At 38.5% G+C, this 72,089-nt stretch overlaps 1 protein-coding gene across 1 annotated transcript; it reads left to right on the top strand.

Moving 5' to 3' along the window:
* Nucleotides 1-59,881: 59,881 nt before the first annotated feature.
* Nucleotides 59,882-62,093, top strand: LOC149235055 (polygalacturonase QRT3-like). Its single transcript, XM_089461282.1, has 3 exons — nt 59,882-60,296; nt 60,390-60,626; nt 60,713-62,093. The coding sequence occupies exons 1-3, from the start codon at nt 60,033-60,035 to the stop codon at nt 61,787-61,789; spliced, it is 1,578 nt and encodes a 525-aa protein (XP_089317408.1). The 5' UTR covers nt 59,882-60,032; the 3' UTR covers nt 61,790-62,093.
* The last annotated feature ends 9,996 nt before the right edge of the window (nt 62,094-72,089 follow it).

Below are 72,089 nucleotides of genomic sequence, written 5' to 3'. Positions count from 1 at the left end.
GACATTGCATTGTTAGGTGATTTGCTTGTTCATGAGGTGCAGAGGGCTTCTACAACTGGGAGGATGATGCTAGATCAAATAGCTGGGTTGTAATCCTCTCTTACATTACTATTAATAAGGTTCTTTGGGTTTTCCTCCATATAATCTTGTATTTGTGAATCTTATTGTTTATGAATGCAATTGTATGGTCCATGTGTTTTTGAGTCCATATTGTTTATGATGTTTTACATAGAGATGCTTTGATAGTTTGTTGTTACTTTGACTCTACAGGTACTTTTTGAAGCGGGTCAAGTAGTAGAGGAGTGGCAAATCCTATCAAGCAAAGGAGAAATCAAGCTAGGATCAAAACGCAAGATCCAGGTTGATCCTCTTTTCTTATCTTCCATCTATCACACTTCAAGGAACTCTTAAAAAGCTTTCATTGTTTGTTTCTAAGATAGCTACCCGTCTTAGTGGGACTAGCAGTTCAAATCGACACTAGTTTTCCCTATAACAAAATGGCGACTCCGCTCGGGAACGAATAGTTTTTTTTGTTTTTTTATTTTTTGCTTTATAAACCACAGAGAGAGCCTGAAGTTAGCCAGCTAGCCTTCGAAACACCTTTGCTATCAATTGCAAAGTAGATAAACGCTGCTTTAGTGAATCTCTGGGTTGGTTTATGAATTAAAGATCTGACTTAAAAAGAATCCTAAGTCCCCTTGTGGTAGCTCATAACCTCATCAGATCTTACCCTTATGCTTTGTGTTTACTGTCCATCATTACTCAGTATAAATCACTGAACTTAGCTGCAAGTTTTGAGCAAAAACCAAGCTCAATTTCGCTCCCTGGCCCATCGCACTGTCTGTAACTGTGCAACCTGGATGCATCGCACCTCCCGTGTGTTGCAGGTGAGATGCATTTCTGTTTCCCTATGTTGCAGGTGCGATGATTGAGTGAAATGTTTTTCTTCTCTGAAATTTAGTTTTTCCTCCTTGTTTTCAGCTTTATTCAGTAGTTTTGTTGTTAATGATCAATAACTTCTTGCTAAAACCATCTTCCTTTACACTATTTTAGCCTCCATCAATTAGGAATTGTAAATGTTATTTGTCAATCATTTATAGTCTTCCTTTGTCGAAAGTAGCCTAATTGAACTGTCATCTTTGATGCAAGTGTCGTAATTGTCATTCTGAATCAAAAGAAGAGTGTCGTAAAGTCTTCCTCTTCTAGATAGTTGATTGTACTTTTGTCATTTGTACTTGATTTTGAAATTATTAGTATTTCAAGTGTCGAAAACAGTTTTAGATTCGAAATCGAAAAGTGTCGTCTTAGTCTTCCTTTCATTTTTGAAAAGGAAAATTGTTAGTACTGTCGCTTTGAAAGAAAATAGTTTAGATTTGTACTTAGCTTTCTTTTTGTCATTCACACATTAAGAAAGTGGAAAACAAATACATGCATGTGCATCTGCATTTTGATTGCTTGCAAAATTTGGTTTAGGAAAGTGCATTTAGTGTGTGCTCTATGCTCTCTGCTGAAAGAAAATCGTTATCTTCTTTCCTTTGTAGCTAGGGTTTTCATTGCTAAAAGAACATAAACGAATATTTATCATTTTAGATTGCATATTTAGGAATTTCACATCTACATCACGCGGTGAACCTTGAAAGACAAAATTATAAGCAAGATCAACCATAAAATAAACCTCAATGAACATAAAAACGCTTTGGAACCTAACGCAACACATCTATAAGTCTAGGCTAGAGACGTGTTCTGGCGTCGTAAAACCTGGTAACTATCATTTTCATCATAGGTTGGGTGATTCCTCCTCTTTGATACGACAAGTGCCAGTACGGACTTGTGCTCCCCGTACCGTCGAGTATATATTGGGAGACCACAACACGCTGATATCCTTTATCCTTAGAAAGCCATGTCTGTCACCCTATCGATCGTAATGCGCTGAACACAACATTAAGGAAGATTTACTGCCATACATAAGTCCTTGGTAATTTCTCTATCATTTATCACCAAGGTGTATTTTGCAGTTTTACGATCGGTTTGGTAAACCCTCTATCTAGACTTCCAGAGCAGTCACTTTCATTCCTTTTCGACTCCTTAAAAGAAAAGGTCCATTTGAGCACTTGTCACTTCAGGATCATTAAAAATCGAAGGTGACTAGGGTCACCTTTAGCTTTTTATCGACTCTTAAAAATTGAAAAATCAAGTTGCGTCAAAATGTCTTAAAATTCATTCAAATCAGAATAGCATTTTTCCCTTTTAAGTTTTGAGTATATCAAGTAATCCGTAATCATGGAAGAAATTCAATTAAAACCCCATCGTTCGCGGAGACTAGCGAGTCAACCATCTTTGACCCCGGAAACAAAACCATCCCGGGCAAAGCGTTCTCATTTAACTGAGTCGAATTCACCTGATTTATTTGAAACTTGTGTTTCAACATCGTCAGAGACTACAGTTACTCCAATTATCTCTGGTACATGTGCCTTTATAGAAGAAGTCCCGCGGTTACAAGAGGACATTAGAACTGATCCTAGTGTAATGGTAGACACCTTTATTCCTGAAGCGGCTCTAACTAGGACTCATCAAGAAACTGAAGTTCACTTACCTAAACATCTGGAAGTTGAGTTCCAGAATTCAGAAGGTGTCACCCCTCTAGTATCTGTTACTACAGAAGCTACACTTTCTTCAGCTCCAGAAATATTTTATGGACCTGACGGTCTTCCTCTTCCACTAAGATTGATTGTTATTGAAGAGATATTAGAGGATCTTCCACCCAGTACTCCAGTGCATTTTGGAACAGGGATCCACCTACATCCTTCTATTACAAAAGTTAGTCCTTTCTCATCCCAAGTTCCCGTCGAATCTCTTGGAAATATTTTGGATAGATTAAACATGTCTGAACAACGATCAACATCTAGGACTGTGTCAACTCACACAACTACGGCAAAGCTTCCTGCTGCCATTCCTACAATGATTGTTGGTATACCATCTATCCCGGTTAGTTATCAACAACAAACTGGAGTTCGATCAGGGACTGTTTCGACGACATGGTATGTTCCTATTTCTTCATCCGGAATCTCATCTGGCATTTCCTATGTTGAAACTCAACAAGTTGATCCAATGTGTCTTCAAAGGCCAATCTACCCTTTAAGTACTAGATTGCCACCATATGGGGGGAAATATGCCTTTTCATTGTTCCCTCCTGGAGAACAACCATATGAGAGTTTACAACAAAATTTAGGTAAGGTTGGAATTACATCCTACGGTTGGGTACCAATACTGCCTCAACAACCAAGGGTTGTATATTCAATGCAACCAGTCCATCCTGTTTCAAATATTCCCACTACACCTGCTATTGTGACTGTATCGCAACTACAAGCGCTACCTGTTGTATGTCAACCTCAAGTTTCTCAGGTTGCAATACAACAACCTCTCATCTTAGCAATTCAATCGCAACCACAGGAGAGTGCCTCCTTATCTAGAGCGACTCAGGCTAAAATAGGTAATATGACTCTACATCTTGGTCAATCATCCAATATTGGACAATAGCAAATGGTCCAACAACCATGGCTGGTTCAATATCAACAACCGCAATTCCAGAAATCATACTAAGGACTTGAACAACAAGTCTTTGTAAGTAATGGGCAACCGCATTTCCAAAGTGGTTATCAACAACCATACTATAATGGTTATGCCCATCAACCTTATCAAAGTTACCAGCATCAAATACATTATGCTGGTATGCAAAGACCTACTACTCAGGCGATTCCATCTTATCTTGGGTATGCTTCGCCTAACCTGAATGAACAGTTTCCCTTTGTAGCAACTCTAGAATTACTAGTTCTAAACCGGTTGACGAATGATCCAATTGCTTACGCCCCTTGGTGGCCTGCTATTCCTCATAAACTTCCCTCTGATATTCCTAAGTTCAATGGAAATTCAGGTGAAGATTCGTCGAATCATGTGATGACATTCCATTTGTGGTGTTCATCTAACACCCTGAATGATGATTCGATTAGACTTTGCCTTTTTCAGCGAACATTAACAGGTCCGGTAGCTAAATGGTATATAGAATTTCCTAGAGCTTCATTTGATAACTTCAACACCCTTGCCACTACCTTTTTAACCCATTTTCAGCTACCCATAAGTTACAAAACAGGGACAGAACTCCTTACCAACTTTAAACAAACGACAGCCACTCACATATCTGATCATATTCATGAATGGCGGCATCGTCGAACAATGGTAAAGACGTATGTTCCTGATCAGCTTTTAGCTGAATGGTTTATAAAGGCATTGTTACCCTCTATTAGAGAGGATGTGGCTAAGGGATGAGTTGTCACCGAAGAGCAAGTCATTGCTCATGCACAATATTTAGACTTGATCTATACTCAGTCTGGCACACTCTACGACAAAATTCCTGACGCTCCTAGACCAAAATTTTTCATTCCTCCCCATCCTAAATCAAACAAAGACTCTCATGCCGACGATGGCATGATAGGTACGACAAGCACAAAAATCGCAAAGGCTACAACTAAGAAAGCTCGTACGGTTTCTAGTCAAAAATCAGATGAAGAACCTCTCGCCTCGGAGGTCAATTCCATGTCAACCGACAAAGGCAAAAATGCTAAGCAACCAGGGGCAAGAAGAAAGGGACAAACAAAAAGAAGAAGGAGGATTTGACTCCTGAAAAACCTTCTAGAAACCCTACTGGAAACAAGAAACCTAATCAACCATGTTTTATATGCGATGAGGACCATTACACAAAAGATTGTCCACATCAAGATCAAGTCAAGAAGTTTTTCAAAAAGACTTCAAATACCTCATCAGCATTGACTGGGCCATTTCTAAATCCAGAAACTAACATGGTTGATAGTTATTGTACTTCCCCATCCCAAGTGCTTATGTTATCCATCTCAAAACATCAAAATTACGCTTTGATATCTACAAGGAATAAAGATTATGGAAATCCACAATCGTTGAACGACAAGGCTACAGATCAACCCAGTAGTTCGACAACAACTTCATCAGAAGTTGTTCCACCAATCATTCTTGAATTAACAATAAAACCGCCTAAGGGAGTAGTACATAAATCGACATTTAATCCTCGTGCTCGAGCAGCACAAAATTATAATATAGTGGAGGATCTGGCCCAATCGCCATCCGCCATGTCGACACTTGAAGTACTACAGAATTTCCCATCCCAAAAACAGGCTTTGTTATCAGCGATAGGTGGGATTGATCCAGTGGATTCCAATCTAGTGGCCTTTAATCATAAAGGATACGAACCTTAGTTACCAGCACAGCTCGCTTTCCTCATATAGGTAAAAGCCCTCAACAAAATACTAATTGATGAGGGAGCATCTACCTGTCTTATGTCAATTAGTTGCTGGAAAACTTTAGGCTCTCCACCCTTGTCACGATCATCAACGACATTGAAAGAATTCGATGGAAGAACATACACACCATATGGGATATTAAGTAACATGCAAATAGAACTCGGGGTCAAGACAATAGAAATTGAAGTCGAGGTCATTGATGGAAACCTTTACTATAACATCCCACTGAGCAGGCCCTGGATTTATGCTATGGTTGTTGTTGTGTCAACATATTTTAGAAAGATTGCATTCCCCTTTCAAGGTGGAATCACAATCATTGACCAACTAACCTTCCTTCCCAACAGTTCCCAAGTTACCGGAAGCATTCCTTTGATCCATGGAAGCTCTCAGTCACTTCAAAATATCAGGGTAGGTCTCCTAAAAGACCCTTCCTTAATAGGTACTTTTTCCCTTCCGCCTCCTAGTAATCTGGCAGAAGTGGCCACAGTGGAAACCTATCACATGATATCTTATACATCGTCAAAGATTAAGAAGAATTCCAAACATTTTGTTAGCATGGATCATCGCCAGGTATTGCCTCGAAGCCCTATAGAATTGTTGTAGCAATCAATATTCTGGGCATGGGCGGCAAACCCAAATCAACGCTCGGCAAGCGTTTGGATAGATAGGTCTCTAGAGTATGGTACCTCTTCTGATCCTTGGTTGCATGTACATTCTACAGACGAAGGAATCATTCAGTCAATGATGATAGGAGAAACACCATGGGAAGATCACCACCATCATTCCCGGCCTCAAGATAAAAATGAGGATTAATCTAACGACCTTAATCATCCTTCAATTTTTTTATTTTCTATTGAATACTGTAAATACGGTGGATTCAGAGTGAAATCTTTCCAATATTGAAGAAACTATTTCCATTAATATCTCAACCAAACCAGATGTTGTAGAGAATATACATGTTGGCAAATCTTGTTCTGCTTCAGAACTGGAAATATACTGCGCTCTCTTCCATGAATTCAGAGATGCCTTTGCTTGGTAATAAGAAGAAATGCCAGGCATTGACTCGAGCAACGTTGAGCATGAAATCAAGATGTATCCTGATGTCAAACCAGTACAACAACGGCTTCGACCGGTTCACTCGAAGAAAGTCGCTGCCATTAAGGCAGAAGTTGAAAAACTTTTACATGCTGGTTTCATTTACCCCGTTCCTCTCACTGATTGGGTATCGAATGTTGTTCCTGTAATGAAAAAGAAAGGAACGATTAGAGTGTGTGTCGATTACAGGGCTATAAATTAAGCTTTTTCAAAGGACAACTACCCTACACCCTTCATCGACCAGATAATTGATGAATGTGCCAGATGCGAAGTCTTTTCATTTATGGATGGATTTTCCGGATATAATCAAATCAATATCTGCCCACAGGACCAGTCGAAGACTGCATTTATATGTCCATGGGGCACATTCGCGTACAATAAAATACCTTTCGTTTTGAAGAACGCAGGGGCAACATTTCAAAGGGCAATGAACTATGCCTTCCATGACATCAAACACATCGTTCAACTTTATCTCGACGATTTACCGGCTCATTCGCGAAAGCAGACTAATCATTCGTAGCATCTCAGAGCTATATTTCTACGTTGCCGACACTACAAGATTTAACTCAATCCACACAAATGTGTGTTTTGTGTTGGTTCTGGTCAGTTACTTGGTTTCGTAGTGTCTAAATATAGAATTTGACTCTACCCTTGTAAGGTTCAGGCAATCATCGACATGCCTCCACCTTCAAGTTTGCTTCAGATTCAGAAACTCCAAGGGAAAGCGAACTTTCTAAGGAGGTTCATTCCAAATTACACCGAACTTGCTAAAGGTTATACACATCTTTTGAAAGAAGAAGTACCCTTCAACTAGGATCAGGTTGCGCAAGCTTCCTTTGATGCTTTCAAAAGTTCCTTGGTAAAAACATCATTAATGTATGCTCCTAATTATAAAAAAGACTTTAACCTGTATCTCGCTGCCACAGATACAACCATCACAATGGTTTTAGTACAAGAAGACAATGGAATAGAACATACTGTGTATTATTTAAGCCACAACTTAAATGATATGGAAAGTAGGTACTCCTATGTTGAAAAGCTGGCTTTGGCAGCTGTTCAAGCAGTATAGAGATTTCGACACTATATACTCTTTCACAAAACTACCATATTGTCAAATTGCAACCCTATGACCTACATCCTATCACGTCAATTGCTAGGGGCCAAGTATTCAAAATGGATAGCCATTTTGCAAGAGTTTGATATGGAATTCACCAAATCCAAATCAAAGAAATCTCTCATCTTCGCGGAGTTACTTTGCGACCTCCCATCATTGTCCAACGATTTAACATCTAAAGCATTGATCATGGATGAAACATTGTTTCTGATATCATCAAGCAACCCGTGGTACGGAGATATACTAATCCATCTCCAAACCCAAACCTTTAGGCCTAACACCTCTCGCTCAAAACAGTGACGTACACGATACTAAGCAAAAAACTACATGATGGTCGGTGATACACTTTATCGTCGTGATGTCGATACAGTTCTGCGAAGGTGCCTCACGCATGAGGAGGCCGAAAAATTCCTGAATGACTGTCATTCAGGCACATGTGGGGGGCATTTGTCTGGTTACGCTACTGCATAGAAAATCTTGCAAGCTGGCTACTTCTAGCTTACTATCTTCAAAGATTGCATAATAGCAATAAGAAGTTTCCATGCTTGTCAAATTTTTGACCGCAAAACTAGATTACCACCTACACCACTACATCCAGTAGTTGCTGTTGGGCCATTCACCAAATGGGGCATAGATTTCATAACATGTAACACCACCTTGGCCGAGGGGCATGGGTATATTATAGTCGTTGTTGACTATTTTACAAAATAGGCTGAGGCGATGCCTACAATAAACAATAGCGGCGAAACGGGTGCTCTTTTCTTTTTCAATAATGTAGTCTCTAGGTTTAGTGTTCCATACGCTATAGTCACAGATCATGGATTGCATTTTCGCAATCACATGATGATTGAATTGACTGCCAAATTAGGACTGTCCAATGATAGTTCTACTCCATATTATCCACAGGCTAACGGACAAGTTGAAGCGATCAACAAAGTCCTCAAGCGCATGCTGCAGAGAATGATTAGATCCCACAAATAGGATTGGCATTTAATCCTGTACTCGGCTTTATGGGCATATAGAACCTCGGTAAGAAATGTGACTGGATTTACGCCTTTTCAATTGGTGTACAGCTTGGAATATGTCTTACCGATTCAGTGTGAGATTTCATCTCTGAAGCTCGCAATTGATCCACTCCCCGAAACTTCAGAGGAAGAGGCTCGTTTCTTGGAACTAATCTGCTTGGATGAAACTCGTCGTGATGCCGCGCTGGCTAACGAAATGCATAAGAAATGTGTCAAAGCACAATTCGACAAAAATTTCAAGCGTCGTGTCTTCTCAGAAGGTGACCTGGTCTTACTCTACGATAAGGACTCTGATAAACTGGGAGAAGGAAAGTTCCAATCATTATGGATGGGTCCCTACATTGTTAAACGAGTATTAGCAAAGGGAGCCTACGAGATGGTATATTACGATGGAATTCCACTATCACAACCCAGAGTGGGTTGTATCTTAAGCGATACTATGCTTGATCAAGTGTAGTAATCTCTTTATATGCTTTTGTTTCATTTTTGTTTTCGTCAAGAGTTGTCATTTTGGTTAAGTAATCCACTTTGCATTTATTGCAGATGTCGGACTTTTTGGAAACATTCGTTGGGTACGCCGATGGAGCTAGTCGTAGAACGCGGAACCTATCTTCTGTAGCCTGGGCCATCTTTGATCCAAGCAGCGAGTTAGTGAGTTTCAGGGGGATATGTATTGGTCAATCAACGAACAACATCGCTGAGTATAGTGCATTGATAGAACTTCTCTCTGATGCCATTTCGCATGGCATACACCAACTTATTGTCAGGCTAGATTCGCAACTCGTCATTCTACAGCTTACTGGCATCTACGCAGTTCAGAACCCAGCAATCTATTGTATGTTCCTAAGGGTCAAGATTTTGGAAAGGCAGTTTCATTCCATTCGATATCAACACATTTCTAGAAACTTAAACACTTTAACTGATTCATTAGCGAATTATGTGTTAGATAGACATTTACAACATTTGTAGAGAAAATCATTTACATCAACATTTGCATCTGGATCACATAACTTAACCGAAATAAACTTCGAATATCAAAAATATACAACTGTTTGTAGTTTCACATAATTTTTTGTGTACAAGACAAAATTGGTCACGCTACCAAGAAACTCAAAAGTAAATGCAAGAAAGCATCCTATGCTAGTGATGTTGGTGATAACATGTCACCACCTGTGTGATCATATGCAGGAGACTAGTCCATCGACTCAGAACGTAGGTAGTATGGCGTTGTAGCCTCAGAGGTAACTCATCGGTCCTCAAATCTTGAATACCAAGGGTAAGACCCTTGATCTGATCCTGTAATACTGCCAGGGTCTCTGCTATGTCCAAATCATGAAGGACAGCCCTCCCTATAGCGTCACCTGCTGGAACGCCAACTGCCGCCCTTGGGCATGCCGCTGGTCGCACTGGCCCAACATCTGCACAAGTACATGAGTTCATTTGGTCTTGATAAATCACAAAAATATTATAAAACTGATAAACAAAGATATGGTCAAAATCTTTACCTATCACACCCCACTGCTCGCCAGCTGGCAACGCCAAATCCAGGTCACCTCATAAATCCATCAAAACATATGGATACTCTAAGAATACCATCTCCTGATGATCAAACCACTAAAATAAGGCATCAGAGAAAGTAATCTGTGGCTGACCAGCATTTCTAGCCATGAGATCAACCCATCTCTGCATTCCGGGTTCCCTCGGTGCTGCCAATCCTAGTGAAATGTGATGTGGCTGCATCAGTGGGATCCTCTCTAAGGCAAAATCAGTCAAAATGGAACCGTACCCGAAGTTCTTGGATCTTCCATTCTTTAACTTAGAGATCTATTCTTTTATTACCAGAAGTACTGCCTCACACCAGTTGAATACCTTTGGTTCCAGGCATTCTAAAGCATACTGCACATAAGATCTGTTCGCCAAATGAAGAGTTGCACTACCAGCCAATCTAGCAAAGGTGAATAAAATGGTCCTCAGAGGCCAATCAGTGACATCTCGGATATTGATCTTGCCATCTCTACTAGGCTGAGATCCATCTCTACAAAGCTGACAGATATAATCTCTCACCGATTCGCCCCCACGGGTGGATCCCGACAGTGAAAGAGGGGCACCATGCCTCGATAACCCCGTCAAAAAGTAGATGTCCTCAACTATTAGTGGGATGTATTTACCTCTAATCTAGAACATCTGGTTGATCGGATCCCATGCATCGAGGAAATACTGCAACAAGCTGATTTGTTGCCTCATGCTAGATATACGGAAGAATTTGAGCAAACCACAGTTTCACAATGCAGTAACAGTACCTTGATCATGCAAGGAAATCATGTCTTCTTCTTCATGCTTGTGTTCAAGCCACGTAACAACCATCTTGATCCAACAAATATCTGAGTCACGGACAAAAGATGAATTAGGATCCAAATTTGAGCAAAAACAGGCAAAAATTTCATGAGAAATTGTTGTGCAAAGTTTCCCTCCTACGCCCATTGCACCCTACCTTTGTACTAGGTGAGATGCATACTGACTGGCCAATGAACAATGCAATATGCATCGCACCTTTCGATATAGGGAAGTTGCGATGATGGGAGAATTATTTCTTCAAACCCTAGGGTCTCATAAAAAGGAGAAAACTTGCCCAAAATCAGGAAAAGATGGAATGAAAATGAAGAGCTTAGGGTTAGCTCCTACCTGATCCTGACGGCACGGAGAATATTCCACCAGATCTCCCAAAATCAGCTCATGAAGTTCGAGGCATAAAACCACTCTAGAGCTCCAAATCCCAAATTTGAAATGAAATGGTAAAAATGAGAGGTAAAACTACTTTTATGTTAATATTCACGTAGTTCAGGTAAATGTTAGTTTTTAATTCATTTTTCAAGCATATATATGTGTATTTCTAATCAATTTGATGGAGCAATTGAGCAGGTTGAACGACCAAAGAAAGAATCTAAAGTGTTAAATGGTAAACTAAACATCATTGACCAATATCAAGAGCAATGTTCCTGTAAGGTTCAAGCTCGTTAAAAAATCAACCTACACTGAGCACATGTTGGCACAAGGTTCAAGCTCATTAAAAAATAAACCTGCCTTTGGTAAATAACCTTTGTGATCGCTTTGCTATCTTCCCTTTTGAACTTTGGTTGTGTTCCTTCCGTCACCTCCATTTCATTTGGCCGACCATACGCTTCCACTTGATTGTTTACCCTTTTGAGGAACATCTAAGACAAGTGATTCTGATTGCCACCCTCTTCACACTACCATGTTTTGAGAAGTTTCAAACTTACCTAGAACCAGCTGCTACCTAGAAATACCACTCGTTCCTCAAAAAAACGAGCCTCTTTTAAACTCTTTTTAGACTCATTAAATATAAAAACATTGTCAAGCTATTGGCCTTCCCAGCTCGTGCAAGTAAGGGGAACGTCATCCCTCTAATAGATTTTAATCTTTTTGGACTTGAGGGATTATTAATCAAAAAGATCGAGTGCTTGTCTTTGTGAGCTCGTTAAAACTATCGAAAAGCCATCCCTTTCGTATTATTTTACACTTTTTCGACTTAAGGGATTATGCCACGAAAAAGGACTGTTGGAGTTTCCTTTTCATCCATCTTCAAACTCTCTAAACATGAAAAGGACTGAGTTATCATTGTTGTTAAACTCGTTAAAACAATAGTGACAAACTTGTCCACCTAGACAAGAACGAGTCTCACTAATGCTACGCTCGCTAAACATAAAGTGAGAGGTTTGTCCAAAGGGAAAATTATAGACCAAGCATATGTTATCCTCCTCAAGCTTGTCAAAAATAAAGAGGTATTGGTCAGCAATAACTGGGGAAAAATAGGAAGAAAACTTGAAGAACTCTATTGGTAGCAAGTTGCTCTTGAACATGACACTTTCACTCCATCACCGTGATTGAGCTGGGTTGGGTTTTTCTGTTGACCGTCACCATTGGTCTATCGTGCCATCCATGGGGTTAACCCTACTAGTCCATATCAATGTCATCAATATGTTCAAGAGAAGTCATTCAGAGAATTCACCATCCAGAAAACGCCTCATCCACTGCATTACATCCACAATTCATTTTTCATTACCGCCATTCCTGAACCTCATATCATCAAATCGTTTTCACCTCCAAAAAATCATTTGCTCCGTTTCGTGTCGTAGATGTGGGATACATCAAGGCCCTCCTATGATAGGTCACTTCTTATAGACATCAGCTCATTATCCGAGAAGTTGACTTAGAAACAACCCTTTCAGTACTTTGAAGCTTGCATGCCTCAATGGCAAGTTTCTCACTTCCGACGATAGGTTTACATCAATGACCTTCGACCGAAACACTTTGTGTGGTGTTCGACATCGGCTCATATATTCACACCACGTGAATCGTACTGTAGTACCTTAAGGGTCATCATCATTATCGGTGACTCCTCTCGCATCCGTTAACAGCTTACATCATTGGCTGGTAATCAGGTGATGTCTTTCCATGTTCAATTTCAGAACATCTTTTCACATGGATCGACATGTTTGGGCGAATATTGGACGAGTTTTGAAGACCCGGATCTAGTTTCATCCATCTGGGCTACAATATATTTATGAAAATAAAGACATCAATTATACACAGATAGTCATCTAAGCTAGGGAAGATGACTCTTCATGCGAAGAATCACCAGTCTGCAACAACAGACGATTGTCTGTACTATGTACATGAAAATTAATTTATAAAGCTGAGCATGGGAATGCCTACCTCAGCTAGATCATGAAAATTATATGATGATGATGTATTTTATTGTATCTTATACAGGTCACCTTCCAGTTCGAATACCTCGGATCCTCATGAATAAAGCATTTCACCCAACATCAGAAGATTTACGACCTCATGCTTTAGGGGGCAGCTATTATAGACATATTTGGGCACTGCAACCCCAAACTCATATGTCCATAAACTAAGGGCTCCTTAAGTCCCTAAAAGTGTTGTTTCACACCATAAAAGGATCATGGTCAAATGATTACATCATTTCCCAAAAGTCCCACCTGAAAAACTACACAGAACTGGCCAAAACTGGACCATACAGACTGCTCCATCGGCAAGGTGTGATGCATACTGACTGCCTAACTGGCCAGGTGCGATGCATACTCAAATGGCCTTCTATGGGGTGTGATGAGCGAGAATAGACAAATGGTAGAGACAATTTGCAAGATGGATGATCATGGAATCTTCCAGAAACTTCTCCTGTGACACTTGCCTCTCTAAATTCGCCCAGAGATGAGTAAGAGATCATGAAATATCCAAGTGGAAACAAGAACTATCAGTGAAATGACACTAATCAAAAACAGAGAGCTGACTCACACCCTTGCAAGACATCTATAAATGGATCCCTCATCTGAGAGATCTAGAAGCTGGAATTTTGTATTTTGTAAGGAAGTGTTGTTGGTTTGGTGAGAAGAGACATTGCATTGTCGGGTGATTTGCTTGTTCATGAGGTGAAGAGGGATTCTACAACTGGGAGGATGATGTTGGATCAGAAATTTGGGTTGTAATCATCTCTTACATTACTATTAATAAAGTTCTTTGAGTTTTCCTCCATATAATCTTGTATTTGTGAATCTTATTGTTTATGAATGCAATTGTATGGTCAATGTGTTTCTGATTCCACATTGTTTATGATATTTTAGATAGAGATGCTTTGATAGTTTGTTGTTACTTTGACTCTACGGGTACCCTTTGAAGCGGGACAAGTAGTAGAGGAGTGGAAAATCCTATCAAGCAAAGGAGAAATCAAGCTAGGATCAAAGCACAAGATCCAGGTTGGTCCTCTTTTCTTCTCTTCCATCTATCACACTTAAAGGAACTCTTAAAAAGCTTTCATTGTTTGTTTCTAAGATAGCTACCCGTCTTAGTGGGACTAGCAGTTCGAATCGACACTAGTTTTCCCTGTAACAATAGGTAAAAACCATCAACAAAACTATTCATCGAACAATAATTAATGAGGGAGCATCTACCTGTATTATGTCAATGATTTGTTGGAAAACTTTAGGCTCTCCACCCTTGTCATAATCATCAACGACATTGAAATCGTTCGATGGAAGCACATACACGCCATATGGGATATTAAGTAACTTGCAAATCGAGCTGGGGGGAAAGACAGTAGAAATTGAAGTCAAGGTCATTGATGGAAACCTTGACTACAACATCCTACTGGGCAGGCCCTGGATTTATGCTATGGCTGTTGTTGTGTCAACATATTTTAGAAAGATTGCATTCCCCTTTCAAGGCAGAATCACAATCATTGACCAACTAACCTTCCTCCCCAACAGTTCTCAAGTTACCGGAAGCATTCCATTGATCCATGGAAGCTCTCAGTCACTTCAAAATATCGGAGTAGGTCTCCTAAAAGACCCTTCCTTAATGGGTACTTTTTCCCTTCCGCCTCCGAGTAATCTGGCAGAAGTGGCCACGGTGGAAACCTATCACATGATATCTTCTACATCGCCAAAGGTTAATAAGAATTCTAAACATTTTGTTAGCATGGATCATCGCCATGTGTTACCCCCAAGCCCCATAGAATTTTTGTATCAATCAATATTCTAGGCATGGGCGGAAAACCCGAATCAACGCTCGGCAAGTGTTTGGATAGACAGGTCTCTAGAGCATGGTACCTCTTCTGATCCTTGGTTGCATGTACATTCTACAGACGAAGAAATCATTCAGTCAATGATGATAGGAGAAACACCATGGGAAGATCACCACCATCGTTCCCGACCTCAAGATAACAATGAGGATTACTCTAACGACCTTAATCATCCTTCAGTTTTTTATTTTCTATCGAATACTGTAAATACGGTGGATTTAGAGTGAAATCTGTATAATATTGAAGAAACTATTAACATGAATATATCAACCAAACCAGATGTTGTAGAGAATATACATGTTGGCAAATCTTGTTCTCCTTCAGAACTGGAAATATACTACACTCTCTTTCGTGAATTCAAAGATGTCTTTGCTTGGTCATACGAAGAAATGCCAGGCATTGACTCGAGCATCATTGAACATGAAATCAAGATGTATCATGATTTCAAACCAGTACGACAATGACTTCGACCAGTTCACCCGAAGAAAGTCACTGCCATTACGGCAGAAGTTGAAAAACTTTTACATGTTGGTTTCATTTACCCCGTTCCTCTCACTGATTGGGTATCGAATATTGTTCCTGTCATGAAAAAGCAAGGAATGATTAGAGTGTGCATCAATTACAGGGATGTAAATCAAGCTTGTCCAAAGGACAACTACCCTACACCCTTCATCGACCAGATAATTGATGAATGTGCCGAATGCGAAGTCTTTTCATTTATGGATGGATTTTCCGGATACAATAAAATCAATATCCACCAACAGGACCAGTCGAAGACTGCATTTATATGTCCATGGGGCACATTCGCGTACCGCAAACTACCTTTCACTTTGAAGAACGTAGGGGAAACATTTCAAAGGGCAATGAACTACGCCTTCCATGACATCAAACACATCATTCAACCATATCTCGATGATTTACTGGCTCATTCGCAAAAGCGGACTGATCATCCGCAACATCAAAGAGCTATATTTCTACGTTGTTGACACTACAAGATTCCACTCAATCCACACAAGTGTGTATTTTGTGTTGGTTCTGATCGGTTACTTGGTTTCGTAGTTTCTAAGGATGGAATTCGACTCGACCCTTGTAAGGTTCAGGAAATCATCGACATGCCTCCACCTTCAAATTCGATTCAGATTCATAAACTCCAAGGGAAAGCAAACTTTCTAAGGAGGTTCATTCCAAATTACGCCAAACCTGCTAAAGGTTATACACGTCTTTTGAAAAAATAACTACCCTTCAACTGGGATCAGGTTGCGCAATCTTCCTTTGACGCTTTGAAAAGTTCCTTAGTAAAAGCATCATTAATGTATGCTCCTGATTATCAAAAAGACTTTAACTTGTATCTTGCTGCCACAGATACAACCATCGCAATGGTTTTAGTACATGAAGACAATGGAATAGAACATCCTATGTATTATTTAAGCCGTAACTTAAATGATACGGAATGCAGGTAATCCTATGTTGAAAAGTTGGCTTTGGAAGCTATTCAAGAAATACAGAGATTTCGACACTATATACTCTTTCGCAAAACTACCATCTTGTCAAATTGCAACCCTATGACCTAAATCCTGCTGCGTCAATTGCTAGGGGGCAAGTATTCGAAATGGATAGCCATTTTTCAAGAGTTTGATCTGGAATTCACCAAATCCAAATCAAAGAAATCTCTAGTCTTCACGGAGTTACTTTGCGACCTCCCATCGTTGTCCAACGATTTAACATCTAAAGCATCGATCGTGGATGAAACATTGTTTCTGATATCATCAAGCGACCCATGGTATGGAGATATACTAATCTATCTCCAAACCCAAACTTTTAGGCCTAACACCTCTCGCTCAGAACAACGACATAATCGATACCAAGAAAAATACTACATGATCGTTGGTGATACACTTTACCATCGTGGTATCGATATAGTTCTGCGAAGGTGCCTCACACATGAGGAGGCCGAAAAAGTCCTGAATGACTCTCATTCAGGAACATGTGGGGGGTATCTATCTGGTTACGCTATTGCACAGAAAATCTTGCGAGCTGGCTACTTCTAGCCTACTATCTTCAAATATTGCATAATAGCAGTAAGAAGTTGCCATGCTTGTCAAATTTTTTTATCACAAAACGAGATTACCTCCCGCACCACTGAATCCAGTAGTTTCTATTGGGCCATTCGCCAAATGGGGCATAGATTTCATGACATGTAACCCCACTCAGCTGCGGGGCATGGGTATATCATAGTCGCTATCGACTATTTTAAAAAATGGGTCGAGGCGATGCCTACATTAAACAACAGTGGTGAAACGACTGCTCTTTTCTTTTTCAATAATGTATTCTATAGGTTCGGTGTTCCCAGGCCATAGTCACAGATCATGGATCTTATTTTTGCAATCACATGATGATTGAATTGACTGCCAAATTAGGACTGTCCCACGATAGTTCTACTCCATATTATCTGCAGGCTAACAGACAAGTTGAAGCAATCAACAAAGTCCTCAAGCGCATGTTGCAGAGAATGATTGGAGACCACAAACGGGATCAGCATTTAATCCTCTACTCAGCTCTATGGGCATATAAAACCTTGGTGAGAAATGCGACCGGATTTACGCATTTTCAGTTGGCATACGGCCCGGACGCTGTCTTACCGATTCAATGTGAGATTTCATCTCTAAAGCTCGCAATCAATCTACTCCCCGAAAATTTAGAGGAAGAGGCTCGTTTCTTGGAACTAATTTGCTTGGATGAAACCCGTCGTGACGCCACACTGGCTAACGAAATGCATAAGAAAAGTGTCAAAGCGCAATTTGACAAAAATGTCAAGCCTCGTGTCTTTTGAGAAGGTGACCTAGTCTTACTCTACGATCAGGACTCTGATAAATTGGGAGCAGGAAAGTTCCAATCATTATGGATGGGCCCCTTCATTTTTAAGTGGGTATTAGCAAAGGGAGCCTACGAGCTGGTAGATTACGATGGAATTACAATATCACAACCACAGAACAAGTTGTATCTTAAGCGATACTATGCTTGATCAAGTGTAATAATCTCTTTATATGCTTTTGTTTCATTTTTGTTTTCATTAAGAGTTGTCATTTTGGTTAAGTAATCCACTTTGCATTTATTGCAGATGTCAGACATTTTGGAAACATTCGTTGGGTACGACGATGGAGCTAGTCGTAGAATGCAGAACCTATCTTCTGCAGACTGGGCCATCTTTGATTCAAGCAACGAGTTAGTGAGCTTCAGGGGGATATGTATTGGTCAATCAATGAAAAACATCTTTGAGTACAACGCGTTGATAGAGCTTCTCTCCAATGCCATTTCGCATGGCATACGCCAACTTGTTGTCAGGCTAGATTCGCAACTCGTCATTCTACAGCTTGCTGGCGTCTATGCAGTTCAGAACCTAGCTATCTATCGTATGTTCCTAAGGGTCAAGATTTTCGAAAGGTAGTTTCATTCCATTCGATATCAACACATTTCCAGAAACTTAAACACTTTAACTGATTCATTAGCAAATTATGTGTTAGACAGGCATTTGCAACATTTGTAAAGAAAAGCATTTACATCAACATTTGCATCTGGATTGCATAACTTAACCAAAATAAACTCCGAAAATCAAAAATATATAACTGTTTATAGTTTCACATAATGTTTTGTGTACAAGACAAAATCGGTCACACGACCAAGAAACTCAAAAGTAAATGTAGGAAAGCATCCTATGCTAGTGATGCTGGTGATAACATGTCACCGCCTGTGCGATCATACGCAGGAGCCTAGTCCATCGACTCGGAATGCCAGTAGTATGGCACTATAGCCTTAGAGGTAACTTGTTGGTCCTCACATCCTGAATACCAAGGGTAAGACCCTCGATCTGATCATGCAATACTGCCAGGGTCTCTGCTATGTCCAGATCACGAAGTACAACCCTCCCTACAACATCTCCTACTGAAACACCAACTGCCGCCCTTAGGCGTGCCACTGGTCATACTAGCCCAACATCTGCACAATTCCATGAGTTCAATTATTCTTGATAAATCAAAAAAATATTATAAAACTGATAAACAAAGATATGGTCAAAATCTTTACCTATCACACCCCATTGCTCGCCAGCCAGCAACACCAAATCTAGGTCACCTCGGAAGTCCATCCCAACATATGGATACTCTGAGAAGACCATCTCCTGACGGTCGAACCACTCAAAGAAGGCATCAGAGAAAGTAATTTGTCACTGACCAACATGTTTGGCCATGAGATCAACCCATCTCTGCATCTTGGGTTCCCCAGGTGCCAGAAATCCTAGTGAAATATGTTGTGGCTGCATGAGTGGGATCCTCTCTAAGGTGAAAGTAGTCAAAATGGAACCATACCCAAAGTTCTTGGATCTTCCATTCTTTACCTTAGAGAGCTATTCTTTTATTACCGGAAGTACTGCCTCACACCAGTTGAATACCTTTGGTTCCATGCATTCTAAAGCATACTGCACATAAGATCTGTTTGCCAAATGAAGAGTTACGCTACCAGCCAATCTAGCAAAGGTGAATAAAATGGTCCTCAGAGGCAGATCAGTGACGTCTCGGATATTGATCTTGCCATCTCTACTAGGCTGAGATCCATCTCTACAAAGCTGGCGGATATAATCTCTCACCGATTTGCCCCCACAGGCGGATCCTAACAGTGAAAGAGGGGCACCACGCCTCGATAACCCCGTCAAAAAGTAGATGTCCTCGACTGTCAATGGGATGGATTTACCTCTAATCTGGAACACCTGGTTGATCGGATCCCATGCATCGAGGAAATACTGCAACAAACTGATTTGTTGCCTCATGCTAGATATACGGAAGAATTTGAGCAAACCACAGTTTCGCAATGCAGTAATAGTACCCTGATCATGCAAGGCAATCATGTCTTCTTCTTCATGCTCACATTCATGCCACATGATGACCATCTTGATCCAACAAATATCTGAGTCACGGACAAAAGATGAGTTAGGATCCAAATTTGAGCAAAAAAAAGCAAAAATTTCATGAGAAATTGTTGTGCAAAGTTTCCCTCCTTTTCCCATCACACCCTAACTTTGTACTAGGTGAGATGCACACTGATTGGCCAATGAAGAACTCAGTATGCATCGCACCTTTCGATATAGGGAAGGTGTGATGATGGGAGAACGTTTTCTTCAAACCCTAGGGGCACAGAAGGAAGGGAAAACTTGCTCAAAATCAGAAAAAGATGGAATGAAAATGAAGAGCTCAGGGTTAGTTCCTACTTGGTCTTGACGGAGTGGAGAATAGTCCACTGGATCTCCCAAAATCAGCTGATGAAGTTCGAGGCAGAAAACCGCTCCAGAGCTCCAAATCCCAAATTTGAAATGAAATGGTAAACATGAGAGGTAAAACTACTTTTTATGTTACTATTCACGTACTTCAAGTAAAATGTTAGTTTTTAATTCATTTTTCAAGCATATATATATATATATGTGTGTGTGTGTGTGTGTGTGTGTGTGTGTGTATTTCTAATCAATTTGATGGAGCAATTGAGCAGGTTGAACGACCGAGAATAGAATCTAACATGTTAAATGGTAAAATAGATATCATTGACCAATATTGAAGAGAAATGTTCCCGTAAGGTTCAAGTTCGTTAAAAAATCAACCCACACTAAGCACATGTTGGCACAAGATTCAAGCTCATTAAAAGATAAACCCGCCTTTGGTAAATAACCTTTGTGATCGCTTTGCTATCTACCTTTTTTGAACTTTGGTTGTGTTCCTTCCATCACCTCCATTTCATTTGGCCGACCATACGCTTCCACATGATTGTTTACCCTTTTGAGGAACATTTGCGATGAGTGATTCCGATTGCCAGCGTCTTCGCACTGCCATGTTTTGAGAAGTTCCAAACTTACTTGGAACCAGCTGCTACCCAGAAATACCACTCGTTCCTAAAAAATGAGCCTCTTTTAAACACTTTTTAAACTCGTTAAATATAAAAGGATTTTCGAGCTATTGCCCTTCCCAGCTTATTAAAGTAAGGGGAACGCCATCCCTCTAATATATTTAATCTTTTTCAACTTGAGGGATTATTAATCAAAAAGATCGAGCACTTGTCTTTATTGGCTCATTAAAACTATTTAAAAGCCATCCCTTTCATATTATTTTACACTTTTTCAGACTTAAGGGATTATGCCACGAAAAAGAACTGTTGGAGTTTCCTTTTCGTCCATTTTCAAACTCTCTAAACATGAAAAGGACCGAGTTATCTTTGTCATTAAACTCGTTAAAAAAATAATGACAAACTTGTCCACCTAGACAAGAATGAGTCTCACTGATGTTAGGCTTGCTAAACACAAAGCTACAGGTTTTCTCGAAGGGAAAATTATAGACCAAGCATATGTTATCCTCCTCAAGCTTGTCAAAAATAAAGTACTGGTCAGCAATGACTAGGGAAAGATAGGAAGGAAACTTGAAGAAATCTATTGGTAGCAAGTCACTCTTGAACATGACACTTTCACTCCATCATCGTGATTGAGTTGGGTTGGGTTTTTCATTCACCATCACCATTGGTCCGTTGTGCCATCCATGGGGTTAACGCTACCAGTCCATATCAGTGTCACCAATATGTTCAAGAGAAGTCATTCAGAGAATTCACCATCCAGCAAACACCTCATCCACTGCATTACATCCATGCTTCATTTTTCATGACCGCCATTCCTGAACCTCATATCATCAGATCATTTTCACCTCCACAAAAATCATTTGCTCCGTTTCACGTCGTAGATGTGGGATACATCAAGGCCCTCCTATGACAGGTCACTTCTTGTCGACATCAGCTCATTATCCAAGAAGTTGACTTAGAAACAACCCTTTCAGTACTTTGAAGCTTGCATGCCTCAATGGCAAGTTTCTCACTTCCGATGACAGGTTTACATCAATGACCTTCGACCGAAAGACTTTACATGGTGTTCAACATCGGCTCATATATTCACACCACGTGAATTGTACTATATTACCTTGAGGTCCATCATCATTATTAGTGACTCCTCTCGCATCTTTTAATGGCTTACATCATTGGTTGGTAATCAGGAAATGTCTTTCCATGTTCGACTTCAGAACATCTTTTCACATGGATCGACTTGTACATCGGGTGAATATTGGACGAGTTTTGAAGACCCCGGATCTAGTTTCATCCATCCGGGCTGCGATATAGTCAGGAAAATAAAGACATCATTTGTACACAGAAACTGCACAGATAATCATCTAAGCCAAGGAAGATGACTCTTCACGCGAAGAATCACCAGTCTGCAACAACAGATGATTGTTTGTCCTATGTACATGAAAATGAATTTATAAAGCTAAACATGGGAATGCCCGCCTCAGCTAGATCATGAAAATAATATGATGATGATGTATTGTATTGTATCTTATACAAGTCACCTTCCAGTTCGAATACCTCGGATCCTCATGGATAAATCATTTCACCCGACATCAGAAGATTTACGACCTCATGCTTTAGGGGGCAGCTATTATAGACATAGTTGGGCATTGCAACCCAAAACTCATATGTCCATAAACTAAGGGCTCCTTAAGTCCCTAAAACTGTTGTTTCACACCCTAAAGGATCATGGTCAACTGATTACATCATTTCCCAGAATTTCCACCTGAAAAGCTACTCAGAATTGGCCAAAACTGGACCATACAAACTGCTCCATAGGCAAGGTGCGATGCATACTCCAATGGCCTTCTGTGGGGTGCGATGATCGAGAATAGACAAATGGCAGAGATAGTTTGCAAGGTGGATGATCATGGAATCTTCTATAAACTTCTCATGTGACACTTGCCTCTCTAAATTCGCCCAGGGATGAGTAAGAGATCATGAATTCTCCAAGTGGGACCAAGAACTATCAGTGAAATGACACTAATCAAAAACCCAGAGCTGACTCACACCTTTGCAAGACATCTATAAATGGATCCCTCATATGAGAGATCTAGAGGCCATAATTTTGTATTTTGTAAGGAAGTGCTGTTGGTTTGGTGAGAAGAGACTTCTGTTTTGCGGTATGCATTTCTCTTTCCACCATTGATTTCATCCATCAGATCAACAGTTGTCGCAATATCACGGATCACACCAACATGTGACTCTTCATCGCATTCCTAAGACTCCTCCTCTCGCATGCGATATACGATAACCACAACCGGACTCCAAATAAAATAAAACCGCATCCATAACCTTCTCGGGTCCGCTCAGGCCCAAGCCATACCAAAAATGACACAGGAGGCCAATTGAAAAACAATTGAACAACAATTGAACCACAATTGAATATAAATTGAACAAAAATTGAACAGCAATTGAACAACATTGATCTAACGGTCAATAGCGATATCGCATGAGAAACTTGTGCGACACTTAACCACCCTTAAGGAGCTAATAAGGATTATAAATCCTTAATCTATAAAATTTTGGGTATACCTTTGAAGTTAAATTTCAATCTCTTTATGACCCGATATCCATTGGATATACGAGGTCATCAAATCTACGGCCTACGGGTCTTCAACTAGCACACGGATTATCAAACAACTTAACCCCACAGTTGACTATAACATAAGCGTTGATTATGGGATCAACAGCTAGGATTTAATGCAGGATTTCAGCCACGATCAAGGAAATTTGTTCTCTCTCTCCTTCGTGCAGTTGTTGACCACCGTCGATCTACCAGATCTGTCGATCTGACGATCAAGATCGATTCCCATGATTCACCTTCCACAAGTACTTGGATTTAATCTCCGCCATTCATTTTTTTTTACTTACGTTGCACGATTTAATCTTGGTCACCCATCGTCGTCAGCCTCGTTCATAGATCTTTAGATCCAATGACTCCTGTGCATCATCACCTCATTTATTTATCCTTCTCTTTACTTCATTCTTATGCCTTTTCTTCAATGTTCTTCTGTGGTTTCAATTTTCTTTAGGGTTCTGGTCCTTCGTTGTTCTGCCATACAACTCTCTCCTAAGCTTAACTCTGCGTACTCTTTATTCACTGTCACTTTCGTACTTTACTTTTATCCTTCAATCAAATCCAACGATCCGACACGATCCTTCATCCTCACTTCTTTATGTGTTCTACCCAACTCCACCTACATACATATACTATGCAAAACCTCTGATTCACAGATAATTTATCATTCAATACTCAAACCACACATTTACACAATTTTGGAATTGAATCTCTGTATATATATAGATATAAACAAATGAATAAATAATGAGACTCTCTGTCTCTCTGGCTTGATTTTCTAATCAGTGGCCTCTGTTTTCCTACCTGCCATAGGCTTACAATCAAATCTATCTAACTCTCGACTTGACTGACTAACTAGCTAACCCCTGACTATGCCTTTTAGGCTTACATTTATACAAAAGGATTCTACAACCAATTCCTGGTTTAGATCCATAACCTTCTCAACAAAATCCTAAAGTCTCTTCCTTATCTCTAAGGATCCTCTCTAATCCACAAAATCATGAACTAACTCCTAATCTAAGTTTTACAATTAATTCTCAAATCTCTCAACTATCCTGATTCTCTCATGTTCTCCTACATTCGAGAATATTTACTAATATGCCTCACTATACTTAATTAAATCCCTATTCTAGATTCTCTCATTAAAATCACACAAAATCTTAATAATTAATTCAAAACATAGGAAACCAACTTCCTTGAAAACACAAGACCCCCTATGTCTACTAAAATACAATGATATTGTTAAGATGAATGCTCCTGCATCAGTTTCTTCCTTTGTTATTAATGAGGGATGGCATCCAATATCTTTGACATGTATTGTAGATCAATAGTCTCCTCTTCAGAGTATAGGGATTTAAAATGAGTATGAGCCTTCACTTTGATTAGCTCAAGCAAATTCACTTGATGACCATTTGATGTGGAAATACTTCTAACATAGTTTACATTTCTCAGGGCATTTTCTTTCTTGTGAAAAAAATATATAATTCTCGTCTCCTACTTGTAACCATAAACTACAATATTTTAGTCTTCATTCTTTTTCCCCTTTCTTAAATGTTGCTTGAAGTGTGATGTTTTTTTAATGCTCTAATTGAATTTTTTATTTATCCACTTCTTCATTTTATATTATTGATTGAATTTCTTATGAAATTTTTTTCTCTCTTGGTTTGGAGGAGTGAAATGATGTTTTACCTATATTTTTTAATTTTTATTAGCTTGCTAAAGCTTGGATTCCTAAACAAAATTTAGGAAATCATTTACTAATATAGGCTAGGATCTTCTTATCATGTTGATTACTTCTTCATGATTAAGCCAAATTGGGTTAAATAGTAGAAGGATTGCACCAAAAGTTATTTTTTCTTAAAAAATAAGAGATATGAGCTTATGATCTAAAGTGGCTATCGAGAGGATGTAGGAATTTGTGATTTTATATTGAAGAAGAAGATATGGTTGAACTAGAAACATATTAAGTCTGGATATAGCGTGTCCTATTCTTAATCTTTTGTTGCTTCATATGAACTTGCCTTTGGTAGGTTTGATATCATTTAAATCTTAGATAGAAATTAATTCCTCCATTCTTTCTCTTAGTGGATCTCAAATGATTGACCCCCTACTCTTTTCTTAGTTGTACAAGATTGTGTTAAAATCCCTAGCTACATTATAATCAGTAATGTTAATATAATAATTGTTGTATTAAAGGGAACTAAAAAAGTTTAATTTTTCTAATGATGTACTAGAGAGTATACGTTAAATATGGGAAAAAATAACTAACTAGAAATAAGAACTAGAGAAAGAGGTTAAAACCCAATTTCTAGAAAAAATTGAGTTATTATGGTCCATCAATATGGGTCCCATAATGTTAATATGCCTCCTGATGCACCATTGGAAATCATTGTTTTTCTAACACCTACCTTTCAAACCTTATTTACAATATACATGGCTTTGGATTCATACAATTGTGTTTCTTGAATTAATAAAACTATTGGTTTCTTAGATATTAGTATACATCACAAGGCATCTTCTTCAATATTTCCTCCTATACCTTTGTAATTCTAAGAAATTATTTTCATGATAATGGAAGTTTGGAGGAAGAACTTGTTCCCTTCTCCATTTTTTATTCTTCTTTTATCTATGAAGCTTGATATGCCTAATCATCAAGAGAAGTTCGAGTTCCAAGAGAATTTTACTTCTTTGTTGTTTCAATTCTATGGTCTCCATTTTCCTTCCTTCCTTTCTTCATTATTTTGCATTCACGAACTTCACCCTCTTCTTATGTTGGATGCCATTTTCTACGAGTCTTGTTAGGTCCCTATAATACTAATGTAACCCCTTATTATTATTAGTGCAACCGCCTTATTGTATTATTGTGACCATATCGTCCCCATGTTGTTATTATTATGCCCCATAGAAGCCCACTATTGTTATTGTTGTGCCCTTAAAATATTATTGTTATGTAGGCTCTGATTGTGTTAGGACCCCTTAGACTCCTATAGATAGAAAGGAGGTTTTGTCATTTGTATCATCCAAGAATTGTTCATTTGTGTAATGTAAAGGAGGTTGTCCCTCAAAGAGGCTTATTTTTAAGTCATTGATCTGTCTTTTCCATCTTTTTGTGAGCTGGTTTCATAACATTTGGTATCAGAGGCTTTGGATTCTAGGGTTTCTCTACTCCAAATAGGTCATCGTGGAATTTTAGATATAACTTTTTCTTTGCGAAGTCTTAGAAGATAAACAAAAAACCCATTTGAGTTGAAATAATTCCAAACCATGAGTCTGAATTTCATATCTTGTCTTGGTATATGTTTGGAGTTATGATCTGCAGAAGTTAGGGTGTTTGCAAGCTCCAGAATTCCATCGCAAATAGGTCATCGTGGAATGCTCGCTATACTTTATTTTCTACGAAGGTTCAAACTCTAAAATTAAAACCCATTTGAGCCAAAATCATGATGAAGCTCGGGCCCCAATTTCAGATCTTGTTTTTCTTTTTTTTCGGAGATATGGTCCAATACATTTAGGGTTTTTGTAGGCTCCCGAATTACATCCCAAATAGGTGACTTAGGGAAAATCGTCAAAACTTTCTCTCTGAGCATCAAATTGAAATTTAGTAAACAACTAAAGAAAGAGGATGGCATGTAGTGTTCTGTGTATTGGTTTCAGGTCTTAAGGTCGAAACAGTGACACGTGGTACTTCGTACAAGTTCGTTCTACTTAACCAATCTATAATCAAGCCATCGTGGAAGATTTAGCATAACTCTTCCTTGGAGAATCCAATATTGATCATAAATGTGGGGTTGGAAAGCGACCTTAGATGGTTATTGTGTGACGCAATTTCATACCTTGAAGATCTCAAACTACAAAGATACAACAGATTCAATATTGAGCTCGTAGAAAGTGAAAAAAAGATGTGTATATTTTTTAAATTTTTTCATAAGTTTGGTTGAAAAATTAGTTTGAAGGAATTCAAAGGGCGTGGAAGCTAAGATGGATGGTATAGAAGAAATACTTAAAGGCAACATGGAAGATTTGAAGATAGATTTGACAAAGTTTCTACAAGAAATGCTTACTAATGGCGAAAGGGTAGTAAAGGAAACTCATGATGAGAACAAAAGAAATGTTTTGAGTTAGTTATCGAAGAACCCACAATAATAACCATATTCTATAAACGTTTCAAATTTATTTCTGAATGTTGATAGTAGAAGAGCTATTTAATCATGATTTCATAGACTCTAACATTGGATTGAAGACCCACCATGTTCCACATATTGATATGAGGAAGTTTGATGGCAAGGATCCCGTAACATGGATACTATAAATGGAGAAATATTTCAATCTCCATAATGTGAAAAACACATAAAAGGTACGCATTGCAACTGTATATTTGGAACCAAATCAGTTTTTATGGTATCAATGGCTTTGATCTCATAAATAATTTGTCACTTGGGCAATTTTTACGGTAGAAATGATAGCAAATTGTGAGGATACAAGAAGCAACACCTTTTTTAGCCAATTGATAAATCTCAAACAAAAGGGTTCAATGATGGAGCACATTGAGGACTTCCAAAAATTGAATATAACGGTAAAAGATATTCCATAGGAGCATAGGATTGATGTGTTCATAGGGAATTTAAAGGATAACTTCCAACATGAGGTTTACCTTTGGGAACCTGATTCATTGGAGAAAGCATTCAGGTTGGCAAGAAAAATAGAAAGCAAAATTATGGCAACAAGGAAGCCTACCACTCACAACTATAAACATGGAAGTGTTGTTTCTCCTAGCCTTTCACCACCTACAAGGTTGACACCAAAACAATTGGAACAAAAAAGAGAAAAAGGGTTTTGTTACAATTGTTATAGAAAATACACTAAAGGTCATAAGTGTGCTAAGAATAAATTAATTTACATAGATGGGAAAGAGGATCAAGAAAAGGAACAAGAAACATAAAAAGAAGAGGATATACACTAGGAACCAATCCCAGAGAAACAAGAAATGAATCTGATCATATCTTGTAATGCATTGATAGGAATTACCACTCCTCAAACTCTCAATATAGAAGGGCATATCAAGAAGAAAACGGTAATAGTGTTGATTGATTCAGGTAGTACCCATAATTTTATACATTGTAAGATATTCAAGGAATTGAATTGCTTCCTATATCCAACTCCAGAGTTTCAAGTAATGGTTTCAAATGAAGGAACCATACATTGCTTTGGAAAGTGTCATAATATCAATCTATCCATGGGAGAATATGTCTTGAATAGTCCAATGTTTTCCATTCCAATGGGTGGTGCAGCTGTTGTACTAGGAGTCCAATGACTACAATCTTTCATTACAATAGCTTTTAATTTTCAAGAAGTTTTTTTGAAATTTTTTTGGGAAGGAAAGGAAGTTGAATTAAGGGGTATCGAAGGGAAGCCAAGAAATATAATCAGCTCTAACAGCATGACAATGCTTCTAAATAAATAACAACGGGGCGTAATTGCACAATTATGTTCACTAGAGGTTCCCACATCGAAATCATCTATTTATCTAGATCTCCAAAACGTTTTGGACAATCATTCCAAAGTATCTAAGACTCCCAAAGGCCTCCTACCTATTCGTGATAATGATCATGCTATTAATTTGATTCTAGGAAGTGTTCCCCCAAACATCAAGCCTTACAAATATCCATATGCCAAAAAGAGTGAAATTGAACATATGGTTGCAGAAATGCTAGAGGTTGGTATAATTCAACCTAGTCAAAGTTCTTTCTCTGCTCCAGTGGTATTGGTACACAAGAAGGATGGATCATGGCACATGTGTCTGAATTATAGGGAGTTCAACAAGCTTACTATTAAAGACAAATTCCCCATTCATGTCATTGATGAATTACTAGATGAATTAGATGGAGCAATTTACTTCACCAAGTTGGATCTTCATTCAGGATATCATCAAATCAGAATGAAGACTAAAGACATTCCAAAAACAACATTTAGAACTCATGAGGGTCATTATGAATTTTTGGTCATGTCTTTTGGCCTTACCAATGCACCTTCTACATTTCAAGGTTTGATGAATTCCATTTTCAAACCCTTCCTTAGAAAATTTGTGTTAGTATTTTTTTGATGATATACTAATCTACAACAAGTCTTGGAAGGATCATGTTCAACATGTTGACAAGGTGCTCAAACTATTGGAGGAGAAACAATTATATTCAAAAAGCTCCAAATGTTTCTTTGGAGTACAAGAGGTGGAATATTTGGGTACTCAGTTAGCTCATAGTTCATCTTATCAGCCTCAATCTGATGGGAAAATGGAGATAGTGAACAAATGTTTGGAAGGATATCTTCGTTACTTTGTACCTAATAAACAGACACAATGGGTCAAGTGGTTTCCTCTGGTTGAATGGTGGCATAACACTTTCTTCCATACTGTAGCAAAAATGACCCCATTTATGGCACTTTATGGATATCCTCGATCATCAACAAAAAGTTCTCAAACTCTTAAAGGATAACCTCACTTTGGCGCAGAATAGAATGAAACAACAGGGAGATGAAAATCGCAGTGAAAGAAGTTTTGATGTAGGTGATTTGGTATTTCTACGACTACAACCATACAAACAAATGTCCCTCGAGCAAGCTAAGAAGGATAATAAATTATCACCAAAGTATTATGGTTCGTACAAGGTGTTACAAAAGATTGGTACTATGGCATACAAATTGGAGCCCCCTGCATCTTCTTGAGTGCACCTAGTTTTCCATGTTTCATGCTTAAAGAAGGTTATAGGTGAGACGATCCCAGTTCAAACAATGTTTCCAAAACTTGACGAGGAAGGAAAAATCATATTAGAACGAGAAGCAGTCATGAAAACAAGAAATCGACAGCTACGAAATCGATCAATTTTAGAGTATCTCATCAATTGGAAGAAATTACCCGCTGAAGATTCCACATGGGAGGATGAGAATTTTATACAAAAGCATCCAGAACTACTCAAGCGTTGAGGACAACACTTTTTTAAGGAGAAGGGCATGTTAGATCCCTATACTACTAGTGTAACCCCTTATTGTTATTAGTGCAACCCCCTTATTGTATTATTGTGCCCATATAGTCCCCATGTTATTATTATTATGCCCCATAGAAGCCCACTATTGTTATTGTTGTGTCCCTACAATATTATTGTTATGTAGGCTCTGATTGTATTGGGACCCCTTAGACTCCTATATATAGGAAGGAGGTCTTGTCATTTGTATCATCCAATAATTGTTCATTTGTGTAATGTAAAGGAGGTTGCCCCCTTGAAGAGGTTGATTTTTAAGTCGATGATCTATCTTTTTTATATTTTTGTGAGTTGGTTTCATAACAAGTCTTAATTTGGCTTACGACCCTCTGAATTTGAAAAGAGAGATGTCCATATATACTTCAATGATATTAGCTCAAATAAATAGTTCTATGTTCAGAGAGAATGTGGAGGGGGATTGTGGGGGAGTTTGCATAAAATCTAGCCACTAAAAGAAAGGGCACTTGAAATGTTGGCTTTTGGAAAATTTGAAAGGAGCTTAAAGTTATGTGAAGTTTGGATTGGTAGATTGGAATTCAATTAAGTTAGTAAGGATTTCAAGGTGGAGCTTGGATGTGATTCAGGTTTTTCAGGAAGAACTTTTCCATATCTAGAAGGGGTAGGTGACAGGGGAGAGCAGGGGGGTGTGGTGCGAGGAGGGTTCCCAGAAGGAGAAGAAGTTAAAGGCCCAAAATGTTTATAAATTTCCCCAAAATTATGTTTTTTCCTTACCTACTAGGAACTTGGATATTATTCTTGAGAATCAATAGTAGATTGTGGGTTTTTTTTTATAATCCATGGAGAAATTTGTATTACTAAGAATATGCATTATGAGCAGATCAATCACATCAAGAAGGGTTGATTCAATTGGTTTTTTGAGAAGCATGATCAACCATAGAGTATTTTTTTCCTCAAAATTTATAATATCTATAATAACTAAATTATTATGCCGATAAGGGTATATATGATAAAAATACATTCAAAATTTTAAAATTTGAAAAACATGCTAATTCATCTGAGAAGGGAGGTCATTCCCTAATACTGAGTTCCTATATTTATGATGAGGTGGAGCATTTAGATCTAGAAGCTCTTGTGCACTGGATTAGTCAGAGGAAGAATGTTCCATGGTGATCTTGTTGATTGAAAACTACAATTCTTCCACCTTTTGATGGAGACTCAGAAATTCATCTTTGGTTCTCTGCATGGTAGTTTGGTGTTTGATTAATAGGTCCATAAATGTGGTCACATTGGCTACTATCTTATTAACCCATATTTCCAAGTTAAAAAACATCCTCTTGCAGGTGGAAAATTCTCTCCATTAAATATTTGAACTGTTGACACCTAATCCTTGTGATTGGGTAAATATATGTAAATAAATAAATGAGAAATATGAACAGTCATCGGGAGATGAACTGAACAGTCTCTCCCTCATGTATATAATAGACCTATCTGATGGAATAAAATACATGAATCAATTTTTGCTTTGTGGAGTTACTACCTGGCCTGACATGGTATCAGAGCCAGCTCCTTTTTTAGCTCTCATGCTCCTTGTAACTCCTCTGTCTGTCTACCATATTCCTTTACCTACGCTCTCTGTCTACCAGAAGGCGTCTGTCCATGAACGTTTGTTGTTCTGCCATATTCCATTTATAAGACCTATGCCATGAACGTTTGTTGTTCTGCCATATTCCATTTATAAGACCTGCGCCATGAACGTTTGTTGTTCTGCCATATTCCATTTATAAGACCTGCACCATGAATGTTTGCTATTCTGCCATATTCTCTGCTAAACGTTGGTAGCCTGTTCATCTGGATGCGTTGACAGTCTCCCAACACCAAATTCATGTGGCTATCGAATGCCATGAATTTTCCAATCAGGCGACGCCCGTCCTGTATCATCATCAACCGCCTTTGCTACTGAACTTCTTGTTTGTATCCCATTACAGTAAGGCCATTAAACCATCGCCTGAAAGAAAAGTGCTGAGGTCGAGAGTTAGTTCGGACCTGTGCGGGGGCTTGGTTCGACGCTGTGTAATAGTTTTAAATCGTTTACCCTGTGGAGCTAAGAAATAAGAGGCAGTTTGATTTAAATTCTGCTGAGCGAAGAGTTAAGAGGAAGTTCGATTTGAAGTTTGTTGAGCGAAGAAATAAAAGGCAGTCCGATTTGAAATTTATGAAGTCTGGCACTCGAACTTGGAAAATAAAATTACCTTATTTTATTTTTGACTCAGATCTGTAGAAGCGTTTTGTGTGCAATAATCTTGAGACTACAAGGACCAGTAACGTAGTTTTTTTTAGCAGTAATTTTGTTACAAGGACCTTTAACTTAGTGATTTTTGAGCATATATAATGCTATAATTGAGTTTTGGGTGGTGGTATGTTAATTTAGTTATGAAGAAGTCGAAATTGTGATGCTATTGCTGCTCCAACTTTGTAGAGCTCGCGATGAATGATTGGTTATTGACTGTGATATGAATTAAACAACCAAAATCGTCTCCCACAGACAGCGTCACAGTGTTTTCTTTGGTATATTTAATATCATTTTTTTCTTTGGTGTAGATATATATATATATATATATATATATATATATATATATATATATATATATATATATATATAACACTGATATATATATATATAAAGGATTCCAAGCCACTATTTTTGGTATATAAAACCACTGATATTTATGGGATTTGTATGAGGTGGATCTATATAATGATGGATTTATGTGGGTCACATGGTGGATTTGAAATCTTTTGAGAATTCCCTTTTGAGTACAATTTTACTATATATTGGCAGAAATAATTTTTACAAAATGCATTCAATCATATCCATGGTGGGAATAGTTCTCACTGGCAAGGAGAACTATCTTGAATGGTCCCGGATGATAAAACACACCCTCATCTTCAATGAGTTGTGGAAAGGAGTGTGTGTCGGAGAAGGAGACATTGACCTAGTACAGCCTACCTCAGACAAAGAGCTTGTCATTTGGGAAAACAAGAACAACAAAGCTTATGCATTAATCGCAGCATCCGTAAATGAAGAGGTGAGTTGCCATATTTCGTCATATTCAACTGCCTTTGAAGCCTTACAAAAGCTGAAAGAACTCTATGACTCACATTCTGCACTTGAATTTGTTCAACTCATGATTAAACTCTTCACTCTTGAACTGCAAAATAATGATCCATCTGAAGTAAAGTCTATAATTCATGGTATCAAATCTACTAAGGTTGAATTGGATATTCCTCTTATCGCTTTTCTCAAGGCACTTTATCCTACTTACTCTAATTATCTTGATTCATTGCAAGCAAATGGAAATCTCAAAGATATAACCGTTGACTCTCTTGTGAAAAAGTTTGCTGAAAGAGAGAAAGATTTTGGAAAGAAGACAACCCCTAAATCTTCTGAAGGGACTGTGTGCCTTGCTCATCAAGAAAAGCATCTTGCTCAAGATTCTACAAGAGGAAGAGGTGGACGAAGAGGAAGAGGAAGATATTTTAGAGGCAGGGGGGGCAGACATTCTCAAGGAGAAAAGGCAGATTTGCACTGCATTCGCTGCAAAAGAAATGGATCACATGATGCCTCTACATGAAAGCTACCATGGGACAAAATTGAGCAGAAAAGAAACCAACAGAAAGGTAAAACTGATGATACAGACAAAGGTAAAGCAACTGAATCCGCTCACTATGTTGTGGCACAATGTAACATTGGAGTAAATTAAGATTTATTTAATGCTTCACTTGCTTCTTGGAAAAATGATTGGTTGCTTGATTCAGGAGCAACCTGCCACATGACTCATAGAAAAGATTTTTTTTTAAGATTTCAGTGACAATGTTGATGGAGCAGTATACTTTGCAAATCAATCAAAAATCAAGCCATCAAGGCTTGGCACAATCAGGCTTAAATTGCCTGGTCTTCCAGACTTTCTTCTTCATCATGCTTTATATCTCCCACAGCTCAAAAGAAACTTGTTGTCCTTGGTCCACATCCGCCAGCAAGGTCACTCCATTCATATGTTTGATGACAAGCTTGAGGTAAGAAAAGCATTTGACCACTCACTTGTCATGAGGGGAATAGAAGAAGAAAGGCTTCTCAAGCTGCAAGGAACCTCTGCTCATGAACAACATTTCTCATACAATTGTCACCATGAAGAAGGTACACTTCCATCAAGTTTATTATGGCATGCTAGATTTGGACATTTGAACTATGACAGTCTCCGCTTATTGAATAAAAATGGTGTTGCTGGTTTGCCTACAATTCCTAGGAAACTTAAGCAATGTGATGCTTGCATTCTAGGAAAGCATAGCAAACAGTCTTTTCATGATTCACATTCAAGAGCACATAGGAAGCTTGAACTCATTCATTCAAATTTATGTGGTCCAATGCCTGTACCTTCTGCAAATGGAAATAAATATATCATGACATTTATTGATGACTACACCAGAATGTGTTGGGTTTATTTATTGAAGAACAAATCTGATGGTTTTCAAACATTCAAGAATTTTCATAAATGGATTGAAAATGATGCACAGTCTCATATTGGGTCTATTCGCACTGATAATGGAAAATAATACACATCAAATGAATTTGAAAACTATCTTCGCCAACATGGGATGAAACATCAAATAATTGTGCCTTATAATCCCCAACATAAAGGTGTAGCTGAAAGAATGAATAGGACAATCTTAAATATGGTACAATCCATGCTTTTCTTCAAAAATGTAAAGATAATGTTTTGGGCTGATGCTGTTCTATGTGCTGCATATATAAAGAATAGATGTCCATCTAATGCTATAAGAAACAAGACTCCTTATGAAATTTGGTATGGACATGTTCCTTTGGTAAAGCATCTCAGGGTTTTTGGTTCCACCTGCTATGCCTTGATACCAAAGGTACATAGAAACAAACTTGGTGCTAGAAGTCGTAAGTGTATCTTTCTGGGATATTCAAACACCTCCAAAGCATACCACCTCTATGATGAAGTAAATAAGAAATTTGTTGTATAGAGATGTAATTTTCCTTGAATCATCCAAAACTGACAATGTTGTTGAGCGACAACTTGATCGCTTGGAAAGATTTGCAAAAGCAAAATCATTTCAAGAATTTGATAATCAGATTCCACATCTTGAAGGGGGGATTCCTATACTAGATCAACATGTGGAATCTTCTTCTGAAGAACACTCTCCCCCACATGAAACTCCAACAACGGATGATGCTTTAAGTGATGTAATTGATAGAATTGGGAGACTCAATCTTGATTCAATCCCAACTCAATCAACGGAGCAGCCTGGACCATCTAAAAAAGGTCCCCCAAAGTGGGTGACAAAGACACTTGAAAGTGTTCATCTTGATGAAGTTGGAAAGACAGGAACCATAAATTCAAACCGACAAAATGGAGGTGATGTAGACAACTCTAATTCACTTGTTGATATGGATGTTTCTTATGATTGTGAATTGAACTTGTCTACAGATTTTGAACCAACTTCCTTCAAAGAAGCTGCTTCTCATGATGAATGGAAAGAAGCGATGCAAAAGGAGTATGATTCCCTCATAAAGAATGGCACTTGGAAGCTATTTGACCCTCCATTAGGAACCAAACCAATTGGCTGCAAGTGGGTCTACAAGAACAAGTATAAAGTTGATGGCTCACTTGACAAGCACAAAGCTAGGCTTGTGGTAAAAGGCTTTGCACAGAAGGAAGGGGTTGATTATGAGGAGACTTTTTCCCCCACATTAAAATGGGCTACCATCCGGACACTCTTTTCACTAGCAGCTCAGAACGGTTGGAAAGTCCATCAAATGGATGTAAAAACTGCTTTCTTGAATGGAGATCTAAAAGGGAATGCTTTTATGTCCCAGCCTGAAGGATTTGCTATGAAATGACATGAACATAAAGTATGCAAACTTGTGAAGTCCTTGTATGGTCTCAAACAAGCACCGCGAGCTTGGTATGAAAAACTGACTGAGCATCTTCTGAAACTCAATTTCAAACATTTTGATCTTGATGATGCAACTCTATTTGTCAACAAAGTTGGCAAAACAGTTGTATATCTTGTGGTATATGTAGATGATCTTTTGATGAGAGGGAACAATGAAAGCTACATTGCATCCATAAAGAAGGAATTGGGGAAAAATTTTGAAATGACTAACTTGGGCTATGTTCATTACTATCTTGGCATTGAAGTAACCCAACATCCAAAGTCCATATTTCTTTCTCAAAAGAAATACATTGGAGATCTGTTGAACAGGTTTGGCATGACAGAGTGCAATCCTCTTACTACTCCAATGGAACAAAACTTAAAGCTCACATCTATTGAAGGAAAGGAATTTGAGGATGCAACAAAGTATAGAGAGCTTGTAGGAAGTCTCAACTACCTAACTACTACCAGACCAGACATTTCATTTGCTGTTGGAATCCTCTCCAGGTTTATGCAAAATCCTTGTGAGGGACATTGGTCTGCTGCAAAAAGAGTTCTAAAGTACTTGAAGGGAACTCAAGCCTTTGGAATCAAGTATACACAGGTGGACGACTTCAGCTTGATTGGATACTCTGGCTCAGACTTCGATGGAGACAAAGAAACTGGGGTATCTACTTCAGGATATGCTATGAGTCTTGGATCAGGAGTTGTCTCCTGGAGATCGCACAAACAATCAGTTCCAGCAGATTCCACAACAGAAGCAAAATACATGGCAGCAGCTGAAGCAACAAAAGAAATTGTGTGGCCCAAGAAAATTCTTGAATATTTGTAGGTAAAACAAGTACAATGAACTCCACTCATGATTGACAATACCTCTACAATAAAGTTGGCCAAGAACCCAAAGTTCCATGATCGAACGAAGCACATCAATACTAAATATCATCTGATTCGACATCATGTTGAGGCCAAAACAATCCATCTCTGTCATTGTTCCACAAATGAGCAAATTGCAGACATCTTCACCAAAGCGCTTGGAAGAGAAAAGCTTGAATGATTCAGAATGATGCTTGGACTCACCAACATCCCTTCAGATTAAGGGGGGAAATGTTGACACCTAATCCTTGTGATTGGGTAAATATATGTAAATAAATAAATGAGAAATATGAATAGTCATCAGGAGATGAACTGAACAGTCTCTCCCTCATGTATATAATAGACCTACCTGATGGAATAAAATACACGAATCAATTTTTGCTTTGTGGAGTTACTGCCTGGCCTGACATGAAATCCTCACTATGAGGAGACATATTTTCTACTCTCTCAAATTTCTCATGATCCTAATGATCTAGATATAGAAAATTTTTAGGAAGATATCCTAGTTGCAAACACAAGCATATGCGTACCTTCTCTTCCCAAGATTCATACATCTACCAACATCGTGCAGAGGCTTGGAGAAACCAACCTTGCATAGATTGGAACAATTCAAACTTCACATCTTAATCCAAAAAGGAAGGTATTAATTGAATTAATGCAAATAGGGAGAATTAGGTCGTTTCCAAGCTTGAGCTCCAAATTATTCTCATCACAAACATGAGTGTCTTTCCTCGTAGAAAGAAACTTCTCAATTGTCACCCAAATTGTTAGAGGACTCAACAGAAAACACTATTAGTTTTGAACCAAATTGATGACTCCTGAAGCCTATCGCAAACCCAATTCCACCAAATATCTTAGGAATAAATAAGAGAAAGAGCTAGGGGAGATACATACCCAATAATTTTAAAACATAACATGAATTAAACCTCAATTTTAGCAAGCCATAGGGAATTTTATGTGTTGGGTTGAGCTTGGAATTCCCTCACTCCCCCCAGCTCATATGAAGACCAACTATGACCACCAACAAATGAAATACCACCTCAAAACAAGAAATCTTTACATGCTCTTCTAATTTCAATTCTATCGAGATACTTGTCATAACCAAAATGAAAACTAAGGCACAACAAGGAATTTCATTGCAGTTAATTCTTAATGTCCCTTTGGCTAACAAGGAACTTGCTTTAGCCAATGAACCCACCAAGCTATTATTTTGTATCAAAATGTGATGGAATTCATAGGAATTAAGCTTCTTTAGATTCCTCCAAATCTTGTTGAGGACTACCTTTAAGGCCAAGTCTTTTGGGAGAATCTCCTTAATTAAACTGTGAATGATAAATTGAGTCTCCAATGATCGAGAGATACAAAATATGTATTTTCTAATGAAACAATAGACCCTGAAGAAGGGCATGTGCTTCTGCATGATTATTTGTTCGATGTCCCGAATCCTAAGAAAATGTTAATTCTATTGTTTCATCGAGGTATAAAATAGCCCCTCCTACTCCTGCCACCCTTACATTATTTCATATTGTTTTAAGAACATCCTCACACTAGCACTGTTGATCTGAATTTGAAACTACTTGAAATTTGTTTGCAAGGTATTCAATTCAGAATTAAACATGTTTAAAAGATTTCCATGTCTTGCAGAAAGAAAACACATGAAATTTTCAGCTGTTCATGACCCATTTAAGCATAGCAGAGTTATTTCCTTTTACTGTTTAACACATTAAAATGAATTTTATCTGCAAAATAAATCAACCACAAATGCAAAAGAAGTTGATAAAGCAGTTCACCCCCTCCAGGGCTACGTCTGCTGGGTCCAAAGCTCCCAACCGGGCTTGTCCTTATTTTTATTAAATGCTCAAATTGAAAATACAGCTGAATAGAAGCATCTACAGGAGAAATAGATGGTAAAAATGGATTCAGAACACTTGAATCCTTCAGGATTGACTATTGGATCACCTCCAATGGATACCTGCAACCCTATACAGTCTTCACAAAACTGGGCCCTAGTGGCTCCTATAACTTTCACTGCTCCAAAACCTCTGCAAATGACCTCAGATGGCTGTAATACCTGCACCAATGGCTTTAGAAGGTCGAAAATACCCAAAATCAAAAAAAAAAATCGTCCAAAACCGACTTTCCTAGCCAAAGTTATGGCCATTTAAAGTTTCTCCAGTTTTTCCCTAGAAAAACTCCAGCTAACTTTAGTTAACTCCAGTTAGCTCCGCCAATTATGGCGGGTCCGCCAAATTTGGCGCTCCTGCCAAAATTCCGCCAACTTAACTGCAGTTATATTTAATGTTTGGTGGTTGCCTCGGATTTTGTGCCAGGCGGAATATTCCTTTTTTAATTTTTTTTTGAAAAATTAAAATTTCTAATGTTATGGACAAATTCTTCTTTTTGCCATAACTTCCTCATACGGCGACCGTTTTTCGAACCGTTTGCAGCACCGGAATCGGGAAGATGAGCACTTTCCATTCATTCCACTTTGAACCAGTTCTAAGCACTTTAAATTTTGAGCATTTTATGACACTTAGGACATGAGCACCTGATCACGCCTCCCCATTGGGAAGCTTTTGGATCCCAAAAGCCTTCAACTACCTATTAAAGAGGTGAGGGTACAACTCCCTCACTCTGTCCACCTCCATCCACTTTGCCTTGTTCGGTTTGCTGCCTTTGAAACCAACCCGAACATAATCTACACTGCCCCTCCTTGAAGTGCGTGTCCTTCTGTCAAGGATTGTATCTTCTTTCAGCTCATCTAAGAATTCTGGCGAGAAATATTCTATAGATGGCAGCTGAACAGCATTTTCATGATCAGCAATCAAAGGAGGTTCATACAAACGTAAGTTCTCCACATTGACAACAGAATACATTTGCATGTAGGAAGGCAAATCTAATTGAAAAGCATTATTTCCAACCTTCTTGAGGATTTTGAATGGACCATAACGAATAGGCTTCAGCTTTTTACCTTCTCCTTGCATCCTTTCCTTACTAATGTACAACCATACCTCATCCCCTTCTTGAAACTTGTGATCGACTCTATGCTTGTCGTGTCTTTCCTTGTACTTGCCTTGACTCTTCTCAAGTTGTTCATGAATTTGTTGATGTATTTGCTGAATTCTTTCAATGAATGAACGAGCTTTGTCAATGTCACTATGTCCCTCAATGGCAACATCTTTCTCAAGAATGAAATCAAGAGGTGATTTTGGCAAGTAACCAAAACAAGCTTCAAACGGTGAGGTGTTTGTGGAAGAGTGCTTGGCACGATTGTAAGCATGCTGTATGTAGTGCAAATGTTCATCCCAAAGCTTGGGATGCTTGCTGCAATAACCTCTCAAGAGGTGCACAATGGTTCTGTTCACAACTTCGGTTTGTCCATCTGTTTGCAGATGGAAAGCAATACTTTTCTTCAACTTTGTGTCCATCATCTCCCATAGGTTGGACCAAAAATTCCCCACAAATCTGGAATCCCTGTCACTAATAATGGAAGTAGGCAAACCAAAGTGAATCCATACATGATGAAAAAATAATTCAGCAGTTTGTTCAGCAGTTATAGTTTTCTTACAAGGCATAAGTATACACATTTTGCTGAAACGATCAACTACTACATATAAATAATCATGCTACTTTCGAGATTTTGGCAAACCTCCTACAAAATCCATAGAGATGCTCTCCCATGGTCTAGAAGGTACCGGCAAAGGAGTATACAAACCAAGCTTCCTATTGCTAGGCTTGCTTGTAGCACATAATGAACAACCTCTTATGAACCTTGAAACAGAATCTACCATGTGAGGCCAATAGCAATACCTCTGTAGATGTGCAACTGTTTTGCTCACACCAAAATGGCCAGCAATAAGAGAAGAATGAGCTTCTCTTATGACATTTATCCTCTCCCCCTGTGGTATACACAACTTGCCCAAATGAAACAGCAAATTGTTATGCATGTGATAGTCATTTTCCTCTACATGATTCCCTTTACTCAAGTTAGCATACACATCTTTAAAGTCATCATCAGATGCATATTGTTCTATGTAACTATCATGTACAATGGAATCATTCTTAAGTAAAGTAACAACACCAATAATAGGCCTTGAAAGCATATCAGCAACCTTATTCAAAGTACCTTTCTTATACCTTATTACCAAATGGAACTGTTGCAAGAAGCCCATCCATCTGAAGTGTCGTGACTATTGTAACTTGCTTTGTGATTGCAAGTACTGTAAGGGCTGATGGTCGGTATGTATAACAGTTTCTTTGCGCATCAAGTAGTGTTTCCACTTTTTGACGCTTTGTACCAACGCATACAACTCCTTATCATATGTAGGATAATTTACAACAGCACCATTAAAAGTTTCAGAATGAAAAGCAATAGGCTTACCATGTTGTAGAAGAACTGCACCCATAGCATAATCACTAGCATCAGTTTGTATCTCAAATGGTTGTCTCAAATCCGGTAATCCAAGGACTGGAGCTGAACTAATCTTCTCTTTCAAAGATTCGAAAGCTTTTTGCTGCTTGCCTCCCCATTGGAAAGCATGCTTCACACTTGTCACTGCATGCATAGGAGCTGCTATAGAAGAGAAGTTAGAGATAAACTTCCTCCAATATTGAGCTGCACCCAAAAAACTTCTTACCTCTGTTATGGATTTGGGAGTAGGCCACTTCACAATAGCCTCAATCTTAGCAGGATCAATTCTCAAAGCACCTCCTCCTACTATGTGTCCCAAATAAACCAAAGAAGTCTTTCCAAATTCACACTTTGACATTTTAAGAAATAATTGATTCTTCTTCAAAACATCAAGTACTTTTCTAACATGCATGACATGATCTTCTCTAGACTTGCTGAAAATTAAGATGTCATCTAAGTAGACAATAACGAAATCATCAAGAAAAGGACGCAAGACATCATCCATTACCCGCATGAAAGTTGCAGGTGCATTGCACAAACCAAACGGCATCACAAGCCACTCAAAGAGTCCTTGTTTGGTTTTAAAGGCTGTCTTCCAAATGTCACTTTCTTCAATTCTTACTTGATGATATCCACTGCGCAAGTCTAGCTTAGTGAAATATCGAGCATCTTTTAGCTGGTCTAGCAAATCATCTATCCTTGGGAGTGGATAACGATTCTTTACCGTTATCTTGTTCAAGGCCCTGAAATCAACACACATACACCAAGTGCCATCTTTCTTTGGAATCAATACAATCGGTGACCCACATGGTGAAGTACTTGGCCTTATGAAACCCTTGTCCAACAAGTCCTTGATTTGCTTCTTTATTTCAGCATTCTCCATAATAGACATGCGGTACATGCCTATGTTTGGAAGAGGACAATCTGGATGAAAATGGATTTCATGCTGAATCTCCCTCTTAGGAGGCAAACCTGTTGGCTCTTGAAACATCTCATGATATGCATCAACTACATCATACAAATCTGATTTAAGTTTTGGATCACAATTGTCAAATGACTCATGATTCACATCAACCTTGGGCTTAATCATAAGAAGAACAAAATTCTTACTTGAATTGACCAGCCTTTTTACCTGTCCTGCATTCACCATCGCTATATTTGTCTTATTTCGATGAGCTCTAACAATGAACTCCTTGCCATCTTTGAACAGATGATATTTGTTTTCATGGCGATGAAAGATAGCTTTCCTGTCAAACAAGTAAGGACTTCCCAAAACAATTCCTGCTATATCAAAAGGTACCACATCAAGTTCAACTGTGTCAATAAAATGTGCAGTAATTGCAAAGCGCAATGTGCACTTTCTTGAAACTTGTAAATTTGCATCCTTGCAAATCCATCCAAGTGGATATGGCTTCGGATGTGGAACGGTCTCAAGTTTAAGCTGCTTGACCAAGTCGTCTGATATAAGGTTTGCTTGTGACCCACTATCAAAAAGTGTGTCAATTTTAGTATGTTTTGAAATCACCCTCACATGAAACAGTTCAATTATTTCTTCCTCATTAGGAGCTTGTACATGGCAATTTGAGGTACTAGTGCTGGCTTGAGTTTCAATTTCTTTTCCCTTCAAGTTTTTCAAACCCATGGCTGCAATTTTGGTTTCATCACCTGAATCTTCCCCTAAATCTTGTGGTGTAGATGTAGTAGCAGCAATTTTCTGTTTCCCTTTGGATTTGTTAAATTGAGGTCTTTTTTTAGGATATAATTTCCACAGTTTTTCTCCTCATGACCTGGTTTAGAACAGTGTTTACAGATCACTTTCTCACTCTCCTGTTTGACAGATGCATTCTTTTTGCTCTTTCCCTTGGAGGTTTTCTCTTTTTTTTTCCCCTTGGGGGGCTTGTTTCTACCCTCTTCAAATGTGTTTTTTCCCCTTGCCTCTAAATGGGTAGCTTGGACACAAACCTCGTCCAGGCTAGTAGGGTTAAACATCAAGATGCTATGTCTAAGGTAGCTATGCAAGCCACCAATGTATTTCAACAAGGTTTCTTGGGTCTGTAAATCTACCCCTAACAAGAGAGCTCTTCTCCTGAATTCTTGGGTGTAGTCTTGGACACTCTGACCCTTAAGTTGTCTGAAATTTTGCCAATTCATAATGGCCTTCTACATGTGAGCAAGAGGATAAAACTGTTTTTTAATGGCTAACAGAAATTCAGGCCATGTTAAGGTAACCTTACCAAATTTCTTGATCTCCTCTTTAGTCTTGGCCTCCCACCAGACCAATGCTGCTCCATCCATTCTCAAAGAAGCCAACTTAATCTTTGTGGCATCATCATGCATATTCTGGATCCTCAAGTAAACTTCCAACTGCCTAATCCAGTTGTCAAGCTTTTCTGCATTCACTTCACCATTAAACATAGGTAATTCGAATTTTATATCAAGCTTCAAAAAAGGACTTTTTCCAGAGGATCTATGCTTATGAACAGAAGAAGACGAGGATGAAGAGGAAGAAGGTGAAGATGGGGGTGGTGGATCACCATTTCCTCCATGTCCTTTCTTGGAATGATCATCATCCTTCTTACCTCCTGAAGAGCCCTCTCCTTCATGTGGATGTTTGGACCCTTCTCCAACCAATTTCTCATTTCTTTCTTGGTACAATATCCTTACCATTTCAGTGAGGTCCAAGAAAGCCTTTCTGAAGACTCTTTCTTCTTCTCTTGGATCTGTCTCTGTAGGAATTTCTCCTTCATGTGCAGACATTCTTGAAGCTTCTGCTGAGACTCTTGAGGGTGAAATTGAAGGTGGAGGTGATGGCTCTCTGGCCTTCCTTGACTGAGGATTCTCTCGTTCTCTAGTCAACTGTCCTTCCCCTCTTTTGAGTTTCAACCTGGTAAGCATCAATACTTTGCAAGACAGTTAGAAGATCTTTGCACAAAACCCTGGGCTCTGATACCAACTTGATCTGAATTTGAAACTACTTGAACTTTGTTTGCAAGGTATTCAATTCAGAATTAAACATGTTTAAAAGATTTCCATGTCTTGCAGAAAGAAAACACATGAAATTTTCAGCTGTTCATGACCCATTTAAGCATAGTAGAGTTATTTCCTTTTACTGTTTAACACATTAAAATGAATTTTATCTGTAAAACAAATCAACCACAAATTCAAAAGAAGTTGATAAAGCAGTTCACCCCCTCCAGGGCTACGTCTGCTGGGTCCAAAGCTCCCAACCGGGCTTGTCCTTATTTTTATTAAATGCTCAAATTGAAAATACAGCTGAATAGAAGCATCTACAAGAGAAATAGATGGTAAAAATGGATTCAGAACACTTGAATCCTTCAGGATTGACTATTGGATCACCTCCAATGGATACCTGCAACCCTATACAGTCTTCACAAAACTGGGCCCTAGTGGCTCCTATAACTTTCACGGCTCCAAAACCTCTGTAAATGACCTCAGATGGCTGTAAGACCTGCACCAATGGCTTCAGAAGGTCAAAAATACCCAAAATAAAAAAAAAATCGTCCAAAATCGACTTTCCTAGCCAAAGTTATGGCCATTTAAAGTTTCTCCAGTTTTTCCCTATAAAAACTCCAGCTAACTTTAGTTAACTCCAGTAAGCTCCGCCAATTATGGCGGGTCCGCCAAATTTGGCGCTCCTACCAAAATTTTGCCAACTTAACTGTAGTTACATTTAATGTTTGGTGGTTGCCTCGGATTTCGTGCCAGGCGGAATATTCCTTTTTTAATTTTTTTTTGAAAAATTAAAATTTCTAATGTTATGGACAAATTCTTCTTTTTGCCATAACTTCCTCATACGGCGACCGTTTTTCGAACCGTTTGTGGTATCGGAATCGGGAAGATGAGCACTTTCTAGTCATTCCACTTTGAACTAGTTCTAAGCACTTTAAATTTTGAGCATTTTACGACACTTAAGACATGAGCACCTGATCAACTGTAGAGGTAGGTGTGTGAGCCTTACCCAAAATCATGGGTCTTGTTGTATAAAGGCATAGCTCAGGATACATAATAATATTGACTACTTTTGAAGATGAGATCCTACTATTTCTTTAGTTCAAAAAAATGCATTGACCCCTCCAATAGGAGAGGTGATTTATTTTTCTCTTGGACATGGGCTACAAACTTTATCGTATCCAAAGTTCCATTTGCTTGGGGATGGGCCATAAACCAACAAATTGACCCACAAATTATTTTTAAGCTAAATTAACAACCTTGTGTGATGTTGAAGCTTGAGAAAGAACAATTATATGGATATGATCTAGTATTTTCATAAAATTTTCCTATGAAGGACACGTGACATATTTATTATAAGTTTCCACAAAATGATGAAAGGAAGTAGCTATGGCTACAAAATCTAAAAGAGCCACGCTTTCTCCTTGTTAGCTCTGCTACATTTTGTGACTTTTGATGGATAAAGCAGGTTGGGCAATGCTGATTTTGGTTGCAAAGGAGCTCGCAGCAGTTCATTGTATTCTTTCTCCTTCATTTGCATTATTCCCTCATAACTCCTTACACCTCTGTTTCCTCCTTCCTTTTAAATCCTCCTTATTCTCCTTTAAGTCCCTTATCCCTGTTTTTATCCTTTAAACCCTACATAAAACCTTTGTTTATTTAGCTCCCGGGTGTTTTTGTTTATAAACCCTACAAGCCCCGATAACTCGTTTAAACCTTGTATAAACCCATGTTGTTTAACTCTCGGGTGCGAAGTTTAAAATGCATGACAGCATGCCTGATCCATTTATTCCTCATCGTTTAACCGTAGCCGTTTATCATCGCGATCCAATGGTCATAACCCTTTTTCCCACGCAATTAAACATCGTGTGCTTTCCTTATCATCTAGTAGTCCATTGCGAGATCAATGGTGGACGCTTCCCCTGATCCCACGACTTGTGCACACGTTAACCCACGGGGGCGGCGGTTTTCGTCTGCCACGCGACGCTTTCTTACGAGATCGCGTGGGGTTATATGGAAACCACTGTGGGTCCAAAGGTGGTGCGGGGAATACCGCCCGCCTCCCAAAATCGTTCTCCCGCACGTTAATGTGTGTGCACGTTCCGCTTGCGATCACCGTCGGATCTGCCGTGTCCAGATCCGACGACCCTTGTTGCTCCATCCTCGTCACCTCCGGATAGCCCCTCTAATCAAATCTCCGTCGTTCATCTGAGCTATCCAATGGCCCACATTTGATTTCCGTTTCTTCCCGATAACCATTGCGAAATCTTTCTCTGCCATTGATCCACGCGATCCGACAGTTGATCTTTCTCCTTCCGCCCATGCCTCCACCATTCCTTCCACACCTTTAACCTGTTTTGTGCTCCCGAAGGAGGAAGAAGGCCAGATCCAGCACTTTGCACCATTACTCCTCACCAACTGCATTTAAGGAAGAGCACGGCCGAGAAGAAAATGGATGACTTCAGACAGATAACATCATTTGTTAGTTATGGGTTTGTATCAGTCAGTACTCCACCTGATCAGAGAAGGACATCAGAGCATCCAGAAAGGCCAATTTTGTCCATAAAAATAGTCAGACCATAACAGAGCCCCATATATAAATTGTAAATTTGGTTGGTGGTCAATTATGACCCCTCCATGCAAAGGTTAGCAGAGATTTTTGTAATCAACCACCATATATACCCAGAGACAGAATGTAAGATGGTTGATGAATGTTATTTTGATGTAGACTTCAACTTCTGGAGACTGCAACTTTTGTGACACCTGCAGCTTCTGGTCTTCATTTCCAGCTAATACAAGCTTCTTTTGTTGTTGATTGCTCACTTTCCACTTCTTCTTTGTTCTAGGTTGTGCCTGTTATGTATTTATTCATGTGTTATTGATGCTTAGCATTAGAGGGGTTGTCATCCCACCTCTGTGTTAGAATCTAGCTGTATCATTGAATTTGTATGCAGGTTTCTGTTGTTTTAATGCCAGAGAGTTGTCATCTTGTCTATGCATTAAGAGATAGATTTACAGACCTTTTAACTGGTTGCAGCTGGCCATCACAGGGTCCTGTGCATCTGCTGGTGTGATCAATATTCTCCATTATCACATTTTCCTTAAAACTGTGAGTAATTGGTGGTCTAAATCCTTGTAGTCTGGGGGTGTTCACCCATGTCTGGGGTTAAGCATAGTAGAAGTGGTTATCTGGCTTGAATATGCAGCATTTCTTTCATTCATCCACCATTTATCCAACATTTTGTTGAGTTTGTAATGTTCCTGAGCATCTCTGATATACAACCTAGGAGATTTTCTTGGGGTGATAACATTAATTGGCGTCGTTGCTGGGGAGAGGAGAATTGAAGCTCAGCTTCCCTGGGAGAACAACACAGTTTCAAGCTTTGATGATAGACAAGGTTTGAACACATAATTTGGTTGTAATCATCTATGTGGCGACTCCACTGGAGGAAGACCGTCTGTTGGCGACTCCACATTGCAGTTCTGGCGCAGTTGGTGAGGCATGCTCGAAGAAATCCTTAGAAACCATCAACTAAACCAATGCCTGACCCTGAGAAGATCATTAAGCAGAAGAAAGTATCGTAGAGAGGAGCATCAGGACCAGGTAAGCCTTCAAATTTTTATGTATCTCTGCTAGTGTAGAAATACCTTTTGAGATCCATACAGCTCCTTGTTATTCATTTCCCTTTCAGACCTCAGTTCAAAGAAGCATCCATGTTGTCCATCGTATTCCTCTGTTTCTATCATTCTTTTCATTGATCCATTCCACTCAGTCTACCGGTATCCTTTCACATACCTTAGTCATGGCAAGCCAACAAGCTCTTATAAAGATAGAATGAATAGTTGCTACTAGGTATGGACCTTTAGTCTTGCCTACCCCTTTGAATGCCATGCCTGCAGGAGATTATCAAGAATACGTGCCTACGTTTACTGGTTCAAAAGGAATATCAGCTGAAGAGCACCTCGAGGCCTTTTATAGCTATGCTGATAACCTGGATACCAATGAAGAGGATGTCTAGATGAGGGTTTTTGTCCAAAGCCTAGATGGGGAGGCTAGAAAATGGTTCAGAAATTTACCCCCTAGGTATATTGCAAACATTGAGGCCGTAGATGATGTGTTCTTAAAGCACTGGGGGAATAATAAATATCTGCTCTTTTATCATGATGAATTTGAGAACTTATAGAGAGAATATGGTGAGCTACCATCTGAATTTAACATCAGATTCAATTATATGTACAGCAGAATGCCAGCTGAAGTAAAACCCACCCCTACTTCTACTATGCTTACTTATGCTAATGCTTTCGATTATCAATTCTTCCTATTGTTAAGAGAAAGAAGATGTACTTCTTTGGCTAATATGCAAACTACAGCCTTTAAAGTAGAAGCAAACATCATTGCTGCAGAGAGACTTGAAGGTGATGCTGAAGGGAGAAGACAGGGAGGAGAGTCCTCATCATCCTCAGAGCCTGAAATAGATGAATTAGCTAGGATGATTGATTTTTTGGCCTCTGAATTTTCCAGGTTAAAAGCTGAGTAGAATTCTAAGGAAGCAGGAGTTCCTTGTTCCATTTCTCTTCCAGCTCCAAATCCATATAAAGGAGCACATGAGCAATTGCAGATTTTGCAAAGAAATAAAGTTACAAATGAAGATAAAGGGGTGAGGACCCTTTTACAGAACATAGTCATGGAAGAAGAGCAGCCTGAAAAAGAGGAGCAGGTCCATGGTTTGGAAAAGTGTTCCTTTCCTAACCAGAGCTGCATATGAAGAAGCATTATCCAGAGGCACTGCTTGTCAATTTGTTGTGCCTGCAGAAAAACAAGCCTATTAGCAGCAGCAATCAGCAGAAAGTCCTTTCATCCTCCAAGAACCTATGCTCAAAGCCAACTCATCTTCCCATGGCTATGCAGATCTGCAAATGAGCCAGCCTGCTATCATTCCCAGCCTAGTGATCAATAAGGGAGAGGAAAGATCCCCATCATCTTTGGTCCCTCTACCTGCTGAAATGACAATCCCTCACAGTTGCCCCTTGAACACTGAGGCAGGAAATAACTCTATTCTCAAGGCTGAGACTGATCACCTCAGTTTTGATTTTCTGAAACCTGCTCAGATGGCCTCCACACAGAATGAAAGGGTAGCTTATCAGATGATAGAGGAAGAGGATGCACAGTTTTGGAACTCCTCCTTGGATGAAGATTGTTCAAAGAAAAATTCAGGAGTAGATAATGTTTCTGTGTCCCCTACACATGAACATATTGGTGCACCATTCATATTAATTGTGCAGGCCACAGATGATAAAGATAAGTACACAGCAGCAATGATTATTCAGCAGGTGTACAAAGGCTCCCATGAAGAACGTCCAAGGAGGAAAATACTGTTATGAAACCAGCTCAAGAAAAGATAGAAAAGATAGATCAACGCCTTAGAATTCAGCCTCTTCGAGGGGGCAACCTCCTTTACATTACATAAATGAACAATTCTTGGATGATTCAAATGACAAAACCTCCTTTCTATATATAGGAGTCTAAGGAGTCACAATATAATCCAGCCGACCTAACAATAATAATATAAAGCCACAAAAATAACAATAGAGGGATTCTATGGGGCACAGTAATAACAATATGGGGGCAATAGGGGCACAAAAATATTAATAAGGGGTATAACTACAATAGTAATGGGGTAATCACTAGTATTATAGGGACCCAACATGCCCCTCTCCTTCAAAAAAGTGTTGTCCTCAACGCTTGAGTAGTTCTGGATACTTCTGCATAAAATTCTCATCCTCCCATGTGGAATCTTCAGCGGATAAGTTCTTCCACTTGATAAGATACTCTGAAATTGATCGATTTCGTAGCTGTCGAGTTCTTGTTTCTGTGACTGCTTCCGGTTCCAATATAATTTTTCCTTCCTCGTCAAGTTCTGGCAATATTGTTTGAAATGGGAGCTTGTCGCCTATAACCTTCTTTAAACATGAAACATGGAAAACTGGGTGCAATCGAGAAGCTGCAGGAAGCTCCAATTTGTATGCCATAGTACCAATCTTTTGCAACACCTTGTACGGACCATAATACTTTGGTGATAATTTATTATCCTTCTTAGCTTGCTTGAGGGACATTTGCTTATATGGTTGTAGCCGTAGGAATACCCAATCACCTACATCAAAACTTCTTTCACTGCGATGTTGATCTGCCTGTTGTTTCATTCTATTCTGTGCCAACACGAGGTTATCCTTTAAGAGTTGGAGGACTTGTTGTTGATGTTCGATGTGATGTTCCACTGCCTGAACCTTAGAATTTTCTCTTAAATATGATGTGATGGATGGTGGTTGATACCCATAAAGTGCCATAAATGGGGTCATTTTTGTTGCTGTATGGAAGGAAGTGTTATACCACCATTCAGCCAGAGGCAACCATTTGACCCATTGTGTCTGTTTATCAGATACAAAGCAACGAAGATATCCTTCCAAACATTTGTTTACTATCTCAGTTTGCCCATCAGATTGAGGATGATAAGATGAGCTATGAGCTAACTGAGTACCAAGACAAGAAAATAATTCTGTCCAAAAATTTCCAGTGAAAATGGGATCTCTGTCACTTACAATAATCTTTGGGTTTCCATGTAGCTTTTGAATTGTTTCCATAAATGCAGTAGAAACTGTACTGGCTTTAAATGGATGTGATAATGCACAAAAGTGTGCATACTTGGTAAGTCTGTCAACTACCACCATGATGACACTCTTTCCCTCAGACTTGGGTAAACCTGTGATAAAATCCATTGAAACCTCCTCCCAACGTTGGCTTGGAATGGATAAAGGTTGTAATAGACCCGGTGTCTTAATTGTTTCAACTTTATTTTGTTGGCAAACCAAACATTCCGCCACAAACTTTTGAATATCTGATTTAAGGCCATCCCAAAAAAATTCCTTCTTAACCCTGTGGTAAGTTTTTAAAAATCCTGAGTGCCCTCCTAAGGGAGAAGTGTGCAATTCCATAAGAATCTTTTGTTTTAGCTGGGAATTCTTACAGAGGTATAAGCGATCTTTGTACCATAACGAATCATTTTGCCAGCTAAATGTATCAGATGTACTGGAATCTTGTTGTAACTTTCGAATAAGTGCCCACACTTCTTCGTCATTCTTCCATTCCTCCCTTGCTTCGTTTATCCAATCTGGTTGGATAATAGAAATGGCGCACAACAATGCTTCCACATCCTCATCCTTTCTTGAGAGTGCATCTGCCACCACATTTTGCTTCCCTTTTTTGTAGATGATTTCAAAGTCATAACCCAACATCTTTGTGACCCACTTTTGTTGCTCTTCAGAGGATAATCTTTGTTCTAAAAAGTATTTAAGGCTATCATGATCCGTTTTTACCTTGAAGTGTCTTCCCATTAGGTAGGGTCGCCATTTCTTAAGTGCATGGAGTATTGCCAACATTTCCTTCTCATAAATAGCTTTGCTTAAAAACTTTCCCTTGATTGGACGACTTTCAAAAGCAATGGGTCTTTCATCTTGCATTAGAACAGCACCAATTCCATTTCCTGAAGCATCACATTCCACAATAAAGGTTTTTGTGAAGTCCGGTGTAGCTAAGACCGGTGCTTGGCACATTGCCTCTTTAAGATGTTCAAAGGCCTTTGTTGCTTCCGGAGTCCATGAAAATGCATCTTTCTTCAATAATGTTGTTAGAGGTGCTGCTATTCTCCCATAATTCTTAACAAACTTGCGATAATACCCTGTCAACCCGAGAAATCCTCGCAGATGCTTTATGGATGTGGGGATTTTCCATTCCTTAATGGCTTTAATTTTGCTAGGGTCTACCTTAACTCCTTCATGAGATACAATATGACCCAAATATTCCACCTCCTGGACTCCAAAGAAACATTTGGATCTTTTTGCATATAATTGTTTCTCCTCCAATAGTTGTAGCACCCTGTCAACATGTTCAACATGATCCTTCCAAGACTTGCTGTAGATTAGTATATCATCAAAAAATACTAACACAAATTTTCTAAGGAATGGTTTGAAAATTGAATTCATCAAACCTTGAAATGTTGAAGGTGCATTGGTAAGGCCAAAAGGCATGACCAAAAATTCATAATGACCCTCATGAGTTCTAAATGCTGTTTTCGGAATGTCTTCAATCTTCATTCTGATTTGATGATATCCTGAACGAAGATCCAACTTGGTGAAGTAAATTGATCCATGCAATTCATCCAGTAATTCATCAATGACAGGAATGGGGAACTTATCTTTAATAGTGAGCTTGTTGAGCTCCCTATAATCCGGACACATGCGCCATGATCCATCCTTCTTGTGCACCAATACTACTGGAGCAGAGAAAGAACTTTGACTCGGTTGAATTATACCAGCCTCTAGCATTTCTGCAACCATACGTTCAATTTCACTCTTTTGGACATAGGGATATCTGTACGGCCTGATGTTTGGAGGAACACTTCCTGGAATCAGATGAATAGCATGATCATGATCACGCATAGGTGGGAGACCTTTGGGAGTCTCAAATACCTTGGAATGATTGTCCAGGACTTTTTGGAGATCTGGAGAAATAGATGATTCCAATGTGGAAACATCTAGCGAACATAATTGTGCAATTACACCTCTTTGCTCCTTTTTTAGAAGCTTTGTCATACCATTAGAGCTGATTATCTTTCCTGGTTTCCCTGCAATACCCCTTAATTCAACTTCCTTTCCTTCCGTAGAAAATTTGATGAAAAGTTCTTGAAAATTAAAAGCTATTGTACCCAAGGATTGTAGCCATTGGACTCCTAGTACAACATCAGCACCTCCCATTGGAATGGAAAGCATTGGGCTAGTCAATACATATTCTCCCATGGATAGCTTGATATTATGGCACTTTCCAGAGCAATTTATTGTTCCTCCATTTGCAATCATCACTTGACACTCTGGTGCTGGATATAGGAAGCAATTCAATTCTTTTGCTACCTTACAATGAATAAAATTGTGGGTGCTTCCTGAATCAATCAACACTATTACCTTTTTCTTCTTGATTTGTCCTTCTATCTTGATGGTTTGAGGAGTGGTAATTCCCGCCAATGCATTACAAGATATGGTCGGATTTATTTTTTCTTCATCTAGGCTTTGTTCCTGGAGTATATCCTCTTCTTTTGACCTTTCTTGCTCCTTTTCTTCTTCCTCTTCACAATCTATGTAGAATAATTTCTTCTCAGCACACTTATGACCTTTAGTGTATTTGCTATCACAACTGTAACAAAGCCCTTTTGCTCTTTTTTCTTCCAATTGTTGTGGTGTCAACCTTATAGGTTGTGGAAGACTAGGGGCAACAACACTTCCGTCTTTATAGTTGTGAGTGGTATGCTTCCTGGTTGCCATAATTTTGCTTTCCATTTTTCTTGCTAACCTGAATGCCTTCTCTAATGAATCAGGTTCCCAAAGGCGAACATCATGTTGGATATTATCCTTTAAAGACCCTATGAACACATCAATCCTATGCTCCTCTGGAATATCTTTTACCCTTATGTTCAATTTTTGGAACTCCTCAATGTGCTCCATTATTGAACCCTTTTGTTTGAGACTTATCAATTGGCTAAAAAAAGTGTTGCTTTTTGTATCCTCATAATGTGCTATCAATTCTTCCGTAAAAATTGCCCAAGTGATAAATTGTTTACGAGAGCAAAGCCATTGATACCATACAAACTGATTTGGTTCCAAATATAAAGTTGCCATACGTACCTTTTGTGTGTTTTGCACATTATTGAGATCGAAGAATTGCTCCATCTGTAATATCCATGTGGCGGGATCCTTGCCATCAAACTTCCTCATATCGATTTTTGGAATATGGTGAGTCTTCGATCCAACATTAGAGTCTATGGAATCATGATTAACATTTCTTTTGTTCTCATCATGAGTTTCCTTTAGTACCATTTCACCCTTAGTGACCATTTCTTGTAGCAACTTATTCATATTTATCTTCAATTCGTCCATGTTTGTCTTCAGATCTATCTTAAAATCGTCCATCTTAGCTTCTACGCCTTTATTTAAACCATCCATCTTAGCTTCTACATCTCTCTTTAAACCATCCATCTTAGATTCTGTTCCTTTTTGTGCAAGTGACAATTGTTGCACTTGGTCTTGTAATTTTGATATATCATGTTGCATTTCTTCCTCTTCTTCATGAGTCATGCTAGAGCTTTCAGGTTTCCTACTAGGTGTTTGCATTTTCTTTCCTCGGGGCATCAATTACCAATAATAATGCTTTACTATGCCCTTTGAATTCCTTCAAACTAATTTTTCAAACCAATCTTATGCAAAAAAAATTAAAAACTACACACCTTTTTTCACTTTGTAGGAGCTCGATATTGCCTCTGATGTATCTCTGTACTTTCCGATCATCTAGTTCTGAATTTGTGACCTGCAGTAGCCCTTTGTGTCCTCTTTCCAATGCCACAAGTCTGACCCAAATTGGATTCTCCAAGGAAGAGTTATGCGAAATCTCCCACAGTGACTTGATTATAGACTAGTTCAGTAGAGCGAACTTGTACGATGTGCCACAAGTCACTGTTTCGACCTTTGGATCTGAAAAATGCATACAAGAAACTAAAGTCCGTCCTCTTTCTGTACCTTCTTACGAAATTTCAATCCGATCCCCAGAGAGAAAGTTATGACGATTTTCCCCAGGTCACCTGTTTGGAATGTAATTCAGGAGTCTGCAAAAAGACCAACTTCCTCAGATCATATCTCCGCAAATATAGCGCGAAAATATCTAAAATTCAGACCCGAGGTTCAGCACGATTTCTTCTCAAATGGGTTTTTTTTGCAACTTCTGAAATATTGCAGAAAAAAAATTTATAGCGAAAATGCCACGATGACCTATTTGGAGCAGCGAAACCCTAGAATCCAAAGCTCTGATACCAAATGTTATGAAACCAGCTCAAGAAAAGATAGAAAAGATAGATCAACGCCTTAGAATTCAGCCTCTTTGAGGGGGCAACCTCCTTTACATTACATAAATGAAAAATTCTTGGATGATTCAAATGACAAAACCTCCTTTCTATATATAGGAGTCTAAGGAGTCACAATATAATCCAGCCGACCTAACAATAATAATATAAAGCCACAAAAATAACAATAGAGGGATTCTATGGGGCACAGTAATAACAATATGGGGGCAATAGGGGCACAACAATATTAATAAGGGGTATAACTATAATAGTAATGGGGTAATCACTAGTATTATACGGACCTAACAAATACTCAGAAGGGAGATGAAATTTGATCCATATTTACCTATTAAGCTCAAATGTCCTAAACTTTTTGAGGTAAAGGATCAAATTAATCTTGTTTTGCAGCTCTATGATGAAGGGGCCGAGAGCAGGAGAAACAATTTTGATGGCCTATCAGTTGGCCAATTTTTGAGTAATTGTGTTGATTATGAGCAGTTTCTTTTTCAGGTTTTAGTGTAGGCTTAATTTGACTCCATGCCCAATGGATACTAGGCAGTGTTTTTAAGCTGATTTTGTATGAAGGCATTGGTCTGCAGTTCTTGAGACCTCACAGGGAGGATCTCATCCCCAGAAGGAGCCAGTGTTAGCTCTGCTACATTTTGTGACTTTTGATGGATAAAGCAGGTTGGGCAATGCTGATTTTGGTTGCAAAGGAGCTCGCAGCAGTTCATTGTATTCTTTCTCCTTCATTTGCATTATTCCCTCATAACTCCTTACACCTCCATTTCCTCCTTCCTTTTAAATCCTCCTTATTCTCCTTTAAGTCCCTTATCCCTGTTTTTCTCCTTTAAACCCTACATAAAACCTTTGTTTATTTAGCTCCCGGGCGTTTTTGTTTATAAACCCTATAAGCCCCGATAACTCGTTTAAACCTTGTATAAATCCATGTTGTTTAACTCTTGGGCGCAAAGTTTAAAATGCATGACAGCACGCCTGATCCATTTATTCCTCATCGTTTAACCGTAGCCGTTGATCATCGCGATCCAACAGTCATAACCCTTTTTCCCGCGCAATTAAACATCACACGCTTTCCTTATCATCTGACCATCCATCGCGAGATCAATGGTGGACGCTTCCCCCGATCGCGCGACTTGCGCACGCGTTAACCCGCGGGGGCAGCGGTTTTCATCCGCCATGTGGCACTTTCTTACGAGATCGCGCGGGGTTATACGGAAATCGTCGTGGGTGCAAAGGTGATGCGAGGAATACCGCGCGCCTCCCAAAACCGTTCTCCCGCACGTTAATGTGCGTGCACCTTCCACTTGCGATCACCGTCGGATCTACCACGTCCAGATCTGACGGCCCTTATTGCTCCATCCTCGTCACCTCCCGATAGCCCCTAAAAATCTCCGCCGTTCGTCTGAGCTATCCAACGGCCCACATTTGATTTCCATTTCTTCCCCATAACCATTGTGAAATCTTTCTCTCCCGTCGATCCACGCGATCCGGCGGTTGATCTTTCTCCTTTCGCCCATGCCTCCGCCATTCCTTCCACACCTTTAACCTGTTTTGTGCTCTCGAAGGAGGAAGAAGGCTAGATCTAGCACTTTGCGCCATTACTCCTCACCAACTGCATTTAAAGAAGAGCACGACCGAGAAGAAAATGGATGACTTCGAACGGATAACAGCATTTATCAGTTATGGGTTTGTATCAGTCAGTACTCCACCTGATCAGAGAAGGACAGCAGAGCATCCAGAAAGGCCAATTTTGTCCATAAAGCAGTCAGACCATAACAAAGCCCCATATCTAAATTGTAAATGCGGTTGGTGGTTAGTTATGACCCCTCCACGCGTAGGTTAGCAGAGATTTTTTGTAATCAACCACCATATATACCCAGAGACAGAATGTAAGATGGTTGATGAATGTTATTTTTATGTAGACTTCAACTTCTGGAGACTGCAACTTTTGTGACACCTGCAGCTTCTGGGCTTCTTTTCCAGCTAATACAAGCTTCTTTTGCTGTTGATTGCTCACTTTCCACTTATTCTTCTTTGTTCCAGGCTGTGCCTGTTATGTATTTATTCATGTGTTGTTGATGCTTAGCATTAGAGGGGCTATCATCGCACCTCTGTGTCAGAATCTAGCTGCATCATTGAATTTGTATGCAGGTTTCTGTTGTTTTAATGCCAGAGGGTTGTCATCCTCTCTCTACATTAAAAGATAGATTTACAAACCTTTTAACTGGTTGCAACTGGCCATCACAGGGTCTTGTGCATCTGCTGGTGTGATCAGTGTTCTCCATTATCACATTTTCCTTAAAACTATGAGTAATTGGTGGTCTAAAGCCTTGTAGTCTGGGAGTGTTCACCCATGTCTAGGGTTAAGCATAGTAGAAGTGGTTATCTGGCTTGAATATGCAACATTTTTTTCATTCATCCACCATTTATCCAACATTTTGTTGAGTTTGTAATGTTCCCGAGCATCTCTGATATACAACCTAGGAGAGTTTCTTGGGGTGATAACACTCCTCACATCAAGATGGCTAAAGTGCCCAGAGAGAGGTATAGACAAATGCTAAGCAGAAAGCAAACTAAGGTTTAAAGGGAGAGGGTGACAACTTAATTTGATTGTTGGACACAAAAATAGAAATAGTTCTTGAGTTAATATATATTAACTAATAACAACTAGTAATATGAATTGATAACAAAATTATCATAACCGGCCTAGATCCATCTTAACTCTCGATCTATCAAGCGGCGAGAGGGATCAAATCTCTAGAAGTGCAAACTTTTCCTCAAGTTTTGCACCCAAGAAAGAGATTTGCACCTCGAGAGATTCGATCCCTCTCAGCGCATGATAGATTCAAAGTCATGATGGATCTAAGCTAGTACATAATAATAATAAAATTGATTAAAAAATATTATATGTAAAAGTTAAACATTACATATTAAAATGACATTAAATTAAAAATATTATATGTTAAAAGTTAAACATTACATATTAAATGTTTACCCTTTTTTTGAGATCTACCGCATACAAAACTGTGAAACAACTCTCATGCAATTATTACACATAATAATATTAATTATTAATTAACAACCATAAAAATATTATATACTATCTAAAAATCACAACACAAATATTAAAAAAAATAATAATAATAAAAACTCTTCAATACACATAATACGAAAATAATAATAAAAACTCTTCAATACACATAATATTATATCTTAATAAAACTGCGATAATACTTTTAATTTATTCATCAATTAAATTTCAAAAACATCATATATAAAATTAAATATTACATGTTCTACGGGTCAAAAAGTAACTAATAAAGATCAAAAAGCGAATGCAGGCTTATAATTTATAAAAATTAATAAAATAAAACCATCAAAATAAAAAATTATCACAAATTTACCATATTTAACTCAAAAATTAAACGGTCCCTAAAATTACTTTTCCCCCCTTTTGGCAATTTCACCTTGAAACCATCATTTATTATATTTATTACTCTAGGACCTAAATAAAATAAAACAAAATCCTTAAAATCAAAATCCACCATAATTTATTATAATTATTACATTATTAGCTAAATAAAATAAAACAAAATCCTTAAAATCAAAAGCTACCACAATTTACCATGTTTAATATAAAAATTGAAGTATCCCGGTATTTCAAAATTTTCCTCTACTTCCGCAATTTAATTACCCCCGTGAGATCATTTACTATAGATATTACATTCCTACCTTCGTTTGGAATGAAGACCATCTGACACTGAATATAGCGTCCAACTTTGAAACACAAAAGTACACGTGACCGCGGGGAAATTGGAGAGGGGTCCAAGTGATCTGTATTGTGAGAAAAGGGTTTGAGTCCCATCCAAATTCAAATCTCGCTCCGAGAAAGTCGCAGCGCGTGCCAATAGACTTACCCGATAGGCCATGGAGGAGAGCCGTTTGATAAGCGACAAAGGAAATACCTCGTGGGTTGCGCATGGCACGCTGTCTATATAGTCTGAGATGACCGGAGACGCCATTGAAAGCAGAAGCAGGCGAGCATACAGCCTTCAGAAGGAAAAGCCGAAAATCAAGTAAGGCAACTTCTGAAAATGGCCCTTGCCGGAAATATTGTCTGAGAAATATAAGGCCATCATAAGGCCCGCATTTCTTTTTTTAATACTGCGTCTCAGCCTGTGAACGGAGATATGGGAGGCCTCGGGATTCTTTCGATCTTGGCTGTGATTGCGTTTCTTGGCAGTCTATCACAAGTGGGTGGTCACAGGCTTTTTAGATCATGCAAGCCTGGTGCTTGCTTCAGATCCCACTCGAAATACACTGTGGAGAGTCCGGACTCTCGGGTTGTCAATGTTCCCACGTATTTCAATCGGGCTGAAGCAGAGAGAGTTTCGGCTGTTCGCTGGGAGCGGGCGCGGTCGCTAGCTGCAGCACCCAGGACTGACAACTCCAAGGTAATTAATGGAGATAGCAGCATTTTTTTTTCTTCAATTTGAGCAACGTTGATGAGTTTTTATTGAGTTTTTTTGTTTGTTGGTGGTGCACAGGTCCGGTCGAATAGTCGCTTATTGTATGTTACAGACTATGGCGCCGATCCCACCGGAACCACGGACAGCACGAAGGCCCTCTTGGCTGCGATAAACGCGGCCTTCAATGTAGCCACGAAAGAGCAGACGATGTCCGGCTTACGGGACCTCGGAGGCGTAGAGATTCATCTCGAAGGAGGAAATTACCTCATCAGTGGACCTCTGCAGCTGCCTGCAAGCGGAGGCAGCAATGTTTTGGTAATCAACTGAAATCAAATCCCTTTGAATAAATTGCAGGTATCAAGACACGAATTACTAATTACTAATTGATTCCATGCGTGCAGATTCACGGGGGAACGCTGCGGGCTTCTGCAAATTTCCCAACTGATCGTTACTTGATCGAGCTATGGTCCTCGACAGATGTGAAGCTCAGTGCAAACCTCCACGGAACCGAGCTTGCGGCCTCCGCGAAGAACAGTTTCCAGCCTATCGCCTCATACGAAGATATTACTTTGCGGGATTTAATGCTAGATGCAAATTTTCGAGGCGGGGGAATTCTAGTCGTCAATTCCCTGAGAATCAACATCGTTAATTGCTATATATCGCATTTCATGTCGTTTGGCATCATGGTTCAGGGCGGACACGAGACATTCATCCGGAATTCTTTCCTTGGGCAACGTATTACCGCGGGCGGAAGCGCCGACGAGAAGGACTTCAGCGGCGTGGGCATAAGTCTCATGAGCAACGACAACGCTGTAACGGATGTCGTCATTTTTTCAGCTGCTGTGGGGATTTTGGTGAGCGGGGAGGCTAATATATTCACGGGAGTCCACTGTTATAACAAAGCCACTCGTTTCGGAGGAGTTGGAATCAAGCTGAAACTCGGCGGATTCACTCAGACGAGGATCATCGGTTGTTATATGGACTATACTGCCATTGTTGCAGAGGATCCCGTGCAGCTTGATATTTCCAATAGTTTCTTTCTGGGCGACGCCAACATAGTGCTGAAATCGTCCGAGGATAAAATAATATCAGGTGTGAACATTGTAGATAATATGTTTAGTGGCTCTTGGAAGGACATTGTTCAATTGGAAGGACAATTTGAAACGGTTGATCAGATCGTTGTTGACAGGAACAATGTTCATGGGATGACGCTTAAATCAACCGTGGCTCGTGGCACAGTGCAGGGCAACGGAACCAGATGGGCCGTAGATTTTAATCCTTTTCTGCTCTTTCCCAACCGTATTCAGCATGTTCAATATTCTTTCTATACATCTGATGCTTCGTTTCCGAGGCATGCTATCAGAAATGTCTCTCAGAACAAAGTGGTGATCGAGGCAGATACCCAAGTCTCTGCAACAGTTGCAGTGCAGGTAGATCAGAGTGCCACTTTTGTTCAAGGCAGTGGGATTTATTCCTAGATACGGGCATTCTTCTTGGTTCATTACCTATGGGTTTTTGCCAAGGCCCTAAGGCACTTGGTTTTCTTCTTGGGCAGGGGGCGGGGTGTTTCGGAATTTCCGTGGGCTATTTCTGCCATGATTTCATCCATAGAACTCTATTCTAAGGGCTTTTAGGGCCAAGGTTATTGATAGTCATCATCTCACAATAAGTATCCTGGATTACAACTGCCGAAATTATCGGCGTAGTCTTGGGGATAGGAATCTGGCCACAATTGGTCAGTACCTGTATTCTTTATTGTAACGACTTTGAATGAATGGTCAATAATTATGGAGTCAAGTGTTTTTTAAATTTAGAATTGGGTTTTCAGAATTTGAATGAATGGTGAGTAATTATTGAGCTAAATGTTTTTTATTTAGAATAGGGTTTTTTTGGAATTTTTTTAATGTAAATTTAATAATTTGAGAATAATTTGAATAATAAGATTGTTTTCAAGATTAATTACATTTTCGAAATTTGATCAATTTTACGAACCAAAAATTTATCTTTATAATTTTAATTGTACATATATAATTTAATATATACTATTCAAACACTTTAATTAATTATTAAATTAATATAATATTTAGTTAGTTTAGTTGCTAGTTTATAAACAAATATATAATATTGTAATTATTTTATATTTTTAATAATTAAACAAATATATAATATTGTAATTATTTTATATTTTTAATAATTTTATTTTTTTTTATGGATAGTTTTTTAATCAAATACATTTTATTATTTTTATATATTTTACTTAGTAACTAATTTAACTAATTTACCAACAGTTAGTTCTGGACATTAATGCATCTATATTATTTATTCCTTGACATGAATTAATTTTTCACCTTGTTCTGAGGATGGACCACATTAGTTGATTTGAAACATTAACCAAACTCGAATATGTAATTAATCCAAAAAAACATCTATTTCACATTATAAATCATAAAAATCTTAAATCTAACTTAATAAATGAAATTAAAAAATTTCAAATTATTTTTTAGGTTTTCACTTTCATTTTTATTTTAATAATTAGGAATTCTCAACCTTATCATAGCAAATAAATATTTTAACTGCTATCTTATATTTAATGCTAAACAATTTGTGTATCACTGAAAACAAATAGGGATGGTAATTTAGTTTTCCCTGTTCCGGATGATATTTGTATTTTGACCATACATATGGAAAACATTGCAAAACACACTTTCCTTCGTAAAATTTCAACCTTGACGATTTAAATTTTCCGACTATGAATTCATAAAAGACCCATGAATCCATCGCGAACTATGAAATTTTTTACAGTTTTCTAATAAATATAATTTCTTTACATTGAAAATAAGACTAACCCATTAAGGCTAACCTGCGTATTAATATCATATGCATAATCAATTTATTTCTATAGAAAGCTTTATCAATAACAAAGTAGGTTTGACATGAAGGTGATAAGTTGAAGTGGGTGTAAGATAAAAAAAAAACAAATTGAATCTCATTCTGTAATGTTTTACAATGAAAAAGTTAATTTGAATTAGGTTTTGAATAAACTTAACAATCAGTACGAAAAAAGCAAGATTTTGTATTAATATTGGATGAATTACATATTACATATAGTCTGTCTGAAAAATGAACTTAAAACATAGACTCAAAAGTCTATAAGCAATCTTCATCATAAACTTTATCTCCTAAAAGCATGCACAGAGGGAAGAGAAGCAGAGATATGTGACTAAACATTGCACAATGTATGAAATCAGAAAAGATGACCAAAAGTTTGGCAAGAGATAGATAAAACCCTATTGTATGAACATCACTTGTAAAGATGTAAAGCATGCATTGTGAAGGAACCATTTGCCAAGACTCAAAGATCATAGGGGAGAGAGAAACAGCAAACCGACAACACGCAATCTCAATGTTAATAAACTGCATTCCATTTAAATAATTAAATTGATGATATGAGTTTAGTTAATATAAAATACATATAATGTTTTTTTAGATAATATGTAAAATAAGAATTTTTATTTAATTTTCACAAATAATATTATCAGCTCATATTAATACACTGTTATAGAGCCTTTATTCCAACAACAAAACATCTCATATATTAATTTAGTACCTTTAAAATTAAATAATAATTATATTTCGTCTGTCATCAAAAACTTCAAAGTAAATGTATTATAAGAAGAGTTTCGGCGTAAATCACATGTAGAAAATCTTTGTCGACGCATTTCGAACCAACTAGTGTGGTTCATCGTCAGGACAAGTTGAGGAGTTAGATGAGAGATGAGAGATGAGAGATGTTCAAAAACTTCAAAATAAATATATTGTTAGATGAGGAGACGTGTCGAGTTTAAGATTAGGGACGGTGCTGAGATTGCTGTGATTTATGTAAATGGAAGTGTTTGTGATAATCATGTTTTATTAGGTGACTTTGCCCTAGATCGCTTTCACTCAGAAATTACTTATAAGAAGCAAGGTGATGTGTTATTAGGTGACTTTGCCCTAGATCGCTTTCACTCAAAAATTACTTAGAAGAAGAAAGGTGATCCGTTATTAGGTGTCTTTGCCTTATATCGCCTTCCTTCAGAAATTACTTACAAGATAAAAAGGTGTTCATATCTGAAATTTGAGTGAGTATGTTATTAAATTCTTAATTTAGAAAATACTTAATACATAGAATTATAAATATGGGTTAAGTTTTTATTATAAATTTTTTTATTATGATTATAGATTAATTTGGTCTCGGTGGACGTTAACCACCATCATCATCATATTAATTATAACAATGTTAATTTTTTATTATTATTATAGTGAATCAAGGATATCATTGTTTTAACTTTTGTAATTATGTTGAAAATATTTATTAAAATTAAAATTTGTAAACCTTTGTTATGATTATATTTATTATAATTATGTTAATTATTATTATTTCTATTTATTAAAGAATGGTTATATATATATATATATATATATATATATATATACATATACATATACATATACATATACATATACACACACACACATATATATATATATATATATATATATATACTTCTGCCCACCCAAAAAAATTGAAACGTGATCAAAATATCGCTATGGGTCCTTATAATCGAGTTGGCTAGTGGTTAGCAACAATTGGTCTTCATACATTTTGTTTCCCACCTCTTTTTGTTTCTTCAACCTTTGAACCTCATGGACCTAAGAACAAAGTACTTCACATGGACTTATAGGAATTTCTCTCCCGAGAATGTGATGAACCACATCATTTTTACGGAGAAATTCTTGATTACCGAAAACAATACCTCGATGAACCAAAACCATTGTTTGCATTGCTACCTATTGCAATAACCAGACTATCCCACGAATCTGGTAGAGAACACAACAAACTAATGCACTTATCTTCATCTAAAATTTTGATATCAACAAACAATAACTGACTTACCATAGTATTAAACGCATTCAGATGCTCTATCACCGAGTCTTCATATTTCATCCTCAGCTTACACAACTTTTACCGTAGGAACAGTTTATTCACTAGAGACTTAGAATGGTACAAAGCCCTAACTTGTCCCACAAAGCCTTCATCGTAGCTTCCCCTGATACATTCAGCAATACTAAATCTGAGACACACAATCGTATTGTGCTCTTTGCCTTCTTATCCAACTTCTTCCATTCTTCATCAGACACTCCTGTTGGTTTAGTACCAGGATCTACCACGATCCACTGATCTTTATCCACCAACAAATCCTCCATCTTGAGTTTCCACAACTCAAAACTCTGACCATTAAATTTCTCAATCTCTATCTTTCCACTGCTCACCATCTTCTTTCACCACCAGAATCGATCCCGTAGATCTCCCACTGAACGGGGTCTACCACAAGCTCGAGTGAAACCCCTCAGCAAAAAAGGCATCCCCTTGAAGCCAAAATAGCTCTGATACCAAATGTAGGTTTTAACCCCGTACAAAAATTACCTACATACGAATTCTAAAACATAGAAAATAAACAATGTGAGAGCATAACACATAAAACACATATACACAGAGATTTTCCCATGGATCCCAAAACCGGGACTACCAGCTTGATTTTTCGTTATATTCCTTTCAATGTTACAATACATATTTATACATGCCAAAGCATCCAATACCATGGATTGAAAACCATCGCGTCCAAAACCATGTGTGAAAATCATGCACAAAACCATAGGTAGGTTCGCCAAACTTAATATAGGGTCCAAAAAAAAAATTCTGGGGCACTGCCCCGGACCCCATAGAGGGGGTCTACCCACCCCCCTCAAACCCCTTGAACAAGGGGGGCTCCCGCCCCCACTGTGACCCCCCCCCCCCGCTCACTAAGCAATCGGCGCAATGAAGGGGGGGCTTTTCCCCCCCTCTAACCCCCTCGGTTCACTACGTGGGCTAGTCGTGGAAATAATAACACAACCCAACATTCCCAAGGATGAATAGGTATAGGTAAGGATTGATATAGACCTTATTTTATGTAGGCTTGTTGGCACAACAATATGCATCTTCTTCTGAACCCAGCTACCTGATTTTGCATCTTGGCCCAATGAACATACCTCTAAATGTTAACCACAATATTCACTACACCTAAGTGCCCTACAACCTTGGAGATGTGAGCCTCTCTAATCAGCTGCAATCGCTCACCTTTAGGAACAAATATATTATCCAGCCTGTAGAGTAACCCATCTTGGAGATGGTAGTCAACCTTGTTATTGCCATAGTGCATATGACTCTGACTCTGCAACTGTTGATACACCTCTTTAAAGTCCCCATCTTTTGAATATGCTTCTCTGTATGCATCATGGATGAATGGATCCATGTGCATAAGAGTCCCCAAATCTATTATATTTGATGTTGTTGGCCTTGAAAGCATGTTGTCCAACTTGTTTTTGCTTCCCTTCTTATACTTGATCACTAAATGAAATTGTTGTAAAGACCCCATCCCCTTGTAATGTCGAGTCTTTTGTAGCTTACTTTGGTCCTGCAAGTACTACAATAACTGGTGATATGTGTGGATTAATGTCTCCTTTCCCGTCATATATTGCTTCCACTTCCTTGTGGCTTGCACCATGACATAGAGATTCTTTTCATAAGTAGGGTAGTTAAGGACTTCCCCATGAAATACTTCAAATGGTAGCATACATGCCTTCCTCCCTCCATCAAGAGAGCTCCCATACTATAGCCACTCCCATCTATCACCACTTCAAAGGGTTATTGCAAGTTTGGTAATGTCAGAACTAGTGGTTATCTAATCTTCTTGTTTAGCTCTTCGAAAGGCCTTTGTTGACCTTTGCCCCACTCGAAAATCTTTCTAGTTATTGTTATGGTGTGGAGCAGTGTTGTTACCTCTGAAAATGAGGCTATGAACTCCTCATGTACTATTTTTCCCCATGAAACTCTTGACCTCAAAAACATTAATAGGAACCACCCATTTCATGATGGCCTCCATCTTGGAACGATCTATCTTCAATTCTCCTCCATCGATCAGATACCTGAGATACACCAAAGGGTTCTACACAAACTCACACTTCTTGAGATTTGCTTACTGTTGGTGCTTCTACAATGTTTCTAGCACTTGCGTCAAATGTGAAATATGCTCCGCCTAGGTAGCACTATATACTAGTATATACTCCAAATAGACAATAACAAATGAATCTATAAAATGGTGCAGTAGATCATTCATTAATCTCATAAATGTAGTTGGTGCATTACATAGGGAAAATGGCATAATTAACCACTCATGCAAACCTTTTCTGGTTTTGAAGGTGGTCTTCCATGTATCTTCTTCTTTGAATTGAACTTGGTGATATCCAGACTTCAAGTTCAGCTTGGTGAAGTACTTTTCTTGTTACCCCTGATCTAGCAAATCATCTATCCTTGGCAGGGGTTATCTCTTCTTGAACGTGATTTTGTTTAATGCCTTGTAATTTATACACATCCGCCAAGTCCCAACCTTCTTTGGAACAATGATCATGGGTGACCCACATGGTGATGTACTTGGTCGAATGAAAACATCTTCCAATAGTTTCTTGCAACTGTTTCTTCACCTCACTTGCTTCTGTAACATTAAAATAATGCATATATAGCCCAATATTTGGTGATGGGGAATCTAGCAATAAATGGATCTCATGCTCCACTTCTCTCTTAGATGGTAACCCTTTAGGCTCTCGGAACACATCCTTGTATGCCTATAACAACTCCTCCAATTATTTTTTTGTTTCTTAGTACACCCATCCGGGGATGCCTTTCTTCTTACTGACTCCTCTATAGACTGAATTTCTCTTAAAAACAATAAAACATACTTCTTGTTGGAACTGATCAATTTCTTGGCTTGGTTGGCTCTTACCAGTGAGATTTTCGACTTGCCTTTGTAGGCATATATGATGAATTATTTTCCATCCTTGATAACATAGTAATAGTTAGATATCATCATTAATATTGCATCACGCATGTACATGTATGGACTCCCAAACACACTCCACATACATCAAGGGGAACTACATCTAGTTGTACTTCATCAATAAATTCAGCATTGGTAGAAAATCTAAATTTACATTGTTTTGTTACCTTCGACTATGCATCTTTATTTACCCATCCCAGTGGATATGGGTTTTCGATGATCATGAAATTCCAGCCCTGACTTTTTGACCATCTCTACTGCAATGAGATTCATCTGTGATCCTAAGTCAAGGTGAGCATCAGTCTTTGTCTTCTTGACCTGTATCTTTATATGGAAGAGTTCAATCATTTCTTTCTCTTCCTAATGTTGAAGGATACTCAGATTCACCTCCTTTTGTACTGACATATGGATGATCTTCTCATCCACATCTAAGTTTCTTTCAACTTGGTTGCTTGAATCAGTGGCCATGAGATTCTTCTTCTTATTATCTTTTTTCTTATTCTTCGAGTTTAGCTTTGGATGCAAGTTCCAACATTTTTCCTCCGTATAGCCATCGATGTTGCAGTAGTTGCAGTGGTTGCTAGGATATTTTCACTGGTATAGTGGTTCTCATCTTCTTATCTTTTCCCCCTTTTTTCTTCTTCTTTCCCTCCTTAGAAGTGTCTTGTTACTCCTTGTGCTTTGATCCACTTGATTGTGCTCTCTTCAAGCCTATGTTCTTTATGTATTTTGCTTATACACAAGCCTCTTCCACCGATTTTGCCTTGAAAAACATCACTTTCTCATGCAAATAGTAGTGCAGACCCCCCAAATATGTGAGGAGTACATATGGGTTCTTTGGAGAGATACCCAACATTATAGACATCTTCCTGAATTTCATGGTGTAGTCCCGCATGCTTTGGCCGAGCTTTTGCTTCAAATAATGCCACTGGATCCACTGGTCCTCCACATACCTACTAGGATAAAATTTTGACTTAATGAGGGTTTTGAAATATGCCTACTTAGTCACTAGAGGTTCTCCCTCCAACCTCATGGTTTCCATGTGGCTCTCCCACCAAGTTAGTGCATGGTGCTTCATCGTGCAAATGAGATTTTATCTCCTTCCTCAATCTAATGGATGTTGAAATAGACTTCTAGTTGCTACTACTAATGGTTCAGCTTCAAAGCATTGAACTCGTCATGGTACAACTTTATATCAAATTTTGCTTCCATTTTAAACAGGGACTGTGATTGGTTCACAACACTTGAACTGGGTTGATCTTTTTTTGGGTCCTTTCTTCGATTGGTTCTTCATTTCTCCCAAATCATCTGATCCCCATTCTAATATTTCCTCTACATTCAAACCCCCATCTTCTCAAACTATCTCCAACTTTCTATTTAAGGCTTCCATGAGGAGGCTTACATTGTGGTTCATATTTGTGACTTTTTGTTCCAATCGTGTAAACCTCACCTCTGCAGGATCACGAGGTGTGTTTACATATTCATCACCCATGATTAGGGTCTTATGATTTTCATCCCCAATGATCTAGATCCCTTCAATCTTCACAAAATACCCCAAGAAACCTGCTCTTATACCAAATGATCTACATACTAGCATGGATATTCCACTAGACAATTTGTCACAACGGATCTAATAATATTATATTAAAAATATGAGATTCTACACTATAAAATTTTTATTAAATATTAAGATTTATAGATTTAATTGTAATTAGTGCATGCATGCAAATGAAAATTATGCAGAAAAGTAGAGAATGAAAAACTAAGCGCACACACACAAAAACACAAGATATTCTCTTTAGGAAACCCTTTTGGGAGAAAACCCAGCTGGAAGGTGAGGTCGCTTTGCTCTCTTTGTCTGTCTGGAAATATGGTTGTAGGTACAAAGAAGTAATTCATGTGGCCCGTTGGGTCCTATAGTGAACATATCCTCTCTATGTGTTATACCTCCTATATCTCCTAGCTATATTTCCTCATCTATGGAACAAAAAGCTTTCGAAAGAATGGAATGTCTCTTCCTCCTAGTGGCCCACTTATAACACAACATGATAGCCTAATAGTGTTTAATTTTGACTACATCAACTCTTAACTAGAATTACAATATAGACTCTTCTAGGGTATTTTACATCACAATCATGCAGCTAGTCCCTTTCCCATGAATAATGGGGGTTGACGGGGCATCCTCCCAAACTATAGATGTGAAAACAGGGAGATCAACTTCTAAGTGGCATAACTTTTGCATATAGACTCATATTGACACGCTTCTTACGCCATTGGAAAGATATTTGTGCGTAAAATATAATTAAATTGTGTGGTACTATAGTAGTGTAGTTTTACCCCAAAATAAAAAATGGTTGATACCTAAAAATGCTCCTAGAAGGTTTCAAACCCTGTTTTCCCAAACTAGGTCTCGCTTGTAAAAAAGGTCCTGTGAGTTGATTCCTCCACTTTTTCCACTCCAAATGCATTGAGATGGATGGAAAACAATATAATGATCTAATTTGGATCACACCTCCCAATTTTGGGAGGCTTCTGGTCTCAAAAGGTTTTACTGAATGAGGTGAGGAAATTTTTCCTCCACCTTCTCTCTGGCATACCATTTAGATTTTCCTAGAAGTTATCCCTTCAAACAAATCTGCCAAGGGTAAATTTTCCCTTGTATTGTAGTTCTAGACCTTTTCTTCAAAATTGTATCTTTTGTCAACATTGTATGTGCATATTGTTACATTTCAATTTATCGCCATGACACTTGATCAATTTATCGTTCCTTTTACCATCCGTGAACATGTTTGAACCAACTCCCTTAGAAGTCAAACAACCCAAAATATCTCGAAGTAGATGAGAAATTTGGGGAAAATAGTTGTCACACCTTGTTAAGTTCCACCTGCACTAATTTTTCTTCAGTTTTACGCGCATTCGCTGGAATTAAATATGAGAACAGTGCAGAGTTCCACTATGTCTGCCATTATTAACCCGTGCAGGTGAATTCAATAAAGTAAATATAAAAAGTACATTCTAGAAATATAGTTCATTGAATATTTCCCAACTAAAATATTCTAGGTGATGACTATTCAAACTATAATCCTCAGATGATGCATATTAATCCCTTTTCTCATGGTAACCTAATACCTCAATGAAGGAGTCTCATCCTCCTCTTTTGGATCTAAAAACTCTTCACCTATAAAATGACTAGAGGATAGAGGGATTGAGGAGGTTAGAAGTCAAAGAAGGAAAACTTATGATGTTGGTTTGAGATTGGAAATCTTGTCATATGAGGAGATTGAAGTCATTTGGGAGGGACCTCATGGCATCAAGACGAAGGTTGTAAGGCTTCTCTTACTCTTTGATTAATACAAATGAACACTTTCTCCCATTGATTTGTCTTATTGGAATCATGAATGGCTTACAATTGTTTATAATGTTTATTAAGGAAAATTCAATTCCTAATCTCCTTGATCATTAGGTTAAGTTGTTTGGATTATTATATTGCATGTGTTTTTGATCCTTTTATGGTCGATGTTTGTAGGTCTTATCAAGCATATAAGAGCTGCATCGAATCACAACAAAGGATCTTCATCGAGAATTTCATGAAATAGGTAAGAGGCTCATCCATTAGCTTTAATTCTTATAAGTCAAACAATTTTAGCTTAGGGAAAAGGTCAGTTCAAGTGTCTTTCTTGTTTCTAGTTTTCGTCAAGGATCTAGGGAGATTGCTCTTGTTCACAAGAGGGATTTGTCTGGTGTAACAAATTGGCGACTCCATTGGGGATTATGGATTATGGAAGTTATGACATTGGATGAAATGCCATGGAATGATACTCACCATCATTCAACTTTCTTTCCATCCTTTGACAAACTTGAG

This window comes from Pinus tabuliformis, chromosome 8 (genome assembly GCF_031772625.1).
Source record: "Pinus tabuliformis cultivar Carrire ecotype Pingquan chromosome 8, CPIR1, whole genome shotgun sequence".
NCBI classification, from domain to species: domain Eukaryota; kingdom Viridiplantae; phylum Streptophyta; class Pinopsida; order Pinales; family Pinaceae; genus Pinus; species Pinus tabuliformis.
Note: the sequence above shows the minus strand (reverse complement) of the source record. Positions and strands in the feature narration are given on the sequence as shown.

Bases quoted from the DNA above. Each gene is read 5' to 3' on its own strand.
- LOC149235055 (XM_089461282.1), top strand. From the start codon at position 60,033: ATGGGAGGCCTCGGGATTCTTTCGATCTTGGCTGTGATTGCGTTTCTT. The intron at 60,297-60,389 runs GTAATTAATGGA...GGTGGTGCACAG, and splicing joins CCAGGACTGACAACTCCAAG to GTCCGGTCGAATAGTCGCTT. The intron at 60,627-60,712 runs GTAATCAACTGA...CCATGCGTGCAG, and splicing joins GCGGAGGCAGCAATGTTTTG to ATTCACGGGGGAACGCTGCG.